We start from the raw sequence: 71174 nt of genomic DNA on the forward strand, positions 1-71174 counted from the left end.
GCAGAGGCAGCGAAGGTTGACGGCAGAACAGTGCTCGGTTTGAACACGGAGAGGGAAAGCGAGGGGAAGGTGGCCGAAGCCGGCCGCAGTCTCTGAGCTCTCCTCCTCCTGATTGTTTTCTCTCAAAGCCATTTCTGTCTGTGTGCGGGCACCCGGAGCCGGCAGAAGTCCCCGTGAAGTCCTTCGGCAGGACGGAGGGCTGCGTGGGCTCCAGTGAGAGAGGGAGTTAGGAGAATCTTATCAAGTAGAGATAGAGCGCTGACAGCGTTAAACTAGGATGCTACTTAGTGTCTTTGCTAACTATGGTGCATTGTGCCAATTAACTAAAGCAAAAAGCCTTGGGCCCCTTACCAAGGTCAGTCTCCTAATAAGAGAGTGAGCCTGTCTTAAGAAACTGGGAGAAACTGGTCCTGCAGATGGACAAGAGCCAAGGAGCAACTGAGTCTGCGCAAAGACAAGAGGTCAACTAGCGGTGACGAGGAAGAGTCATCAATCTTCATGCCCACGACCTCCCGTGCTGCCCAGCGCTGAATAAACATACCTACTTTACAATCTCACTGATTGTGGAGTCCCTTTTCCGCAAGTCACTAGCAGCGGTTTCTTCCGCAGAGGTTTTCCCAGAGCCGCTTCAAAGCTTCCCTCGCGGAGCTGGGGCGTCGCAGGGGGTCGTCAAAGCACGCACGCGTGCACACACACACACACACACACACACACACACACAGGCGTTGTTGTCCAAACAGAAAGTATTTACAACAAATTCGACAAGCGGTTTTCCTCTGCCAGCAGCAAATGCCTGAGGGCCCCTACAGCTTCACAAATCATAGCACAAAGAGCCTAAAGTTCCTCTAAAATTTAGGGAAATGATTCAAAATAGATCTGCTAGGGGAAAACGATCACTGGCGGCAGGGTACACAATACACGCGAGTCTCAGCTCTCCTCCGCAGGGTCAGTGCCCACGCCCAAGTGCGACGCTGATGGCACCCGAACATTTGCTGTAGCAGGCAGCAGAGCCAGCAGCTCAGGGGAGCAATTTTAAAAACCAGGAGGCACTTAAACCAACCCTTAATTGACCCAGTTACTGCAGGAGAGTCCCGACTACTCGCCCTGGAGTCCTACTGTCACCAGCAAAAAGCACCAACCAAAGCTTGGGGGAACTTTGGTACAGCACAAGAGAAGGGAGTGGGGGTAGCGTAGCCGTATCGCAGAGCTGCTGCTTTTCACACCATTTTATCATCCCTGATAATTGAAAGTAAGGCCGGGTGGGCTGACCCCACCACCACCACTCCTGGCAGCATGTTTGGTCCACAACGCTAGAATAATTATTTTGCTCCCTCCCGTCCCTACAGCTTCATCATCTGAAAAGATTACAGTCAAAACAATGGCATACACAAATAAAAGTCAAGAGTTGACATAGTAACTCCGGGATTTGGGTATCAACTGTCCGAGAAATCAGAACACCCAGGCTTCACAATGTGCCCAACATCGAGCTGTGCCAAGGGGGGCGGAAGGAAGAAGCTTTCCGTTTAAGCCTTCAGAGCATCGCTCCATCACTACGTCAATTCACAGCCACCACAGCGTGCCGATGGACATCTTTCTGTGCCAAAAGAAACAAGTGCTTTGTCCTCTTGATATCAAAGGTAGCCACCTATAGTTACGGAACCATGCACAAGACCTTAACTCTGACCAGCAGGAAAACTTAGGACAACTGAGTGCAGATCCTGCCAATTTCTACCAGTTCCAACTGTGCTTTAAGTCTCATTGCAAAGCCTCAGTTAGAAAAAGGATCACCTCAGGGTATCCAACAAGAAGAAGAGTTGTTTTCTTTTTTTTCTTTTTTTTTTTTTTTTTTAATATACCATAGGACTATGCAGTTCAATCATCAATCATCTTGGAAAGCTCAAGGAGGAGGTCATCCTCATCCTTCCCTGGGTCCAAGTCGAGCTCGGCTTCCAGTATGCCGTCTGAGAGTTCCCAAAGTAGCATCTCTAAATCCTCGTCTACAGATACGGGCGCGTTGCCTGTGGAACTCAGCCGGCGTGTCCTTGCTTCTTCTAGCTGGGAAGAAGCTGAAGTCGAGCTTGAGAACTCCATTGGCTCCACGGATTCTGCCTGGCTTCCAAGATGTGCTTCAGGTCTTGGCAGAGCAAGGAAGAGAACAATCAGTATATGCCATTTCTTAACGGGAAATCCCTTTTCTGCAAACCGGCTCTTAAAACCGTAGCCAACCCCTCCTGCACTTCAATCTTACCCAGGGATTGTTATTCAATTAACCCAGGGCTACATTTAGAGCCCAATATATTAGCAGGTACATTTTTCAGTTTGGGGGTTTCTCTGTGAAGCCAGAGCACCCGGAGTCTAGCAAAGATGGGAAACCAACATGGCCTCCCGGAAGCCCAGTGTCCGAGAACTACATCTCCCGGCATGCTCTGGGAAAACAATATGGACTCCCGGAAACCCGGTGGCCAAGAACTACATTTCCCAGCACTCCCCAGAAAATTGAGCCTCGCACCTTGCCGTAGGACGCCACTTTTTTGCTCTGTTACATTACCGGTTTCGTGTTTATGGAGGGTTTTCCCGCCGTTTTGGGGGGTTTCCCCTCAATTTCGGGTTTTCAGCTCTCCATTTCAGAGTTCTTCCCCGCAATTTTGGGGTTCCTTCCCCTAATTTGGTGCTTCGCCCCCCCCCCACTTTTGGGGTTCCCCCTCCATTTTGGGGATTCCCCCCAATTCCAAGCCCCCCACAATTTTGGAGGCCCCCACCATCCTTTCTTGGCCTGCCACCCTAATATTAAGGTTCTTTCCCCCAATGTTGGGGTTCTCACCACATGTTTGAGGTTCCTTCCCTTAATTTGGGGCTTAGCTCCCCGGGATCTGGGGCTTTAACCCCAATTTTGGGGGTCCCCCCCAAGTTTGGGGATTCCTCCCCAGGTCTGGGGGGGGTCCACATTCAATTCTGGAATTTCACACTTCCATTTAAGTCTTCTTCCCCCCAATTTGGGGGTTCACCCACCCAATTTTGGGGGTTCCTCCCCTAATTTGGGGGGACCCGACCAATTTTGGGGGTCCCCCCCAATTGTAGAGTCCCCCACCCTCCTTTTTTGGGTTCCCCCCTAATATTAAAGAGTTCTTCCGCCCAATTTTGGGGGACCCCACAATTTGGCCGTTCCTTCCCCTAACTTTGGGCTTCAACCCTTCGATTTTGGGGGGGGCTCCCCCCCTCTTATTTTGGCCTTCCGCCCTAATATTAGGCCTAACCCCTAAGAACCTTGACCCCTAAGCCTATGGCAACCACGGATCTAACCCTAACCCCTATCCCAACAAACCCTAGAAACCCTAACCCTAAAAACCCTTGCAGCCCTAACCCGATAAAATTTACCACACTAAACCCCTGAAGACTGTTCTGGGGGGTCCACATTCAATTCTGGAATTTCACACTTCCATTTAAGTGTTCTTCCCCCCCAATATGGGGGTTCGCCCACCCAATTTTGGGGGTTCCTCCCCTAATTGGGGGGGACACAACCAATTTTGGGGGGGACACAACCAATTTTGGGGGGGACACAACCAATTTTAGAGTCCCCCACCCTCCTTTTTTGGGTTTCCCCCAATATTAAGAGCTCTTCCGCTCAATTTTGGGGGACCCCACAATTTTGACGTTCCTTCCCCTAACTTTGGGCTTCAACCCTTCAATTTTGGGTGGGCTCCTCCCCTCTTATTTTGGCCTTCCGCCCTAATATTAGGCCTAACCCCTAAGAACCTTGACCCCTAAGCCTATGGCAACCACGGATCTAACCCTAACCCCTTCCCCAACAAACCCTAGAAACCCTAACCCTAAAAACCCTTACAGCCCTAACCCGATAAAATTTACCACACTAAACCCCTGAAGACTCTTCTGGGGGGTCCACATCCAATTCTGGAATTTCACACTTCCATTTAAGTCTTCTTCCCCCCAATTTGGGGGTTCGCCCACCCAATTTTGGGGGTTCCTCCCCTAATTTGGGGGGGACACAACCGATTTTAGAGTCCCCCACCCTCCTTTTTTGGGTTCCCCCCTAATATTAAAAGTTCTTCCTCCCAATTTTGGGGGACCCCACAATTTTGACGTTCCTTCCCCTAACTTGGGGCTTCAACCCTTCAATTTTGGGGGGGGCTCCCACCCTCTTATTTTGGCCTTCCGCCCTAATATTAGGCCTAACCCCTAAGAACCTTGACCCCTAACGCTATGGCAACCACGGATCTAACCCTAACCCCTACCCCAACAAACCCTAGAAACCCTAACCCTAAAAACCCTTACAGCCCTAACCCGATAAAATTTACCACACTAAACCCCTGAAGACTGTTCTGGGGGGTCCACATTCAATTCTGGAATTTCACACTTCCATTTAAGTGTTCTGCCCCCCCAATATGGGGGTTCGCCCACCCAATTTTGGGGGTTCCTCCCCTAATTGGGGGGGACACAACCAATTTTGGGGGGGACACAACCAATTTGGGGGGGGACACAACCAATTTGGGGGGTCCCCCCAATTTTAGAGTCCCCCACCCTCCTTTTTTGGGTTTCCCCCAATATTAAGAGCTCTTCCGCCCAATTTTGGGGGACCCCACAATTTTGACGTTTCTTCCCCTAAATTGGGGCTTCGACCCTTCAATTTTGGGGGGGGGTCCCCCCTTAGTTTGGCCTTCCACCCTAATATTGGGCCTTACCCCTAGGAACCCTGACCCCTAACACTACGGCTCCCACGGATCTAACCCTAACCCCTACCCCAAAAAACCCTAGAAACCCTAACCCTAAAAACCCTTACAGTCCTAACCCGATAAAATTTACCACACTAGACCTACGCCTAAAAGCCCTAACCCTAAAAATTAAGACCCTCTAAACCCTAACCCAAAACGTAAAGATTCTCAAAGCCCTAACGCTGGAGACCCTAACCTTAAAAAAAAAAAAATAAGACCTTAAAACCCTAACCCTAAATACCTGACCATAACTAAAACCCTAAGACCCTAACCCTAAAAACCCTATCAACACTAAAACCACAAAATACTTTAAAACCTTAACACACTAACCCCCAAACCCTAACCCTTATAACTCCAACCCTAACAACCTTAAAATCCTAACCCTAAACCCTGGAAACCCTAACCCTGAAACCCAACCCTAGTGCCTTAGCCCTGAAACCTTAAAACCCTAACACCTTATTAGAAACACTCTGTAACCAATACCATAGGCTCAGGCAAGTATCTCAGTGAGGTAGCATTTTTATTCACGATTGCAATGGCAGGCGTCCCACAAGCCACCTACTAGTTCCATAACACAGTTTATATAATTTTTTTTTTCCTCTCGGTGACCAGGACCCTCCCCAGTTTCCCCATTGACTGGGTAATCCATGTTCACGATCTATCCAGTGCTTCACAGAAAATACACAGCTGCTGGCCTGTTACTAGTCAATTTTATTTTTTTCTTGACTGTTTTCCTCTTTGAGGTGGTAATGTTTCTTACGCCGTGATTTCTCCCAATTGCTCTAAGGATTCTGGTTGTCTGCATTTTACAAGGTTGTCTGTTAAGCTTTCTTATCACTGCAAGCATATATCAATACCACCTTCCTTCCCTCTAAACGATGTAACTCTGTGCAAAAACATTTTTATTCCCACAACCTTGATCCCCTTACCCTAAAATCCTTATTCTCTTTAACCCTAACAACTCTAACCACAACCCTAACCCTTCATATCAACCCCCCGACGCTAATGACACTGACTAATGATCCAAACCCCAAACCCCAGGCAACCAACAAAGAAACAGACACAAAGCTGGAAACTACAAAAAAGGCAAAACCCTGGATACAGACCCCAAATCACAAACACGCTACCAAAATGCTACAGAAAAGCCCCAGACGCAGGCCCCAAGCACTACAGCTAGGCCCCAGAAGCTCTAGACACATCCCAAAGCCAAAATGCAATCCCCAAACACTACACAAAAGCCCCCAAACACCAGACACAGGCTGCAGAAGTCTACAAGCAGGCCCCAGCCACACCCGGATGCAGACCCCAACTGTCCACAAGCAGCTCCCAACCCACCCCCCCCATGAACTGGACCCCCCCCACCACCACCACCCAGATGCATGCCCCAGGCCCCAGGCCTCAGCCCCAGCGCCCACACCCCAGACACAGGCCCCAAAGGTGTACAAGCAACTCCCCATCCTCCCCAGAGGCACGCCCCAAAGGTGTACAAACAGCCCCAACCCCCCAAGACCCAGACCCCTACAGCGTAGAAGCAGCTCCCAACCCCATGCCCCCAAGGCACATGCCCCAACCCCTCCCCCAAGGCAGGCCCTAACAGTGTACAAGCAGCTCCCACCCCCCCCCAGACGCAGGCCCCAAAGGTGTACAAGCAGGCCCCTACAGTATACAAGCAGCTCACAACCACCCCCCCAAAGGCAGGCCCCAACCCCCTCCAGATGCAAGCCCGAAAGGTTAAAACCAGCTCCAACCACCCCCCCCCCCCCCCGGCCCCGCGCAGACGCAGGCCCCAAAGGTGTACAAGCAGTTCCCAACCCCTCCAAGGCAGGCCCCAAAAGTGTACAGGCAGGCCCCTACAGTGTAGAAACGCTCCAACCCCCCCCGCTTCCACCTCGAGGGAGGCCCTCCCCCCCCAGTATACACGAAGCTCCCAACCCCCTCTCAGAGGAATGCCTAAAAATGTATACAAGCAGCTCCTAACACCCCCCCCCCCCCCCAAAAGAGGCAGTCCCCAAAGGTGTACAAGCAGGCCCTCAAATCCCTTAGGTGTACAAGCAGGCCCTTCAAATCCCTTAGCCCCTGCGCCAGCTTTATTGGCGAGCAGCGAGGCTGGGGGGGGAGGGGGGCAAGACAGCCTTAAATAAAATACAAATATAAAAAGTGTTATAAATGGCTGTTATAAATCCAAATAGGATTACAATCAAAGTTTACAATTTATTAAACGAATAGAGGCAAGCAAGCAGCGCTGGGTGCGCCGGGAGTCTCTGCTCCCCCAGGACGCACGCCTGTTACGTAAGGCGGCTGGTTTTGATGCTCCCAGGCTAATACATATTCATTACTACTTCGAGAAGAGGCAGGGTTATTAGAATTGGTTTCCGGAATCCGAAACCCCTCCCAGGGGCGCCTGCGTACCAGTCTCTGGTGGTCTCTCGGGGCTTGCTCGGGCTGAATGCTGGTTGTCTTCCTCTCAGGCTTTTGTCCTTCAATTGTCCTTCAGCTCCCCCTTCCTCCTCGTTTGGGAGCCTCTGCGCCGGATTTCAGAAACTCTAGCAACATCCCCTGCAGTAGTCAGCACTTTTCCCTAAAAACCCCTTTGTTCTCTTATCACCTAGACCCGGGCCTCGATGGTAACCCTTCAAATCCCTTAGTGACACGAATTGCTGGACCATTCCTTACAAAAGGAAGGATAAAATATGTAGAGGAGCAATGGCACCCGCGAAAGCCCGGCGCCGCGGGCAGAGGCAGCGAAGGTTGATGGCAGAACAGTGCTCGGTTTGAACACGGAGAGGGAAAGCGAGGGGAAGGTGGCCGAAGCCGGCCGCAGTCTCTGAGCTCTCCTCCTCCTGATTGTTTTCTCTCAAAGCCATTTCTGTCTGTGTGCGGGCACCCGGAGCCGGCAGAAGTCCCCGTGAAGTCCTTCGGCAGGACGGAGGGCTGCGTGGGCTCCAGTGAGAGAGGGAGTTAGGAGAATCTTATCAAGTAGAGATAGAGCGCTGACAGCGTTAAACTAGGATGCTACTTAGCGTCTTTGCTAACTATGGTGCATTGTGCCAATTAACTAAAGCAAGAAGCCTTGGGCCCCTTACCAAGGTCAGTCTCCTAATAAGAGAGTGAGCCTGTCTTAAGAAACTGGGAGAAACTGGTCCTGCAGATGGACAAGAGCCAAGGAGCAACTGAGTCTGTGCAAAGACAAGAGGTCAACTAGCGGTGACGAGGAAGAGTCATCAATCTTCATGCCCACGACCTCCCGTGCTGCCCAGCGCTGAATAAACATACCTACTTTACAATCTCACTGATTGTGGAGTCCCTTTTCCGCAAGTCACTAGCAGCGGTTTCTTCCGCAGAGGTTTTCCCAGAGCCGCTTCAAAGCTTCCCTCGCGGAGCTGGGGCGTCGCAGGGGGTCGTCAAAGCACGCACACACACACACACGCACACACACACACACAGGCGTTGTTGTCCAAACAGAAAGTATTTACAACAAATTCGACAAGCGGTTTTCCTCTGCCAGCAGCAAATGCCTGAGGGCCCCTACAGCTTCACAAACCATAGCACAAAGAGCCTAAAGTTCCTCTAAAATTTAGGGAAATGATTCAAAATAGATCTGCTAGGGGAAAACGATCACTGGCGGCAGGGTACACAATACACGCGAGTCTCAGCTCTCCTCCGCAGGGTCAGTGCCCACGCCCAAGTGCGATGCTGATGGCACCCGAACATTTGCTGTAGCAGGCAGCAGAGCCAGCAGCTCAGGGGAGCTATTTTAATAACCAGGAGGCACTTAAACCAACCCTTAATTGACCCAGTTACTGCAGGAGAGTCCCGACTACTCGCCCTGGAGTCCTACTGTCACCAGCAAAAAGCACCAACCAAAGCTTGGGGGAACTTTGGTACAGCACAAGAGAAGGGAGTGGGGGTAGCGTAGCCGTATCGCAGAGCTGCTGCTTTTCACACCATTTTATCATCCCCGATAATTGAAAGTAAGGCCGGGTGGGCTGACCCCACCACCACCACTCCTGGCAGCATGTTTGGTCCACAACGCTAGAATAATTATTTTGCTCCCTCCCGCCCTTACAGCTTCATCATCTGAAAAGATTACAGTCAAAACAATGGCATACACAAATAAAAGTCAAGAGTTGACGTAGTAACTCCGGGATTTGGGTATCAACTGTCCGAGAAATCAGAACACCCAGGCTTCACAATGTGCCCAACATCGAGCTGTGCCAAGGGGGGCGGAAGGAAGAAGCTTTCCGTTTAAGCCTTCGGAGCATCGCTCCATCACTACGTCAATTCACAGCCACCACAGCGTGCCGATGGACATCTTTCTGTGCCAAAAGAAACAAGTGCTTTGTCCTCTTGATATCAAAGGTAGCCACCTATAGTTACGGAACCATGCACAAGACCTTAACTCTGACCAGCACAATACTTAGGACAACTGAGTGCAGATCCTGCCAATTTCTACCAGTTCCAACTGTGCTTTAAGTCTCATTGCAAAGCCTCAGTTAGAAAAAGGATCACCTCAGGGTATCCAACAAGAAGAAGAGTTGTTTTCTTTTTTTTTTTTTTTTTTTTTTTTTTTTTTAATATACCATAGGACTATGCAGTTCAATCATCAATCATCTTGGAAAGCTCAAGGAGGAGGTCATCCTCATCCTTCCCTGGGTCCAAGTCGAGCTCGGCTTCCAGTATGCCGTCTGAGAGTTCCCAAAGTAGCATCTCTAAATCCTCATCTACAGATACGGGCGCGTTGCCTGTGGAACTCAGCCGGCGTGTCCTTGCTTCTTCTAGCTGGGAAGAAGCTGAAGTCGAGCTTGAGAACTCCATTGGCTCCACGGATTCTGCCTGGCTTCCAAGATGTGCCTCAGGTCTTGGCAGAGCAAGGAAGAGAACAATCAGTATATGCCATTTCTTAACGGGAAATCCCTTTTCTGCAAACCGGCTCTTAAAACCGTAGCCAACCCCTCCTGCACTTCAATCTTACCCAGGGATTGTTATTCAATTAACCCAGGGCTACATTTAGAGCCCAATATATTAGCAGGTACATTTTTCAGTTTGGGGGTTTCTCTGTGAAGCCAGAGCACCCGGAGTCTAGCAAAGATGGGAAACCAACATGGCCTCCCGGAAGCCCAGTGTCCGAGAACTACATCTCCCGGCATGCTCTGGGAAAACAATATGGACTCCCGGAAACCCAGTGGCCAAGAACTACATTTCCCAGCACTCCCCAGAAAATTGAGCCTCGCACCATGCCGTAGGACGCCATTTTTTGCTCTGTTACATTACCGGTTTCGTGTTTATGGAGGGTTTTCCCGCCGTTTTGGGGGGTTTCCCCTCAATTTCGGGTTTTCAGCTCTCCATTTCAGAGTTCTTCCCCGCAATTTTGGGGTTCCTTCCCCTAATTTGGTGCTTCGCCCCCCCCCCCCCACTTTTGGGGTTCCCCCTCCATTTTGGGGATTCCCCCCAATTCCAAGCCCCCCACAATTTTGGAGGCCCCCACCATCCTTTCTTGGCCTGCCACCCTAATATTAAGGTTCTTTCCCCCAATGTTGGGGTTCTCACCACATGTTTGAGGTTCCTTCCCTTAATTTGGGGCTTAGCTCCCCGGGATCTGGGGCTTTAACCCCAATTTTGAGGGTCCCCCCCAAGTTTGGGGATTCCTCCCCAGGTCTGGGGGGGGTCCACATTCAATTCTGGAATTTCACACTTCCATTTAAGTCTTCTTCCCCCCAATTTGGGGGTTCACCCACCCAATTTTGGGGGTTCCTCCCCTAATTTGGGGGGACCCGACCAATTTTGGGGGTCCCCCCCAATTGTAGAGTCCCCCACCCTCCTTTTTTGGGTTCCCCCCTAATATTAAAGAGTTCTTCCGCCCAATTTTGGGGGACCCCACAATTTGGCCGTTCCTTCCCCTAACTTTGGGCTTCAACCCTTCGATTTTGGGGGGGGCTCCCCCCCTCTTATTTTGGCCTTCCGCCCTAATATTAGGCCTAACCCCTAAGAACCTTGACCCCTAAGCCTATGGCAACCACGGATCTAACCCTAACCCCTACCCCAACAAACCCTAGAAACCCTAACCCTAAAAACCCTTACAGCCCTAACCCGATAAAATTTACCACACTAAACCCCTGAAGACTGTTCTGGGGGGTCCACATCCAATTCTGGAATTTCACACTTCCATTTAAGTCTTCTTCCCCCCAATTTGGGGGTTCGCCCACCCAATTTTGGGGGTTCCTCCCCTAATTTGGGGGGGACACAACCGATTTTAGAGTCCCCCACCCTCCTTTTTTGGGTTCCCCCCTAATATTAAAAGTTCTTCCTCCCAATTTTGGGGGACCCCACAATTTTGACGTTCCTTCCCCTAACTTGGGGCTTCAATCCTTCAATTTTGGGGGGGGGCTCCCACCCTCTTATTTTGGCCTTCCGCCCTAATATTAGGCCTAACCCCTAAGAACCTTGACCCCTAAGCCTATGGCAACCACGGATCTAACCCTAACCCCTACCCCAACAAACCCTAGAAACCCTAACCCTAAAAACCCTTGAAGCCCTAACCCGATAAAATTTACCACACTAAACCCCTGAAGACTGTTCTGGGGGGTCCACATTCAATTCTGGAATTTCACACTTCCATTTAAGTGTTCTGCCCCCCCAATATGGGGGTTCGCCCACCCAATTTTGGGGGTTCCTCCCCTAATTGGAGGGGACACAACCAATTTTGGGGGGGACACAACCAATTTGGGGGGGGGCACAACCAATTTGGGGGGGTCCCCCCAATTTTAGAGTCCTCCACCCTCCTTTTTTGGGTTTCCCCCAATATTAAGAGCTCTTCCGCCCAATTTTGGGGGACCCCACAATTTTGACGTTTCTTCCCCTAAATTGGGGCTTCGACCCTTCAATTTTGGGGGGGGCTCCCCCCTTAGTTTGGCCTTCCACCCTAATATTGGGCCTTACCCCTAAGAACCCTGACCCCTAACACTACGGCTCCCACGGATCTAACCCTAACCCCTACCCCAAAAAACCCTAGAAACCCTAACCCTAAAAACCCTTACAGTCCTAACCCGATAAAATTTACCACACTAGACCTACGCCTAAAAGCCCTAACCCTAAAAATTAAGACCCTCTAAACCCTAACCCAAAACGTAAAGATTCTCAAAGCCCTAACGCTGGAGACCCTAACCTTAAAAAAAAAAAAATAAGACCTTAAAACCCTAACCCTAAATACCTGACCATAACTAAAACCCTAAGACCCTAACCCTAAAAACCCTATCAACACTAAAACCACAAAATACTTTAAAACCTTAACACACTAACCCCCAAACCCTAACCCTTATAACTCCAACCCTAACAACCTTAAAATCCTAACCCTAAACCCTGGAAACCCTAACCCTGAAACCCAACCCTAGTGCCTTAGCCCTGAAACCTTAAAACCCTAACACCTTATTAGAAACACTCTGTAACCAATACCATAGGCTCAGGCAAGTATCTCAGTGAGGTAGCATTTTTATTCACGATTGCAATGGCAGGCGTCCCACAAGCCACCTACTAGTTCCATAACACAGTTTATATAATTTTTTTTTTCCTCTCGGTGACCAGGACCCTCCCCAGTTTCCCCATTGACTGGGTAATCCATGTTCACGATCTATCCAGTGCTTCACAGAAAATACACAGCTGCTGGCCTGTTACTAGTCAATTTTATTTTTTTCTTGACTGTTTTCCTCTTTGAGGTGGTAATGTTTCTTACACCGTGATTTCCACCCAATTGCTCTAAGGATTCTGGTTGTCTGCATTTTACAAGGTTGTCTGTTAAGCTTTCTTATCACTGCAAGCATATATCAATACCACCTTCCTTCCCTCTAAACGATGTAACTCCGTGCAAAAACATTTTTATTCCCACAACCTTGATCCCCTTACCCTAAAATCCTTATTCTCTTTAACCGTAACAACTCTAACCACAACCCTAACCCTTCATATCAACCCCCCGACGCTAATGACACTGACTAATGATCCAAACCCCAAACCCCAGGCAACCAACAAAGAAACAGACACAAAGCTGGAAACTACAAAAAAGGCAAAACCCTGGATACAGACCCCAAATCACAAACACGCTACCAAAATGCTACAGAAAAGCCCCAGACGCAGGCCCCAAGCACTACAGCTAGGCCCCAGAAGCTCTAGACACATCCCAAAGCCAAAATGCAATCCCCAAACACTACAGAAAAGCCCCCAAACACCAGACACAGGCTGCAGAAGTCTACAAGCAGGCCCCAGCCACACCCGGATGCAGACCCCAACTGTCCACAAGCAGCTCCCAACCCACCCCCCCCATGAACTGGACCCCCCCCCCCCCACCACCCAGATGCATGCCCCAGGCCCCAGGCCTCAGCCCCAGCGCCCACACCCCAGACACAGGCCCCAAAGGTGTACAAGCAACTCCCCATCGTCCCCAGAGGCACGCCCCAAAGGTGTACAAACAGCCCCAACCCCCCAAGACCCAGACCCCTACAGTGTAGAAGCAGCTCCCAACCCCATGCCCCCAAGGCACATGCCCCAACCCCTCCCCCAAGGCAGGCCCTAACAGTGTACAAGCAGCTCCCACCCCCCCCCAGACGCAGGCCCCAAAGGTGTACAAGCAGGCCCCTACAGTATACAAGCAGCTCACAACCACCCCCCCAAAGGCAGGCCCCAACCCCCTCCAGATGCAAGCCCGAAAGGTTAAAACCAGCTCCAACCCCCCAACCCCCCCCCGCCCCGCGCAGACGCAGGCCCCAAAGGTGTACAAGCAGTTCCCAACCCCTCCAAGGCAGGCCCCAAAAGTGTACAGGCAGGCCCCTACAGTGTAGAAACGCTCCAACCCCCCCCGCTTCCACCTCGAGGGAGGCCCTCCCCCCCCAGTATACACGAAGCTCCCAACCCCCTCTCAGAGGAATGCCTAAAAAAGTATACAAGCAGCTCCTAACACCCCCCCCCCCCCCCCAAAAGAGGCAGTCCCCAAAGGTGTACAAGCAGGCCCTCAAATCCCTTAGGTGTACAAGCAGGCCCTTCAAATCCCTTAGCCCCTGCGCCAGCTTTATTGGCGAGCAGCGAGGCTGGGGGGGGAGGGGGCCAAGACAGCCTTAAATAAAATACAAATATAAAAAGTGTTATAAATGGCTGTTATAAATCCAAATAGGATTACAATCAAAGTTTACAATTTATTAAACGAATAGAGGCAAGCAAGCAGCGCTGGGTGCGCCGGGAGTCTCTGCTCCCCCAGGACGCACGCCTGTTACGTAAGGCGGCTGGTTTTGATGCTCCCAGGCTAATACATATTCATTACTACTTCGAGAAGAGGCAGGGTTATTAGAATTGGTTTCCGGAATCCGAAACCCCTCCCAGGGGCGCCTGCGTACCAGTCTCTGGTGGTCTCTCGGGGCTTGCTCGGGCTGAATGCTGGTTGTCTTCCTCTCAGGCTTTTGTCCTTCAATTGTCCTTCAGCTCCCCCTTCCTCCTCGTTTGGGAGCCTCTGCGCCGGATTTCAGAAACTCTAGCAACATCCCCTGCAGTAGTCAGCACTTTTCCCTAAAAACCCCTTTGTTCTCTTATCACCTAGACCCGGGCCTCGATGGTAACCCTTCAAATCCCTTAGTGACACGAATTGCTGGACCATTCCTTACAAAAGGAAGGATAAAATATGTAGAGGAGCAATGGCACACGCGAAAGCCCGGCGCCGCGGGCAGAGGCAGCGAAGGTTGACGGCAGAACAGTGCTCGGTTTGAACACGGAGAGGGAAAGCGAGGGGAAGGTGGCCGAAGCCGGCCGCAGTCTCTGAGCTCTCCTCCTCCTGATTGTTTTCTCTCAAAGCCATTTCTGTCTGTGTGCGGGCACCCGGAGCCGGCAGAAGTCCCCGTGAAGTCCTTCGGCAGGACGGAGGGCTGCGTGGGCTCCAGTGAGAGAGGGAGTTAGGAGAATCTTATCAAGTAGAGATAGAGCGCTGACAGCGTTAAACTAGGATGCTACTTAGCGTCTTTGCTAACTATGGTGCATTGTGCCAATTAACTAAAGCAAGAAGCCTTGGGCCCCTTACCAAGGTCAGTCTCCTAATAAGAGAGTGAGCCTGTCTTAAGAAACTGGGAGAAACTGGTCCTGCAGATGGACAAGAGCCAAGGAGCAACTGAGTCTGTGCAAAGACAAGAGGTCAACTAGCGGTGACGAGGAAGAGTCATCAATCTTCATGCCCACGACCTCCCGTGCTGCCCAGCGCTGAATAAACATACCTACTTTACAATCTCACTGATTGTGGAGTCCCTTTTCCGCAAGTCACTAGCAGCGGTTTCTTCCGCAGAGGTTTTCCCAGAGCCGCTTCAAAGCTTCCCTCGCGGAGCTGGGGCGTCGCAGGGGGTCGTCAAAGCACGCACACACACACACACGCACACACACACACACAGGCGTTGTTGTCCAAACAGAAAGTATTTACAACAAATTCGACAAGCGGTTTTCCTCTGCCAGCAGCAAATGCCTGAGGGCCCCTACAGCTTCACAAACCATAGCACAAAGAGCCTAAAGTTCCTCTAAAATTTAGGGAAATGATTCAAAATAGATCTGCTAGGGGAAAACGATCACTGGCGGCAGGGTACACAATACACGCGAGTCTCAGCTCTCCTCCGCAGGGTCAGTGCCCACGCCCAAGTGCGACGCTGATGGCACCCGAACATTTGCTGTAGCAGGCAGCAGAGCCAGCAGCTCAGGGGAGCTATTTTAATAACCAGGAGGCACTTAAACCAACCCTTAATTGACCCAGTTACTGCAGGAGAGTCCCGACTACTCGCCCTGGAGTCCTACTGTCACCAGCAAAAAGCACCAACCAAAGCTTGGGGGAACTTTGGTACAGCACAAGAGAAGGGAGTGGGGGTAGCGTAGCCGTATCGCAGAGCTGCTGCTTTTCACACCATTTTATCATCCCCGATAATTGAAAGTAAGGCCGGGTGGGCTGACCCCACCACCACCACTCCTGGCAGCATGTTTGGTCCACAACGCTAGAATAATTATTTTGCTCCCTCCCGCCCTTACAGCTTCATCATCTGAAAAGATTACAGTCAAAACAATGGCATACACAAATAAAAGTCAAGAGTTGACGTAGTAACTCCGGGATTTGGGTATCAACTGTCCGAGAAATCAGAACACCCAGGCTTCACAATGTGCCCAACATCGAGCTGTGCCAAGGGGGGGCGGAAGGAAGAAGCTTTCCGTTTAAGCCTTCAGAGCATCGCTCCATCACTACGTCAATTCACAGCCACCACAGCGTGCCGATGGACATCTTTCTGTGCCAAAAGAAACAAGTGCTTTGTCCTCTTGATATCAAAGGTAGCCACCTATACTTACGGAACCATGCACAAGACCTTAACTCTGACCAGCAGGAAAACTTAGGACAACTGAGTGCAGATCCTGCCAATTTCTACCAGTTCCAACTGTGCTTTAAGTCTCATTGCAAAGCCTCAGTTAGAAAAAGGATCACCTCAGGGTATCCAACAAGAAGAAGAGTTGTTTTTTTTTTTTTTTTTTTTTTTCTTTTAATATACCATAGGACTATGCAGTTCAATCATCAATCATCTTGGAAAGCTCAAGGAGGAGGTCATCCTCATCCTTCCCTGGGTCCAAGTCGAGCTCGGCTTCCAGTATGCCGTCTGAGAGTTCCCAAAGTAGCATCTCTAAATCCTCATCTACAGATACGGGCGCGTTGCCTGTGGAACTCAGCCGGCGTGTCCTTGCTTCTTCTAGCTGGGAAGAAGCTGAAGTCGAGCTTGAGAACTCCATTGGCTCCACGGATTCTGCCTGGCTTCCAAGATGTGCCTCAGGTCTTGGCAGAGCAAGGAAGAGAACAATCAGTATATGCCATTTCTTAACGGGAAATCCCTTTTCTGCAAACCGGCTCTTAAAACCGTAGCCAACCCCTCCTGCACTTCAATCTTACCCAGGGATTGTTATTCAATTAACCCAGGGCTACATTTAGAGCCCAATATATTAGCAGGTACATTTTTCAGTTTGGGGGTTTCTCTGTGAAGCCAGAGCACCCGGAGTCTAGCAAAGATGGGAAACCAACATGGCCTCCCGGAAGCCCAGTGTCCGAGAACTACATCTCCCGGCATGCTCTGGGAAAACAATATGGACTCCCGGAAACCCGGTGGCCAAGAACTACATTTCCCAGCACTCCCCAGAAAATTGAGCCTCGCACCATGCCGTAGGACGCCATTTTTTGCTCTGTTACATTACCGGTTTCGTGTTTATGGAGGGTTTTCCCGCCGTTTTGGGGGGTTTCCCCTCAATTTCGGGTTTTCAGCTCTCCATTTCAGAGTTCTTCCCCGCAATTTTGGGGTTCCTTCCCCTAATTTGGTGCTTCTCCCCCCCCCCACTTTTGGGGTTCCCCCTCCATTTTGGGGATTCCCCCCAATTCCAAGCCCCCCACAATTTTGGAGGCCCCCACCATCCTTTCTTGGCCTGCCACCCTAATATTAAGGTTCTTTCCCCCAATGTTGGGGTTCTCACCACATGTTTGAGGTTCCTTCCCTTAATTTGGGGCTTAGCTCCCCGGGATCTGGGGCTTTAACCCCAATTTTGGGGGTCCCCCCCAAGTTTGGGGATTCCTCCCCAGGTCTGGGGGGGGGTCCACATTCAATTCTGGAATTTCACACTTCCATTTAAGTCTTCTTCCCCCCAATTTGGGGGTTCACCCACCCAATTTTGGGGGTTCCTCCCCTAATTTGGGGGGACCCGACCAATTTTGGGGGTCCCCCCCAATTGTAGAGTCCCCCACCCTCCTTTTTTGGGTTCCCCCCTAATACTAAAGAGTTCTTCCGCCCAATTTTGGGGGACCCCACAATTTGGCCGTTCCTTCCCCTAACTTTGGGCTTCAACCCTTCGATTTTGGGGGGGGCTCCCCCCCTCTTATTTTGGCCTTCCGCCCTAATATTAGGCCTAACCCCTAAGAACCTTGACCCCTAAGCCTATGGCAACCACGGATCTAACCCTAACCCCTACCCCAACAAACCCTAGAAACCCTAACCCTAAAAACCCTTGCAGCCCTAACCCGATAAAATTTACCACACTAAACCCCTGAAGACTGTTCTGGGGGGTCCACATTCAATTCTGGAATTTCACACTTCCATTTAAGTGTTCTGCCCCCCCAATATGGGGGTTCGCCCACCCAATTTTGGGGGTTCCTCCCCTAATTGGGGGGGACACAACCAATTTTGGGGGGGACACAACCAATTTGGGGGGGGACACAACCAATTTGGGGGGTCCCCCCAATTTTAGAGTCCTCCACCCTCCTTTTTTGGGTTTCCCCCAATATTAAGAGCTCTTCCGCCCAATTTTGGGGGACCCCACAATTTTGACGTTTCTTCCCCTAAATTGGGGCTTCGACCCTTCAATTTTGGGGGGGGGCTCCCCCCTTAGTTTGGCCTTCCACCCTAATATTGGGCCTTACCCCTAAGAACCCTGACCCCTAACACTACGGCTCCCACGGATCTAACCCTAACCCCTACCCAAAAAACCCTAGAAACCCTAACCCTAAAAACCCTTACAGTCCTAACCCGATAAAATTTACCACACTAGACCTACGCCTAAAAGCCCTAACCCTAAAAATTAAGACCCTCTAAACCCTAACCCAAAACGTAAAGATTCTCAAAGCCCTAACGCTGGAGACCCTAACCTTAAAAAAAAAAAAATAAGACCTTAAAACCCTAACCCTAAATACCTGACCATAACTAAAACCCTAAGACCCTAACCCTAAAAACCCTATCAACACTAAAACCACAAAATACTTTAAAACCTTAACACACTAACCCCCAAACCCTAACCCTTATAACTCCAACCCTAACAACCTTAAAATCCTAACCCTAAACCCTGGAAACCCTAACCCTGAAACCCAACCCTAGTGCCTTAGCCCTGAAACCTTAAAACCCTAACACCTTATTAGAAACACTCTGTAACCAATACCATAGGCTCAGGCAAGTATCTCAGTGAGGTAGCATTTTTATTCACGATTGCAATGGCAGGCGTCCCACAAGCCACCTACTAGTTCCATAACACAGTTTATATAATTTTTTTTTTCCTCTCGGTGACCAGGACCCTCCCCAGTTTCCCCATTGACTGGGTAATCCATGTTCACAATCTATCCAGTGCTTCACAGAAAATACACAGCTGCTGGCCTGTTACTAGTCAATTTTATTTTTTTTCTTGACTGTTTTCCTCTTTGAGGTGGTAATGTTTCTTACACCGTGATTTCCACCCAATTGCTCTAAGGATTCTGGTTGTCTGCATTTTACAAGGTTGTCTGTTAAGCTTTCTTATCACTGCAAGCATATATCAATACCACCTTCCTTCCCTCTAAACGATGTAACTCTGTGCAAAAACATTTTTATTCCCACAACCTTGATCCCCTTACCCTAAAATCCTTATTCTCTTTAACCGTAACAACTCTAACCACAACCCTAACCCTTCATATCAACCCCCCGACGCTAATGACACTGACTAATGATCCAAACCCCAAACCCCAGGCAACCAACAAAGAAACAGACACAAAGCTGAAAACTACAAAAAAGGCAAAACCCTGGATACAGACCCCAAATCACAAACACGCTACCAAAATGCTACAGAAAAGCCCCAGACGCAGGCCCCAAGCACTACAGCTAGGCCCCAGAAGCTCTAGACACATCCCAAAGCCAAAATGCGATCCCCAAACACTACAGAAAAGCCCCCAAACACCAGACACAGGCTGCAGAAGTCTACAAGCGGGCCCCAGCCACACCCGGATGCAGACCCCAACTGTCCACAAGCAGCTCCCAACCCACCCCCCCCCATGAACTGGACCCCCCCCCACCACCACCCAGATGCATGCCCCAGGCCCCAGGCCTCAGCCCCAGCCCCCACACCCCAGACTCAGGCCCCAAAGGTGTACAACCAGCTCCCAACTGCCCCCCTCAAAGGGAGGCCCCAAAGCCTGCCAGAGGACCCTAGAGCGTACAAGCAGCTCCCAACCCCCCCGGCACAGGCCCCAACCCCCCCCCAGACACAGGCCCCAAAGGTGTACAAGCAACTCCCCATCCTCCCCAGAGGCACGCCCCAAAGGTGTACAAACAGCCCCAACCCCCCAAGACCCAGACCCCTACAGCGTAGAAGCAGCTCCCAACCCCATGCCCCCAAGGCACATGCCTCAACCCCTCCCCCAAGGCAGGCCCTAACAGTGTACAAGCAGCTCCAACCCCCCCCCAGACGCAGGCCCCAAAGGTGTACAAGCAGGCCCCTACAGTATACAAGCAGCTCACAACCACCCCCCCAAAGGCAGGCCCCAACCCCCTCCAGATGCAAGCCCGAAAGGTTAAAACCAGCTCCAACCCCCCAACCCCCCCCGCCCCGCGCAGACGCAGGCCCCAAAGGTGTACAAGCAGTTCCCAACCCCTCCAAGGCAGGCCCCAAAAGTGTACAGGCAGGCCCCTACAGTGTAGAAACGCTCCAACGCCCCCCGCTTCCACCTCAAGGGAGGCCCTCCCCCCCCAGTATACACGAAGCTCCCAACCCCCTCTCAGAGGAATGCCTAAAAAAGTATACAAGCAGCTCCTAACACCACCCCCCCCCCCAAAGAGGCAGTCCCCAAAGGTGTACAAGCAGGCCCTCAAATCCCTTAGCCCCTGCGCCAGCTTTATTGACGGCAGAACAGTGCTCGGTTTGAACACGGAGAGGGAAAGCGAGGGGAAGGTGGCCGAAGCCGGCCGCAGTCTCTGAGCTCTCCTCCTCCTGATTGTTTTCTCTCAAAGCCATTTCTGTCTGTGTGCGGGCACCCGGAGCCGGCAGAAGTCCCCGTGAAGTCCTTCGGCAGGACGGAGGGCTGCGTGGGCTCCAGTGAGAGAGGGAGTTAGGAGAATCTTATCAAGTAGAGATAGAGCGCTGACGGCGTTAAACTAGGATGCTACTTAGCGTCTTTGCTAACTATGGTGCATTGTGCCAATTAACTAAAGCAAGAAGCCTTGGGCCCCTTACCAAGGTCAGTCTCCTAAAAAGAGAGTGAGCCTGTCTTAAGAAACTGGGAGAAACTGGTCCTGCAGATGGACAAGAGCCAAGGAGCAACTGAGTCTGCGCAAAGACAAGAGGTCAACTAGCAGTGACGAGGAAGAGTCATCAATCTTCATGCCCACGACCTCCCGTGCTGCCCAGCGCTGAATAAACATACCTACTTTACAATCTCACTGATTGTGGAGTCCCTTTTCCGCAAGTCACTAGCAGCGGTTTCTTCCGCAGAGGTTTTCCCAGAGCCGCTTCAAAGCTTCCCTCGCGGAGCTGGGGCGTCGCAGGGGGTCGTCAAAGCACGCACACACACACACACACACACACACACACACACACACACAGGCGTTGTTGTCCAAACAGAAAGTATTTACAACAAATTCGATAAGCGGTTTTCCTCTGCCAGCAGCAAATGCCTGAGGGCCCCTACAGCTTCACAAATCATAGCACAAAGAGCCTAAAGTTCCTCTAAAATTTAGGGAAATGATTCAAAATAGATCTGCTAGGGGAAAACGATCACTGGCGGCAGGGTACACAATACACGCGAGTCTCAGCTCTCCTCCGCAGGGTCAGTGCCCACGCCCAAGTGCGACGCTGATGGCACCCGAACATTTGCTGTAGCAGGCAGCAGAGCCAGCAGCTCAGGGGAGCAATTTTAAAAACCAGGAGGCACTTAAACCAACCCTTAATTGACCCAGTTACTGCAGGAGAGTCCCGACTACTCGCCCTGGAGTCCTACTGTCACCAGCAAAAAGCACCAACCAAAGCTTGGGGGAACTTTGGTACAGCACAAGAGAAGGGAGTGGGGGTAGCGTAGCCGTATCGCAGAGCTGCTGCTTTTCACACCATTTTATCATCCCTGATAATTGAAAGTAAGGCCGGGTGGGCTGACCCCACCACCACCACTCCTGGCAGCATGTTTGGTCCACAACGCTAGAATAATTATTTTGCTCCCTCCCGCCCTTACAGCTTCATCATCTGAAAAGATTACAGTCAAAACAATGGCATACACAAATAAAAGTCAAGAGTTGACATAGTAACTCCGGGATTTGGGTATCAACTGTCCGAGAAATCAGAACACCCAGGCTTCACAATGTGCCCAACATCGAGCTGTGCCAAGGGGGGGCGGAAGGAAGAAGCTTTCCGTTTAAGCCTTCAGAGCATCGCTCCATCACTACGTCAATTCACAGCCACCACAGCGTGCCGATGGACATCTTTCTGTGCCAAAAGAAACAAGTGTTTTGTCCTCTTGATATCAAAGGTAGCCACCTATACTTACGGAACTATGCACAAGACCTTAACTCTGACCAGCAGGAAAACTTAGGACAACTGAGTGCAGATCCTGCCAATTTCTACCAGTTCCAACTGTGCTTTAAGTCTCATTGCAAAGCCTCAGTTAGAAAAAGGATCACCTCAGGGTATCCAACAAGAAGAAGAGTTGTTTTTTTTTTTTTTTTTTTTTAATATACCATAGGACTATGCAGTTCAATCATCAATCATCTTGGAAAGCTCAAGGAGGAGGTCATCCTCATCCTTCCCTGGGTCCAAGTCGAGCTCGGCTTCCAGTATGCCATCTGAGAGTTCCCAAAGTAGCATCTCTAAATCCTCGTCTACAGATACGGGCGCGTTGCCTGTGGAACTCAGCCGGCGTGTCCTTGCTTCTTCTAGCTGGGAAGAAGCTGAAGTCGAGCTTGAGAACTCCATTGGCTCCACGGATTCTGCCTGGCTTCCAAGATGTGCTTGAGGTCTTGGCAGAGCAAGGAAGAGAACAATCAGTATATGCCATTTCTTAACGGGAAATCCCTTTTCTGCAAACCAGCTCTTAAAACCGTAGCCAACCCCTCCTGCACTTCAATCTTACCCAGGGATTGTTATTCAATTAACCCAGGGCTACATTTAGAGCCCAATATATTAGCAGGTACATTTTTCAGTTTGGGGGTTTCTCTGTGAAGCCAGAGCACCCGGAGTCTAGCAAAGATGGGAAACCAACATGGCCTCCCGGAAGCCCAGTGTCCGAGAACTACATCTCCCGGCATGCTCTGGGAAAACAATATGGACTCCCGGAAACCCGGTGGCCAAGAACTACATTTCCCAGCACCCCTCAGAAAATTGAGCCTCACACCTTGCCGTAGGACGCCATTTTTTGCTCTGTTACATTACCGGTTTCGTGTTTATGGAGGGTTTTCCCGCCGTTTTGGGGGGTTTCCCCTCAATTTCGGGTTTTCAGCTCTCCATTTCAGAGTTCTTCCCCGCAATTTTGGGGTTCCTTCCCCTAATTTGGTGCTTCGCCCCCCCCCCACTTTTGGGGTTCCCCCTCCATTTTGGGGATTCCCCCCAATTCCAAGCCCCCCACAATTTTGGAGGCCCCCACCATCCTTTCTTGGCCTGCCACCCTAATATTAAGGTTCTTTCCCCCAACGCTGGGGTTCTCACCACATGTTTGAGGTTCCTTCCCTTAATTTGGGGCTTAGCTCCCCGGGATCTGGGGCTTTAACCCCAATTTTGGGGGTCCCCCCCAAGTTTGGGGATTCCTCCCCAGGTCTGGGGGGGGTCCACATTCAATTCTGGAATTTCACACTTCCATTTAAGTCTTCTTCCCCCCAATTTGGGGGTTCACCCACACAATTTTGGGGGTTCCTCCCCTAATTTGGGTGTACCAGACAAATTTTGGGGTCCCCCCCAATTGTAGAGTCCCCCACCCTCCTTTTTTGGGTTCCCCCCTAATATTAAAGAGTTCTTCTGCCCAATTTTGGGGGACCCCACAATTTGGCCGTTCCTTCCCCTAACTTTGGGCTTCAACCCTTCGATTTTGGGGGGGGCTCCCCCCCTCTTATTTTGGCCTTCCGCCCTAATATTAGGCCTAACCCCTAAGAACCTTGACCCCTAAGCCTATGGCAACCACGGATCTAACCCTAACCCCTACCCCAACAAACCCTAGAAACCCTAACCCTAAAAACCCTTGCAGCCCTAACCCGATAAAATTTACCACACTAAACCCCTGAAGACTGTTCTGGGGGGTCCACATTCAATTCTGGAATTTCACACTTCCATTTAAGTGTTCTGCCCCCCCAATATGGGGGTTCGCCCACCCAATTTTGGGGGTTCCTCCCCTAATTGGGGGGGACACAACCAATTTGGGGGGGGACACAACCAATTTGGGGGGGGACACAACCAATTTGGGGGGGTCCCCCCAATTTTAGAGTCCTCCACCCTCCTTTTTTGGGTTTCCCCCAATATTAAGAGCTCTTCCGCCCAATTTTGGGGGACCCCACAATTTTGACGTTTCTTCCCCTAAATTGGGGCTTCGACCCTTCAATTTTGGGGGGGGCTCCCCCCTTAGTTTGGCCTTCCACCCTAATATTGGGCCTTACCCCTAAGAACCCTGACCCCTAACACTACGGCTCCCACGGATCTAACCCTAACCCCTACCCCAAAAAACCCTAGAAACCCTAACCCTAAAAACCCTTACAGTCCTAACCCGATAAAATTTACCACACTAGACCTACGCCTAAAAGCCCTAACCCTAAAAATTAAGACCCTCTAAACCCTAACCCAAAACGTAAAGATTCTCAAAGCCCTAACGCTGGAGACCCTAACCTTAAAAAAAAAAAAATAAGACCTTAAAACCCTAACCCTAAATACCTGACCATAACTAAAACCCTAAGACCCTAACCCTAAAAACCCTATCAACACTAAAACCACAAAATACTTTAAAACCTTAACACACTAACCCCCAAACCCTAACCCTTATAACTCCAACCCTAACAACCTTAAAATCCTAACCCTAAACCCTGGAAACCCTAACCCTGAAACCCAACCCTAGTGCCTTAGCCCTGAAACCTTAAAACCCTAACACCTTATTAGAAACACTCTGTAACCAATACCATAGGCTCAGGCAAGTATCTCAGTGAGGTAGCATTTTTATTCACGATTGCAATGGCAGGCGTCCCACAAGCCACCTACTAGTTCCATAACACAGTTTATATAATTTTTTTTTTCCTCTCGGTGACCAGGACCCTCCCCAGTTTCCCCATTGACTGGGTAATCCATGTTCACAATCTATCCAGTGCTTCACAGAAAATACACAGCTGCTGGCCTGTTACTAGTCAATTTTATTTTTTTCTTGACTGTTTTCCTCTTTGAGGTGGTAATGTTTCTTACACCGTGATTTCCACCCAATTGCTCTAAGGATTCTGGTTGTCTGCATTTTACAAGGTTGTCTGTTAAGCTTTCTTATCACTGCAAGCATATATCAATACCACCTTCCTTCCCTCTAAACGATGTAACTCTGTGCAAAAACATTTTTATTCCCACAACCTTGATCCCCTTACCCTAAAATCCTTATTCTCTTTAACCCTAACAACTCTAACCACAACCCTAACCCTTCATATCAACCCCCCGACGCTAATGACACTGACTAATGATCCAAACCCCAAACCCCAGGCAACCAACAAAGAAACAGACACAAAGCTGAAAACTACAAAAAAGGCAAAACCCTGGATACAGACCCCAAATCACAAACACGCTACCAAAATGCTACAGAAAAGCCCCAGACGCAGGCCCCAAGCACTACAGCTAGGCCCCAGAAGCTCTAGACACATCCCAAAGCCAAAATGCGATCCCCAAACACTACAGAAAAGCCCCCAAACACCAGACACAGGCTGCAGAAGTCTACAAGCGGGCCCCAGCCACACCCGGATGCAGACCCCAACTGTCCACAAGCAGCTCCCAACCCACCCCCCCCATGAACTGGACCCCCCCCCACCACCACCCAGATGCATGCCCCAGGCCCCAGGCCTCAGCCCCAGCCCCCACACCCCAGACTCAGGCCCCAAAGGTGTACAACCAGCTCCCAACTGCCCCCCTCAAAGGGAGGCCCCAAAGCCTGCCAGAGGACCCTAGAGCGTACAAGCAGCTCCCAACCCCCCCGGCACAGGCCCCAACCCCCCCCCGGACACAGGCCCCAAAGGTGTACAAGCAACTCCCCATCCTCCCCAGAGGCACGCCCCAAAGGTGTACAAACAGCCCCAACCCCCCAAGACCCAGACCCCTACAGCGTAGAAGCAGCTCCCAACCCCATGCCCCCAAGGCACATGCCTCAACCCCTCCCCCAAGGCAGGCCCTAACAGTGTACAAGCAGCTCCCACCCCCCCCCAGACGCAGGCCCCAAAGGTGTACAAGCAGGCCCCTACAGTATACAAGCAGCTCACAACCACCCCCCCAAAGGCAGGCCCCAACCCCCTCCAGATGCAAGCCCGAAAGGTTAAAACCAGCTCCAACCCCCCAACCCCCCCCGCCCCGCGCAGACGCAGGCCCCAAAGGTGTACAAGCAGTTCCCAACCCCTCCAAGGCAGGCCCCAAAAGTGTACAGGCAGGCCCCTACAGTGTAGAAACGCTCCAACCCCCCCCGCTTCCACCTCGAGGGAGGCCCTCCCCCCCCAGTATACACGAAGCTCCCAACCCCCTCTCAGAGGAATGCCTAAAAAAGTATACAAGCAGCTCCTAACACCCCCCCCCCCCCCCAAAGAGGCAGTCCCCAAAGGTGTACAAGCAATCCCTCAAATCCCTTAGGTGTACAAGCAGGCCCTTCAAATCCCTTAGCCCCTGCGCCAGCTTTATTGATGGCAGAACAGTGCTCGGTTTGAACACGGAGAGGGAAAGCGAGGGGAAGGTGGCCGAAGCCGGCCGCAGTCTCTGAGCTCTCCTCCTCCTGATTGTTTTCTCTCAAAGCCATTTCTGTCTGTGTGCGGGCACCCGGAGCCGGCAGAAGTCCCCGTGAAGTCCTTCGGCAGGACGGAGGGCTGCGTGGGCTCCAGTGAGAGAGGGAGTTAGGAGAATCTTATCAAGTAGAGATAGAGCGCTGACGGCGTTAAACTAGGATGCTACTTAGCGTCTTTGCTAACTATGGTGCATTGTGCCAATTAACTAAAGCAAGAAGCCTTGGGCCCCTTACCAAGGTCAGTCTCCTAATAAGAGAGTGAGCCTGTCTTAAGAAACTGGGAGAAACTGGTCCTGCAGATGGACAAGAGCCAAGGAGCAACTGAGTCTGTGCAAAGACAAGAGGTCAACTAGCGGTGACGAGGAAGAGTCATCAATCTTCATGCCCACGACCTCCCGTGCTGCCCAGCGCTGAATAAACATACCTACTTTACAATCTCACTGATTGTGGAGTCCCTTTTCCGCAAGTCACTAGCAGCGGTTTCTTCCGCAGAGGTTTTCCCAGAGCCGCTTCAAAGGTTCCCTCGCGGAGCTGGGGCGTCGCAGGGGGTCGTCAAAGCACGCACACACACACACACACACACACACACACACACACACACAGGCGTTGTTGTCCAAACAGAAAGTATTTACAACAAATTCGATAAGCGGTTTTCCTCTGCCAGCAGCAAATGCCTGAGGGCCCCTACAGCTTCACAAATCATAGCACAAAGAGCCTAAAGTTCCTCTAAAATTTAGGGAAATGATTCAAAATAGATCTGCTAGGGGAAAACGATCACTGGCGGCAGGGTACACAATACACGCGAGTCTCAGCTCTCCTCCGCAGGGTCAGTGCCCACGCCCAAGTGCGACGCTGATGGCACCCGAACATTTGCTGTAGCAGGCAGCAGAGCCAGCAGCTCAGGGGAGCAATTTTAATAACCAGGAGGCACTTAAACCAACCCTTAATTGACCCAGTTACTGCAGGAGAGTCCCGACTACTCGCCCTGGAGTCCTACTGTCACCAGCAAAAAGCACCAACCAAAGCTTGGGGGAACTTTGGTACAGCACAAGAGAAGGGAGTGGGGGTAGCGTAGCCGTATCGCAGAGCTGCTGCTTTTCACACCATTTTATCATCCCTGATAATTGAAAGTAAGGCCGGGTGGGCTGACCCCACCACCACCACTCCTGGCAGCATGTTTGGTCCACAACGCTAGAATAATTATTTTGCTCCCTCCCGCCCTTACAGCTTCATCATCTGAAAAGATTACAGTCAAAACAATGGCATACACAAATAAAAGTCAAGAGTTGACATAGTAACTCCGGGATTTGGGTATCAACTGTCCGAGAAATCAGAACACCCAGGCTTCACAATGTGCCCAACATCGAGCTGTGCCAAGGGGGGGCGGAAGGAAGAAGCTTTCCGTTTAAGCCTTCAGAGCATCGCTCCATCACTACGTCAATTCACAGCCACCACAGCGTGCCGATGGACATCTTTCTGTGCCAAAAGAAACAAGTGTTTTGTCCTCTTGATATCAAAGGTAGCCACCTATACTTACGGAACTATGCACAAGACCTTAACTCTGACCAGCAGGAAAACTTAGGACAACTGAGTGCAGATCCTGCCAATTTCTACCAGTTCCAACTGTGCTTTAAGTCTCATTGCAAAGCCTCAGTTAGAAAAAGGATCACCTCAGGGTATCCAACAAGAAGAAGAGTTGTTTTTTTTTTTTTTTTTTTTTTTTTTTTTTTAATATACCATAGGACTATGCAGTTCAATCATCAATCATCTTGGAAAGCTCAAGGAGGAGGTCATCCTCATCCTTCCCTGGGTCCAAGTCGAGCTCGGCTTCCAGTATGCCGTCTGAGAGTTCCCAAAGTAGCATCTCTAAATCCTCGTCTACAGATACGGGCGCGTTGCCTGTGGAACTCAGCCGGCGTGTCCTTGCTTCTTCTAGCTGGGAAGAAGCTGAAGTCGAGCTTGAGAACTCCATTGGCTCCACGGATTCTGCCTGGCTTCCAAGATGTGCTTGAGGTCTTGGCAGAGCAAGGAAGAGAACAATCAGTATATGCCATTTCTTAACGGGAAATCCCTTTTCTGCAAACCGGCTCTTAAAACCGTAGCCAACCCCTCCTGCACTTCAATCTTACCCAGGGATTGTTATTCAATTAACCCAGGGCTACATTTAGAGCCCAATATATTAGCAGGTACATTTTTCAGTTTGGGGGTTTCTCTGTGAAGCCAGAGCACCCGGAGTCTAGCAAAGATGGGAAACCAACATGGCCTCCCGGAAGCCCAGTGTCCGAGAACTACATCTCCCGGCATGCTCTGGGAAAACAATATGGACTCCCGGAAACCCGGTGGCCAAGAACTACATTTCCCAGCACTCCCCAGAAAATTGAGCCTCGCACCTTGCCGTAGGACGCCATTTTTTGCTCTGTTACATTACCGGTTTCGTGTTTATGGAGGGTTTTCCCGCCGTTTTGGGGGGTTTCCCCTCAATTTCGGGTTTTCAGCTCTCCATTTCAGAGTTCTTCCCCGCAATTTTGGGGTTCCTTCCCCTAATTTGGTGCTTCGCCCCCCCCCCACTTTTGGGGTTCCCCCTCCATTTTGGGGATTCCCCCCAATTCCAAGCCCCCCACAATTTTGGAGGCCCCCACCATCCTTTCTTGGCCTGCCACCCTAATATTAAGGTTCTTTCCCCCAACGCTGGGGTTCTCACCACATGTTTGAGGTTCCTTCCCTTAATTTGGGGCTTAGCTCCCCGGGATCTGGGGCTTTAACCCCAATTTTGGGGGTCCCCCCCAAGTTTGGGGATTCCTCCCCAGGTCTGGGGGGGGTCCACATTCAATTCTGGAATTTCACACTTCCATTTAAGTCTTCTTCCCCCCAATTTGGGGGTTCACCCACCCAATTTTGGGGGTTCCTCCCCTAATTTGGGGGGACCCGACCAATTTTGGGGGTCCCCCCCAATTGTAGAGTCCCCCACCCTCCTTTTTTGGGTTCCCCCCTAATATTAAAGAGTTCTTCTGCCCAATTTTGGGGGACCCCACAATTTGGCCGTTCCTTCCCCTAACTTTGGGCTTCAACCCTTCGATTTTGGGGGGGGCTCCCCCCCTCTTATTTTGGCCTTCCGCCCTAATATTAGGCCTAACCCCTAAGAACCTTGACCCCTAAGCCTATGGCAACCACGGATCTAACCCTAACCCCTACCCCAACAAACCCTAGAAACCCTAACCCTAAAAACCCTTGCAGCCCTAACCCGATAAAATTTACCACACTAAACCCCTGAAGACTGTTCTGGGGGGTCCACATTCAATTCTGGAATTTCACACTTCCATTTAAGTCTTCTTCCCCCCAATTTGGGGGTTCTCCCACCCAATTTTGGGGGTTCCTCCCCTAATTTGGGGGGGACACAACCGATTTTAGAGTCCCCCACCCTCCTTTTTTGGGTTCCCCCCTAATATTAAAAGTTCTTCCGCCCAATTTTGGGGGACCCCACAATTTGGCCGTTCCTTCCCCTAACTTGGGGCTTCAACCCTTCAATTTTGGGGGGGGCTCCCACCCTCTTATTTTGGCCTTCCGCCCTAATATTAGGCCTAACCCCTAAGAACCTTGACCCCTAAGCCTATGGCAACCACGGATCTAACCCTAACCCCTACCCCAACAAACCCTAGAAACCCTAACCCTAAAAACCCTTACAGCCCTAACCCGATAAAATTTACCACACTAAACCCCTGAAGACTGTTCTGGGGGGTCCACATTCAATTCTGGAATTTCACACTTCCATTTAAGTGTTCTGCCCCCCCAATATGGGGGTTCGCCCACCCAATTTTGGGGGTTCCTCCCCTAATTGGGGGGGACACAACCAATTTGGGGGGGGACACAACCAATTTGGGGGGGTCCCCCCAATTTTAGAGTCCTCCACCCTCCTTTTTTGGGTTTCCCCCAATATTAAGAGCTCTTCCGCCCAATTTTGGGGGACCCCACAATTTTGACGTTTCTTCCCCTAAATTGGGGCTTCGACCCTTCAATTTTGGGGGGGGCTCCCCCCTTAGTTTGGCCTTCCACCCTAATATTGGGCCTTACCCCTAAGAACCCTGACCCCTAACACTACGGCTCCCACGGATCTAACCCTAACCCCTACCCCAAAAAACCCTAGAAACCCTAACCCTAAAAACCCTTACAGTCCTAACCCGATAAAATTTACCACACTAGACCTACGCCTAAAAGCCCTAACCCTAAAAATTAAGACCCTCTAAACCCTAACCCAAAACGTAAAGATTCTCAAAGCCCTAACGCTGGAGACCCTAACCTTAAAAAAAAAAAAATAAGACCTTAAAACCCTAACCCTAAATACCTGACCATAACTAAAACCCTAAGACCCTAACCCTAAAAACCCTATCAACACTAAAACCACAAAATACTTTAAAACCTTAACACACTAACCCCCAAACCCTAACCCTTATAACTCCAACCCTAACAACCTTAAAATCCTAACCCTAAACCCTGGAAACCCTAACCCTGAAACCCAACCCTAGTGCCTTAGCCCTGAAACCTTAAAACCCTAACACCTTATTAGAAACACTCTGTAACCAATACCATAGGCTCAGGCAAGTATCTCAGTGAGGTAGCATTTTTATTCACGATTGCAATGGCAGGCGTCCCACAAGCCACCTACTAGTTCCATAACACAGTTTATATAATTTTTTTTTTCCTCTCGGTGACCAGGACCCTCCCCAGTTTCCCCATTGACTGGGTAATCCATGTTCACAATCTATCCAGTGCTTCACAGAAAATACACAGCTGCTGGCCTGTTACTAGTCAATTTTATTTTTTTTCTTGACTGTTTTCCTCTTTGAGGTGGTAATGTTTCTTACACCGTGATTTCCACCCAATTGCTCTAAGGATTCTGGTTGTCTGCATTTTACAAGGTTGTCTGTTAAGCTTTCTTATCACTGCAAGCATATATCAATACCACCTTCCTTCCCTCTAAACGATGTAACTCTGTGCAAAAACATTTTTATTCCCACAACCTTGATCCCCTTACCCTAAAATCCTTATTCTCTTTAACCGTAACAACTCTAACCACAACCCTAACCCTTCATATCAACCCCCCGACGCTAATGACACTGACTAATGATCCAAACCCCAAACCCCAGGCAACCAACAAAGAAACAGACACAAAGCTGAAAACTACAAAAAAGGCAAAACCCTGGATACAGACCCCAAATCACAAACACGCTACCAAAATGCTACAGAAAAGCCCCAGACGCAGGCCCCAAGCACTACAGCTAGGCCCCAGAAGCTCTAGACACATCCCAAAGCCAAAATGCGATCCCCAAACACTACAGAAAAGCCCCCAAACACCAGACACAGGCTGCAGAAGTCTACAAGCGGGCCCCAGCCACACCCGGATGCAGACCCCAACTGTCCACAAGCAGCTCCCAACCCACCCCCCCCATGAACTGGACCCCCCACCACCACCACCCAGATGCATGCCCCAGGCCCCAGGCCTCAGCCCCAGCCCCCACACCCCAGACTCAGGCCCCAAAGGTGTACAACCAGCTCCCAACTGCCCCCCTCAAAGGGAGGCCCCAAAGCCTGCCAGAGGACCCTAGAGCGTACAAGCAGCTCCCAACCCCCCCGGCACAGGCCCCAACCCCCCCCCGGACACAGGCCCCAAAGGTGTACAAGCAACTCCCCATCCTCCCCAGAGGCACGCCCCAAAGGTGTACAAACAGCCCCAACCCCCCAAGACCCAGACCCCTACAGCGTAGAAGCAGCTCCCAACCCCATGCCCCCAAGGCACATGCCTCAACCCCTCCCCCAAGGCAGGCCCTAACAGTGTACAAGCAGCTCCCACCCCCCCCCAGACGCAGGCCCCAAAGGTGTACAAGCAGGCCCCTACAGTATACAAGCAGCTCACAACCACCCCCCCAAAGGCAGGCCCCAACCCCCTCCAGATGCAAGCCCGAAAGGTTAAAACCAGCTCCAACCACCCCCCCCCCCCCCCCGCCCCGCGCAGACGCAGGCCCCAAAGGTGTACAAGCAGTTCCCAACCCCTCCAAGGCAGGCCCCAAAAGTGTACAGGCAGGCCCCTACAGTGTAGAAACGCTCCAACCCCCCCCGCTTCCACCTCGAGGGAGGCCCTCCCCCCCCAGTATACACGAAGCTCCCAACCCCCTCTCAGAGGAATGCCTAAAAAAGTATACAAGCAGCTCCTAACACCCCCCCCCCCCCCCCAAAGAGGCAGTCCCCAAAGGTGTACAAGCAATCCCTCAAATCCCTTAGGTGTACAAGCAGGCCCTTCAAATCCCTTAGCCCCTGCGCCAGCTTTATTGATGGCAGAACAGTGCTCGGTTTGAACACGGAGAGGGAAAGCGAGGGGAAGGTGGCCGAAGCCGGCCGCAGTCTCTGAGCTCTCCTCCTCCTGATTGTTTTCTCTCAAAGCCATTTCTGTCTGTGTGCGGGCACCCGGAGCCGGCAGAAGTCCCCGTGAAGTCCTTCGGCAGGACGGAGGGCTGCGTGGGCTCCAGTGAGAGAGGGAGTTAGGAGAATCTTATCAAGTAGAGATAGAGCGCTGACGGCGTTAAACTAGGATGCTACTTAGCGTCTTTGCTAACTATGGTGCATTGTGCCAATTAACTAAAGCAAGAAGCCTTGGGCCCCTTACCAAGGTCAGTCTCCTAAAAAGAGAGTGAGCCTGTCTTAAGAAACTGGGAGAAACTGGTCCTGCAGATGGACAAGAGCCAAGGAGCAACTGAGTCTGTGCAAAGACAAGAGGTCAACTAGCGGTGACGAGGAAGAGTCATCAATCTTCATGCCCACGACCTCCCGTGCTGCCCAGCGCTGAATAAACATACCTACTTTACAATCTCACTGATTGTGGAGTCCCTTTTCCGCAAGTCACTAGCAGCGGTTTCTTCCGCAGAGGTTTTCCCAGAGCCGCTTCAAAGCTTCCCTCGCGGAGCTGGGGCGTCGCAGGGGGTCGTCAAAGCACGCACACACACACACACACACACACACACACACACACACACACACACACAGGCGTTGTTGTCCAAACAGAAAGTATTTACAACAAATTCGATAAGCGGTTTTCCTCTGCCAGCAGCAAATGCCTGAGGGCCCCTACAGCTTCACAAATCATAGCACAAAGAGCCTAAAGTTCCTCTAAAATTTAGGGAAATGATTCAAAATAGATCTGCTAGGGGAAAACGATCACTGGCGGCAGGGTACACAATACACGCGAGTCTCAGCTCTCCTCCGCAGGGTCAGTGCCCACGCCCAAGTGCGACGCTGATGGCACCCGAACATTTGCTGTAGCAGGCAGCAGAGCCAGCAGCTCAGGGGAGCAATTTTAATAACCAGGAGGCACTTAAACCAACCCTTAATTGACCCAGTTACTGCAGGAGAGTCCCGACTACTCGCCCTGGAGTCCTACTGTCACCAGCAAAAAGCACCAACCAAAGCTTGGGGGAACTTTGGTACAGCACAAGAGAAGGGAGTGGGGGTAGCGTAGCCGTATCGCAGAGCTGCTGCTTTTCACACCATTTTATCATCCCTGATAATTGAAAGTAAGGCCGGGTGGGCTGACCCCACCACCACCACTCCTGGCAGCATGTTTGGTCCACAACGCTAGAATAATTATTTTGCTCCCTCCCGCCCTTACAGCTTCATCATCTGAAAAGATTACAGTCAAAACAATGGCATACACAAATAAAAGTCAAGAGTTGACATAGTAACTCCGGGATTTGGGTATCAACTGTCCGAGAAATCAGAACACCCAGGCTTCACAATGTGCCCAACATCGAGCTGTGCCAAGGGGGGGCGGAAGGAAGAAGCTTTCCGTTTAAGCCTTCAGAGCATCGCTCCATCACTACGTCAATTCACAGCCACCACAGCGTGCCGATGGACATCTTTCTGTGCCAAAAGAAACAAGTGTTTTGTCCTCTTGATATCAAAGGTAGCCACCTATACTTACGGAACTATGCACAAGACCTTAACTCTGACCAGCAGGAAAACTTAGGACAACTGAGTGCAGATCCTGCCAATTTCTACCAGTTCCAACTGTGCTTTAAGTCTCATTGCAAAGCCTCAGTTAGAAAAAGGATCACCTCAGGGTATCCAACAAGAAGAAGAGTTGTTTTTTTTTTTTTTTTTTTTTTTTTTTTTTTTTTTAATATACCATAGGACTATGCAGTTCAATCATCAATCATCTTGGAAAGCTCAAGGAGGAGGTCATCCTCATCCTTCCCTGGGTCCAAGTCGAGCTCGGCTTCCAGTATGCCGTCTGAGAGTTCCCAAAGTAGCATCTCTAAATCCTCGTCTACAGATACGGGCGCGTTGCCTGTGGAACTCAGCCGGCGTGTCCTTGCTTCTTCTAGCTGGGAAGAAGCTGAAGTCGAGCTTGAGAACTCCATTGGCTCCACGGATTCTGCCTGGCTTCCAAGATGTGCTTGAGGTCTTGGCAGAGCAAGGAAGAGAACAATCAGTATATGCCATTTCTTAACGGGAAATCCCTTTTCTGCAAACCGGCTCTTAAAACCGTAGCCAACCCCTCCTGCACTTCAATCTTACCCAGGGATTGTTATTCAATTAACCCAGGGCTACATTTAGAGCCCAATATATTAGCAGGTACATTTTTCAGTTTGGGGGTTTCTCTGTGAAGCCAGAGCACCCGGAGTCTAGCAAAGATGGGAAACCAACATGGCCTCCCGGAAGCCCAGTGTCCGAGAACTACATCTCCCGGCATGCTCTGGGAAAACAATATGGACTCCCGGAAACCCGGTGGCCAAGAACTACATTTCCCAGCACCCCTCAGAAAATTGAGCCTCGCACCTTGCCGTAGGACGCCATTTTTTGCTCTGTTACATTACCGGTTTCGTGTTTATGGAGGGTTTTCCCGCCGTTTTGGGGGGTTTCCCCTCAATTTCGGGTTTTCAGCTCTCCATTTCAGAGTTCTTCCCCGCAATTTTGGGGTTCCTTCCCCTAATTTGGTGCTTCGCCCCCCCCCCACTTTTGGGGTTCCCCCTCCATTTTGGGGATTCCCCCCAATTCCAAGCCCCCCACAATTTTGGAGGCCCCCACCATCCTTTCTTGGCCTGCCACCCTAATATTAAGGTTCTTTCCCCCAACGCTGGGGTTCTCACCACATGTTTGAGGTTCCTTCCCTTAATTTGGGGCTTAGCTCCCCGGGATCTGGGGCTTTAACCCCAATTTTGGGGGTCCCCCCCAAGTTTGGGGATTCCTCCCCAGGTCTGGGGGGGGTCCACATTCAATTCTGGAATTTCACACTTCCATTTAAGTCTTCTTCCCCCCAATTTGGGGGTTCACCCACCCAATTTTGGGGGTTCCTCCCCTAATTTGGGGGGACCCGACCAATTTTGGGGGTCCCCCCCAATTGTAGAGTCCCCCACCCTCCTTTTTTGGGTTCCCCCCTAATATTAAAGAGTTCTTCTGCCCAATTTTGGGGGACCCCACAATTTGGCCGTTCCTTCCCCTAACTTTGGGCTTCAACCCTTCGATTTTGGGGGGGGCTCCCCCCCTCTTATTTTGGCCTTCCGCCCTAATATTAGGCCTAACCCCTAAGAACCTTGACCCCTAAGCCTATGGCAACCACGGATCTAACCCTAACCCCTACCCCAACAAACCCTAGAAACCCTAACCCTAAAAACCCTTGCAGCCCTAACCCGATAAAATTTACCACACTAAACCCCTGAAGACTGTTCTGGGGGGTCCACATTCAATTCTGGAATTTCACACTTCCATTTAAGTCTTCTTCCCCCCAATTTGGGGGTTCTCCCACCCAATTTTGGGGGTTCCTCCCCTAATTTGGGGGGGACACAACCGATTTTAGAGTCCCCCACCCTCCTTTTTTGGGTTCCCCCCTAATATTAAAAGTTCTTCCGCCCAATTTTGGGGGACCCCACAATTTGGCCGTTCCTTCCCCTAACTTGGGGCTTCAACCCTTCAATTTTGGGGGGGGCTCCCACCCTCTTATTTTGGCCTTCCGCCCTAATATTAGGCCTAACCCCTAAGAACCTTGACCCCTAAGCCTATGGCAACCACGGATCTAACCCTAACCCCTACCCCAACAAACCCTAGAAACCCTAACCCTAAAAACCCTTACAGCCCTAACCCGATAAAATTTACCACACTAAACCCCTGAAGACTGTTCTGGGGGGTCCACATTCAATTCTGGAATTTCACACTTCCATTTAAGTGTTCTGCCCCCCCAATATGGGGGTTCGCCCACCCAATTTTGGGGGTTCCTCCCCTAATTGGGGGGGACACAACCAATTTTGGGGGGGACACAACCAATTTGGGGGGGGACACAACCAATTTGGGGGGGTCCCCCCAATTTTAGAGTCCCCCACCCTCCTTTTTTGGGTTTCCCCCAATATTAAGAGCTCTTCCGCCCAATTTTGGGGGACCCCACAATTTTGACGTTTCTTCCCCTAAATTGGGGCTTCGACCCTTCAATTTTGGGGGGGGCTCCCCCCTTAGTTTGGCCTTCCACCCTAATATTGGGCCTTACCCCTAAGAACCCTGACCCCTAACACTACGGCTCCCACGGATCTAACCCTAACCCCTACCCCAAAAAACCCTAGAAACCCTAACCCTAAAAACCCTTACAGTCCTAACCCGATAAAATTTACCACACTAGACCTACGCCTAAAAGCCCTAACCCTAAAAATTAAGACCCTCTAAACCCTAACCCAAAACGTAAAGATTCTCAAAGCCCTAACGCTGGAGACCCTAACCTTAAAAAAAAAAAAATAAGACCTTAAAACCCTAACCCTAAATACCTGACCATAACTAAAACCCTAAGACCCTAACCCTAAAAACCCTATCAACACTAAAACCACAAAATACTTTAAAACCTTAACACACTAACCCCCAAACCCTAACCCTTATAACTCCAACCCTAACAACCTTAAAATCCTAACCCTAAACCCTGGAAACCCTAACCCTGAAACCCAACCCTAGTGCCTTAGCCCTGAAACCTTAAAACCCTAACACCTTATTAGAAACACTCTGTAACCAATACCATAGGCTCAGGCAAGTATCTCAGTGAGGTAGCATTTTTATTCACGATTGCAATGGCAGGCGTCCCACAAGCCACCTACTAGTTCCATAACACAGTTTATATAATTTTTTTTTTCCTCTCGGTGACCAGGACCCTCCCCAGTTTCCCCATTGACTGGGTAATCCATGTTCACAATCTATCCAGTGCTTCACAGAAAATACACAGCTGCTGGCCTGTTACTAGTCAATTTTATTTTTTTTCTTGACTGTTTTCCTCTTTGAGGTGGTAATGTTTCTTACACCGTGATTTCCACCCAATTGCTCTAAGGATTCTGGTTGTCTGCATTTTACAAGGTTGTCTGTTAAGCTTTCTTATCACTGCAAGCATATATCAATACCACCTTCCTTCCCTCTAAACGATGTAACTCTGTGCAAAAACATTTTTATTCCCACAACCTTGATCCCCTTACCCTAAAATCCTTATTCTCTTTAACCCTAACAACTCTAACCACAACCCTAACCCTTCATATCAACCCCCCGACGCTAATGACACTGACTAATGATCCAAACCCCAAACCCCAGGCAACCAACAAAGAAACAGACACAAAGCTGAAAACTACAAAAAAGGCAAAACCCTGGATACAGACCCCAAATCACAAACACGCTACCAAAATGCTACAGAAAAGCCCCAGACGCAGGCCCCAAGCACTACAGCTAGGCCCCAGAAGCTCTAGACACATCCCAAAGCCAAAATGCGATCCCCAAACACTACAGAAAAGCCCCCAAACACCAGACACAGGCTGCAGAAGTCTACAAGCGGGCCCCAGCCACACCCGGATGCAGACCCCAACTGTCCACAAGCAGCTCCCAACCCACCCCCCCCATGAACTGGACCCCCCCCCCCCACCACCCAGATGCATGCCCCAGGCCCCAGGCCTCAGCCCCAGCCCCCACACCCCAGACTCAGGCCCCAAAGGTGTACAACCAGCTCCCAACTGCCCCCCTCAAAGGGAGGCCCCAAAGCCTGCCAGAGGACCCTAGAGCGTACAAGCAGCTCCCAACCCCCCCGGCACAGGCCCCAACCCCCCCCCGGACACAGGCCCCAAAGGTGTACAAGCAACTCCCCATCCTCCCCAGAGGCACGCCCCAAAGGTGTACAAACAGCCCCAACCCCCCAAGACCCAGACCCCGACAGCGTAGAAGCAGCTCCCAACCCCATGCCCCCAAGGCACATGCCTCAACCCCTCCCCCAAGGCAGGCCCTAACAGTGTACAAGCAGCTCCCACCCCCCCCCAGACGCAGGCCCCAAAGGTGTACAAGCAGGCCCCTACAGTATACAAGCAGCTCACAACCACCCCCCCAAAGGCAGGCCCCAACCCCCTCCAGATGCAAGCCCGAAAGGTTAAAACCAGCTCCAACCCCCCAACCCCCCCCGCCCCGCGCAGACGCAGGCCCCAAAGGTGTACAAGCAGTTCCCAACCCCTCCAAGGCAGGCCCCAAAAGTGTACAGGCAGGCCCCTACAGTGTAGAAATGCTCCAACCCCCCCCGCTTCCACCTCGAGGGAGGCCCTCCCCCCCCAGTATACACGAAGCTCCCAACCCCCTCTCAGAGGAATGCCTAAAAAAGTATACAAGCAGCTCCTAACACCCCCCCCCCCCCCAAAGAGGCAGTCCCCAAAGGTGTACAAGCAATCCCTCAAATCCCTTAGGTGTACAAGCAGGCCCTTCAAATCCCTTAGCCCCTGCGCCAGCTTTATTGATGGCAGAACAGTGCTCGGTTTGAACACGGAGAGGGAAAGCGAGGGGAAGGTGGCCGAAGCCGGCCGCAGTCTCTGAGCTCTCCTCCTCCTGATTGTTTTCTCTCAAAGCCATTTCTGTCTGTGTGCGGGCACCCGGAGCCGGCAGAAGTCCCCGTGAAGTCCTTCGGCAGGACGGAGGGCTGCGTGGGCTCCAGTGAGAGAGGGAGTTAGGAGAATCTTATCAAGTAGAGATAGAGCGCTGACGGCGTTAAACTAGGATGCTACTTAGCGTCTTTGCTAACTATGGTGCATTGTGCCAATTAACTAAAGCAAGAAGCCTTGGGCCCCTTACCAAGGTCAGTCTCCTAATAAGAGAGTGAGCCTGTCTTAAGAAACTGGGAGAAACTGGTCCTGCAGATGGACAAGAGCCAAGGAGCAACTGAGTCTGTGCAAAGACAAGAGGTCAACTAGCGGTGACGAGGAAGAGTCATCAATCTTCATGCCCACGACCTCCCGTGCTGCCCAGCGCTGAATAAACATACCTACTTTACAATCTCACTGATTGTGGAGTCCCTTTTCCGCAAGTCACTAGCAGCGGTTTCTTCCGCAGAGGTTTTCCCAGAGCCGCTTCAAAGCTTCCCTCGCGGAGCTGGGGCGTCGCAGGGGGTCGTCAAAGCACGCACACACACACACACACACACACACACACACACACACAGGCGTTGTTGTCCAAACAGAAAGTATTTACAACAAATTCGATAAGCGGTTTTCCTCTGCCAGCAGCAAATGCCTGAGGGCCCCTACAGCTTCACAAATCATAGCACAAAGAGCCTAAAGTTCCTCTAAAATTTAGGGAAATGATTCAAAATAGATCTGCTAGGGGAAAACGATCACTGGCGGCAGGGTACACAATACACGCGAGTCTCAGCTCTCCTCCGCAGGGTCATTGCCCACGCCCAAGTGCGACGCTGATGGCACCCGAACATTTGCTGTAGCAGGCAGCAGAGCCAGCAGCTCAGGGGAGCAATTTTAAAAACCAGGAGGCACTTAAACCAACCCTTAATTGACCCAGTTACTGCAGGAGAGTCCCGACTACTCGCCCTGGAGTCCTACTGTCACCAGCAAAAAGCACCAACCAAAGCTTGGGGGAACTTTGGTACAGCACAAGAGAAGGGAGTGGGGGTAGCGTAGCCGTATCGCAGAGCTGCTGCTTTTCACACCATTTTATCATCCCTGATAATTGAAAGTAAGGCCGGGTGGGCTGACCCCACCACCACCACTCCTGGCAGCATGTTTGGTCCACAACGCTAGAATAATTATTTTGCTCCCTCCCGTCCCTACAGCTTCATCATCTGAAAAGATTACAGTCAAAACAATGGCATACACAAATAAAAGTCAAGAGTTGACATAGTAACTCCGGGATTTGGGTATCAACTGTCCGAGAAATCAGAACACCCAGGCTTCACAATGTGCCCAACATCGAGCTGTGCCAAGGGGGGGCGGAAGGAAGAAGCTTTCCGTTTAAGCCTTCAGAGCATCGCTCCATCACTACGTCAATTCACAGCCACCACAGCGTGCCGATGGACATCTTTCTGTGCCAAAAGAAACAAGTGTTTTGTCCTCTTGATATCAAAGGTAGCCACCTATACTTACGGAACTATGCACAAGACCTTAACTCTGACCAGCAGGAAAACTTAGGACAACTGAGTGCAGATCCTGCCAATTTCTACCAGTTCCAACTGTGCTTTAAGTCTCATTGCAAAGCCTCAGTTAGAAAAAGGATCACCTCAGGGTATCCAACAAGAAGAAGAGTTTTGTTTTTTTTTTTTTTTTTTTTTTTTTTTTAATATACCATAGGACTATGCAGTTCAATCATCAATCATCTTGGAAAGCTCAAGGAGGAGGTCATCCTCATCCTTCCCTGGGTCCAAGTCGAGCTCGGCTTCCAGTATGCCGTCTGAGAGTTCCCAAAGTAGCATCTCTAAATCCTCGTCTACAGATACGGGCGCGTTGCCTGTGGAACTCAGCCGGCGTGTCCTTGCTTCTTCTAGCTGGGAAGAAGCTGAAGTCGAGCTTGAGAACTCCATTGGCTCCACGGATTCTGCCTGGCTTCCAAGATGTGCTTGAGGTCTTGGCAGAGCAAGGAAGAGAACAATCAGTATATGCCATTTCTTAACGGGAAATCCCTTTTCTGCAAACCGGCTCTTAAAACCGTAGCCAACCCCTCCTGCACTTCAATCTTACCCAGGGATTGTTATTCAATTAACCCAGGGCTACATTTAGAGCCCAATATATTAGCAGGTACATTTTTCAGTTTGGGGGTTTCTCTGTGAAGCCAGAGCACCCGGAGTCTAGCAAAGATGGGAAACCAACATGGCCTCCCGGAAGCCCAGTGTCCGAGAACTACATCTCCCGGCATGCTCTGGGAAAACAATATGGACTCCCGGAAACCCGGTGGCCAAGAACTACATTTCCCAGCACCCCTCAGAAAATTGAGCCTCGCACCTTGCCGTAGGACGCCATTTTTTGCTCTGTTACATTACCGGTTTCGTGTTTATGGAGGGTTTTCCCGCCGTTTTGGGGGGTTTCCCCTCAATTTTGGGTTTTCAGCTCTCCATTTCAGAGTTCTTCCCCGCAATTTTGGGGTTCCTTCCCCTAATTTGGTGCTTCGCCCCCCCCCCACTTTTGGGGTTCCCCCTCCATTTTGGGGATTCCCCCCAATTCCAAGCCCCCCACAATTTTGGAGGCCCCCACCATCCTTTCTTGGCCTGCCACCCTAATATTAAGGTTCATTCCCCCAACGCTGGGGTTCTCACCACATGTTTGAGGTTCCTTCCCTTAATTTGGGGCTTAGCTCCCCGGGATCTGGGGCTTTAACCCCAATTTTGGGGGTCCCCCCCAAGTTTGGGGATTCCTCCCCAGGTCTGGGGGGGGTCCACATTCAATTCTGGAATTTCACACTTCCATTTAAGTCTTCTTCCCCCCAATTTGGGGGTTCACCCACCCAATTTTGGGGGTTCCTCCCCTAATTTGGGGGGACCCGACCAATTTTGGGGGTCCCCCCCAATTGTAGAGTCCCCCACCCTCCTTTTTTGGGTTCCCCCCTAATATTAAAGAGTTCTTCTGCCCAATTTTGGGGGACCCCACAATTTGGCCGTTCCTTCCCCTAACTTTGGGCTTCAACCCTTCGATTTTGGGGGGGGCTCCCCCCCTCTTATTTTGGCCTTCCGCCCTAATATTAGGCCTAACCCCTAAGAACCTTGACCCCTAAGCCTATGGCAACCACGGATCTAACCCTAACCCCTACCCCAACAAACCCTAGAAACCCTAACCCTAAAAACCCTTGCAGCCCTAACCCGATAAAATTTACCACACTAAACCCCTGAAGACTGTTCTGGGGGGTCCACATTCAATTCTGGAATTTCACACTTCCATTTAAGTCTTCTTCCCCCCAATTTGGGGGTTCTCCCACCCAATTTTGGGGGTTCCTCCCCTAATTTGGGGGGGACACAACCGATTTTAGAGTCCCCCACCCTCCTTTTTTGGGTTCCCCCCTAATATTAAAAGTTCTTCCGCCCAATTTTGGGGGACCCCACAATTTGGCCGTTCCTTCCCCTAACTTGGGGCTTCAACCCTTCAATTTTGGGGGGGGCTCCCACCCTCTTATTTTGGCCTTCCGCCCTAATATTAGGCCTAACCCCTAAGAACCTTGACCCCTAAGCCTATGGCAACCACGGATCTAACCCTAACCCCTACCCCAACAAACCCTAGAAACCCTAACCCTAAAAACCCTTACAGCCCTAACCCGATAAAATTTACCACACTAAACCCCTGAAGACTGTTCTGGGGGGTCCACATTCAATTCTGGAATTTCACACTTCCATTTAAGTGTTCTGCCCCCCCAATATGGGGGTTCGCCCACCCAATTTTGGGGGTTCCTCCCCTAATTGGGGGGGACACAACCAATTTTGGGGGGGACACAACCAATTTGGGGGGGACACAACCAATTTGGGGGGGTCCCCCCAATTTTAGAGTCCTCCACCCTCCTTTTTTGGGTTTCCCCCAATATTAAGAGCTCTTCCGCCCAATTTTGGGGGACCCCACAATTTTGACGTTTCTTCCCCTAAATTGGGGCTTCGACCCTTCAATTTTGGGGGGGGCTCCCCCCTTAGTTTGGCCTTCCACCCTAATATTGGGCCTTACCCCTAAGAACCCTGACCCCTAACACTACGGCTCCCACGGATCTAACCCTAACCCCTACCCCAAAAAACCCTAGAAACCCTAACCCTAAAAACCCTTACAGTCCTAACCCGATAAAATTTACCACACTAGACCTACGCCTAAAAGCCCTAACCCTAAAAATTAAGACCCTCTAAACCCTAACCCAAAACGTAAAGATTCTCAAAGCCCTAACGCTGGAGACCCTAACCTTAAAAAAAAAAAATAAGACCTTAAAACCCTAACCCTAAATACCTGACCATAACTAAAACCCTAAGACCCTAACCCTAAAAACCCTATCAACACTAAAACCACAAAATACTTTAAAACCTTAACACACTAACCCCCAAACCCTAACCCTTATAACTCCAACCCTAACAACCTTAAAATCCTAACCCTAAACCCTGGAAACCCTAACCCTGAAACCCAACCCTAGTGCCTTAGCCCTGAAACCTTAAAACCCTAACACCTTATTAGAAACACTCTGTAACCAATACCATAGGCTCAGGCAAGTATCTCAGTGAGGTAGCATTTTTATTCACGATTGCAATGGCAGGCGTCCCACAAGCCACCTACTAGTTCCATAACACAGTTTATATAATTTTTTTTTTCCTCTCGGTGACCAGGACCCTGCCCAGTTTCCCCATTGACTGGGTAATCCATGTTCACAATCTATCCAGTGCTTCACAGAAAATACACAGCTGCTGGCCTGTTACTAGTCAATTTTATTTTTTTTCTTGACTGTTTTCCTCTTTGAGGTGGTAATGTTTCTTACACCGTGATTTCCACCCAATTGCTCTAAGGATTCTGGTTGTCTGCATTTTACAAGGTTGTCTGTTAAGCTTTCTTATCACTGCAAGCATATATCAATACCACCTTCCTTCCCTCTAAACGATGTAACTCTGTGCAAAAACATTTTTATTCCCACAACCTTGATCCCCTTACCCTAAAATCCTTATTCTCTTTAACCCTAACAACTCTAACCACAACCCTAACCCTTCATATCAACCCCCCGACGCTAATGACACTGACTAATGATCCAAACCCCAAACCCCAGGCAACCAACAAAGAAACAGACACAAAGCTGAAAACTACAAAAAAGGCAAAACCCTGGATACAGACCCCAAATCACAAACACGCTACCAAAATGCTACAGAAAAGCCCCAGACGCAGGCCCCAAGCACTACAGCTAGGCCCCAGAAGCTCTAGACACATCCCAAAGCCAAAATGCGATCCCCAAACACTACAGAAAAGCCCCCAAACACCAGACACAGGCTGCAGAAGTCTACAAGCGGGCCCCAGCCACACCCGGATGCAGACCCCAACTGTCCACAAGCAGCTCCCAACCCACCCCCCCCATGAACTGGACCCCCCCCCCCCCACCACCCAGATGCATGCCCCAGGCCCCAGGCCTCAGCCCCAGCCCCCACACCCCAGACTCAGGCCCCAAAGGTGTACAACCAGCTTCCAACTGCCCCCCTCAAAGGGAGGCCCCAAAGCCTGCCAGAGGACCCTAGAGCGTACAAGCAGCTCCCAACCCCCCCGGCACAGGCCCCAACCCCCCCCCGGACACAGGCCCCAAAGGTGTACAAGCAACTCCCCATCCTCCCCAGAGGCACGCCCCAAAGGTGTACAAACAGCCCCAACCCCCCAAGACCCAGACCCCGACAGCGTAGAAGCAGCTCCCAACCCCATGCCCCCAAGGCACATGCCTCAACCCCTCCCCCAAGGCAGGCCCTAACAGTGTACAAGCAGCTCCCACCCCCCCCCCCAGACGCAGGCCCCAAAGGTGTACAAGCAGGCCCCTACAGTATACAAGCAGCTCACAACCACCCCCCCAAAGGCAGGCCCCAACCCCCTCCAGATGCAAGCCCGAAAGGTTAAAACCAGCTCCAACCCCCCAACCCCCCCCGCCCCGCGCAGACGCAGGCCCCAAAGGTGTACAAGCAGTTCCCAACCCCTCCAAGGCAGGCCCCAAAAGTGTACAGGCAGGCCCCTACAGTGTAGAAACGCTCCAACCCCCCCCGCTTCCACCTCGAGGGAGGCCCTCCCCCCCCAGTATACACGAAGCTCCCAACCCCCTCTCAGAGGAATGCCTAAAAAAGTATACAAGCAGCTCCTAACAGCCCCCCCCCCCCCCAAAAGAGGCAGTCCCCAAAGGTGTACAAGCAATCCCTCAAATCCCTTAGGTGTACAAGCAGGCCCTTCAAATCCCTTAGCCCCTGCGCCAGCTTTATTGATGGCAGAACAGTGCTCGGTTTGAACACGGAGAGGGAAAGCGAGGGGAAGGTGGCCGAAGCCGGCCGCAGTCTCTGAGCTCTCCTCCTCCTGATTGTTTTCTCTCAAAGCCATTTCTGTCTGTGTGCGGGCACCCGGAGCCGGCAGAAGTCCCCGTGAAGTCCTTCGGCAGGACGGAGGGCTGCGTGGGCTCCAGTGAGAGAGGGAGTTAGGAGAATCTTATCAAGTAGAGATAGAGCGCTGACGGCGTTAAACTAGGATGCTACTTAGCGTCTTTGCTAACTATGGTGCATTGTGCCAATTAACTAAAGCAAGAAGCCTTGGGCCCCTTACCAAGGTCAGTCTCCTAATAAGAGAGTGAGCCTGTCTTAAGAAACTGGGAGAAACTGGTCCTGCAGATGGACAAGAGCCAAGGAGCAACTGAGTCTGTGCAAAGACAAGAGGTCAACTAGCGGTGACGAGGAAGAGTCATCAATCTTCATGCCCACGACCTCCCGTGCTGCCCAGCGCTGAATAAACATACCTACTTTACAATCTCACTGATTGTGGAGTCCCTTTTCCGCAAGTCACTAGCAGCGGTTTCTTCCGCAGAGGTTTTCCCAGAGCCGCTTCAAAGGTTCCCTCGCGGAGCTGGGGCGTCGCAGGGGGTCGTCAAAGCACGCACACACACACACACACACACACACACACACACACACACACAGGCGTTGTTGTCCAAACAGAAAGTATTTACAACAAATTCGATAAGCGGTTTTCCTCTGCCAGCAGCAAATGCCTGAGGGCCCCTACAGCTTCACAAATCATAGCACAAAGAGCCTAAAGTTCCTCTAAAATTTAGGGAAATGATTCAAAATAGATCTGCTAGGGGAAAACGATCACTGGCGGCAGGGTACACAATACACGCGAGTCTCAGCTCTCCTCCGCAGGGTCATTGCCCACGCCCAAGTGCGACGCTGATGGCACCCGAACATTTGCTGTAGCAGGCAGCAGAGCCAGCAGCTCAGGGGAGCAATTTTAAAAACCAGGAGGCACTTAAACCAACCCTTAATTGACCCAGTTACTGCAGGAGAGTCCCGACTACTCGCCCTGGAGTCCTACTGTCACCAGCAAAAAGCACCAACCAAAGCTTGGGGGAACTTTGGTACAGCACAAGAGAAGGGAGTGGGGGTAGCGTAGCCGTATCGCAGAGCTGCTGCTTTTCACACCATTTTATCATCCCTGATAATTGAAAGTAAGGCCGGGTGGGCTGACCCCACCACCACCACTCCTGGCAGCATGTTTGGTCCACAACGCTAGAATAATTATTTTGCTCCCTCCCGCCCTTACAGCTTCATCATCTGAAAAGATTACAGTCAAAACAATGGCATACACAAATAAAAGTCAAGAGTTGACATAGTAACTCCGGGATTTGGGTATCAACTGTCCGAGAAATCAGAACACCCAGGCTTCACAATGTGCCCAACATCGAGCTGTGCCAAGGGGGGGCGGAAGGAAGAAGCTTTCCGTTTAAGCCTTCAGAGCATCGCTCCATCACTACGTCAATTCACAGCCACCACAGCGTGCCGATGGACATCTTTCTGTGCCAAAAGAAACAAGTGTTTTGTCCTCTTGATATCAAAGGTAGCCACCTATACTTACGGAACTATGCACAAGACCTTAACTCTGACCAGCAGGAAAACTTAGGACAACTGAGTGCAGATCCTGCCAATTTCTACCAGTTCCAACTGTGCTTTAAGTCTCATTGCAAAGCCTCAGTTAGAAAAAGGATCACCTCAGGGTATCCAACAAGAAGAAGAGTTGTTTTCTTTTTTTTTTTTTTTTTTTTTTTTTAATATACCATAGGACTATGCAGTTCAATCATCAATCATCTTGGAAAGCTCAAGGAGGAGGTCATCCTCATCCTTCCCTGGGTCCAAGTCGAGCTCGGCTTCCAGTATGCCGTCTGAGAGTTCCCAAAGTAGCATCTCTAAATCCTCGTCTACAGATACGGGCGCGTTGCCTGTGGAACTCAGCCGGCGTGTCCTTGCTTCTTCTAGCTGGGAAGAAGCTGAAGTCGAGCTTGAGAACTCCATTGTCTCCACGGATTCTGCCTGGCTTCCAAGATGTGCTTGAGGTCTTGGCAGAGCAAGGAAGAGAACAATCAGTATATGCCATTTCTTAACGGGAAATCCCTTTTCTGCAAACCGGCTCTTAAAACCGTAGCCAACCCCTCCTGCACTTCAATCTTACCCAGGGATTGTTATTCAATTAACCCAGGGCTACATTTAGAGCCCAATATATTAGCAGGTACATTTTTCAGTTTGGGGGTTTCTCTGTGAAGCCAGAGCACCCGGAGTCTAGCAAAGATGGGAAACCAACATGGCCTCCCGGAAGCCCAGTGTCCGAGAACTACATCTCCCGGCATGCTCTGGGAAAACAATATGGACTCCCGGAAACCCAGTGGCCAAGAACTACATTTCCCAGCACCCCTCAGAAAATTGAGCCTCGCACCTTGCCGTAGGACGCCATTTTTTGCTCTGTTACATTACCGGTTTCGTGTTTATGGAGGGTTTTCCCGCCGTTTTGGGGGGTTTCCCCTCAATTTCGGGTTTTCAGCTCTCCATTTCAGAGTTCTTCCCCGCAATTTTGGGGTTCCTTCCCCTAATTTGGTGCTTCGCCCCCCCCCCCCACTTTTGGGGTTCCCCCTCCATTTTGGGGATTCCCCCCAATTCCAAGCCCCCCACAATTTTGGAGGCCCCCACCATCCTTTCTTGGCCTGCCACCCTAATATTAAGGTTCATTCCCCCAATGTTGGGGTTCTCACCACATGTTTGAGGTTCCTTCCCTTAATTTGGGGCTTAGCTCCCCGGGATCTGGGGCTTTAACCCCAATTTTGGGGGTCCCCCCCAAGTTTGGGGATTCCTCCCCAGGTCTGGGGGGGGTCCACATTCAATTCTGGAATTTCACACTTCCATTTAAGTCTTCTTCCCCCCAATTTGGGGGTTCACCCACCCAATTTTGGGGGTTCCTCCCCTAATTTGGGGGGACCCGACCAATTTTGGGGGTCCCCCCCAATTGTAGAGTCCCCCACCCTCCTTTTTTGGGTTCCCCCCTAATATTAAAGAGTTCTTCCGCCCAATTTTGGGGGACCCCACAATTTGGCCGTTCCTTCCCCTAACTTTGGGCTTCAACCCTTCGATTTTGGGGGGGGCTCCCCCCCTCTTATTTTGGCCTTCCGCCCTAATATTAGGCCTAACCCCTAAGAACCTTGACCCCTAAGCCTATGGCAACCACGGATCTAACCCTAACCCCTACCCCAACAAACCCTAGAAACCCTAACCCTAAAAACCCTTACAGCCCTAACCCGATAAAATTTACCACACTAAACCCCTGAAGACTCTTCTGGGGGGTCCACATCCAATTCTGGAATTTCACACTTCCATTTAAGTCTTCTTCCCCCCAATTTGGGGGTTCGCCCACCCAATTTTGGGGGTTCCTCCCCTAATTTGGGGGGGACACAACCGATTTTAGAGTCCCCCACCCTCCTTTTTTGGGTTCCCCCCTAATATTAAAAGTTCTTCCGCCCAATTTTGGGGGACCCCACAATTTTGACGTTCCTTCCCCTAACTTGGGGCTTCAACCCTTCAATTTTGGAGGGGGGTCCCACCCTCTTATTTTGGCCTTCCGCCCTAATATTAGGCCTAACCCCTAAGAACCTTGACCCCTAACGCTATGGCAACCACGGATCTAACCCTAACCCCTACCCCAATAAACCCTAGAAACCCTAACCCTAAAAACCCTTACAGCCCTAACCCGATAAAATTTACCACACTAAACCCCTGAAGACTGTTCTGGGGGGTCCACATTCAATTCTGGAATTTCACACTTCCATTTAAGTGTTCTTCCCCCCCAATATGGGGGTTCGCCCACCCAATTTTGGGGGTTCCTCCCCTAATTGGGGGGGACACAACCAATTTTGGGGGGGACACAACCAATTTGGGGGGGGACACAACCAATTTGGGGGGGTCCCCCCAATTTTAGAGTCCTCCACCCTCCTTTTTTGGGTTTCCCCCAATATTAAGAGCTCTTCCGCCCAATTTTGGGGGACCCCACAATTTTGACGTTTCTTCCCCTAAATTGGGGCTTCGACCCTTCAATTTTGGGGGGGGCTCCCCCCTTAGTTTGGCCTTCCACCCTAATATTGGGCCTTACCCCTAAGAACCCTGACCCCTAACACTACGGCTCCCACGGATCTAACCCTAACCCCTAACCCAACAAACCCTAGAAACCCTAACCCTAAAAACCCTTACAGTCCTAACCCGATAAAATTTACCACACTAGACCTACGCCTAAAAGCCCTAACCCTAAAAATTAAGACCCTCTAAACCCTAACCCAAAACGTAAAGATTCTCAAAGCCCTAACGCTGGAGACCCTAACCTTAAAAAAAAAAAAAATAAGACCTTAAAACCCTAACCCTAAATACCTGACCATAACTAAAACCCTAAGACCCTAACCCTAAAAACCCTATCAACACTAAAACCACAAAATACTTTAAAACCTTAACACACTAACCCCCAAACCCTAACCCTTATAACTCCAACCCTAACAACCTTAAAATCCTAACCCTAAACCCTGGAAACCCTAACCCTGAAACCCAACCCTAGTGCCTTAGCCCTGAAACCTTAAAACCCTAACACCTTATTAGAAACACTCTGTAACCAATACCATAGGCTCAGGCAAGTATCTCAGTGAGGTAGCATTTTTATTCACGATTGCAATGGCAGGCGTCCCACAAGCCACCTACTAGTTCCATAACACAGTTTATTTAATTTTTGTTTCCTCTCGGTGACCAGGACCCTCCCCAGTTTCCCCATTGACTGGGTAATCCATGTTCACGATCTATCCAGTGCTTCACAGAAAATACACAGCTGCTGGCCTGTTACTAGTCAGTTTTATTTTTTTCTTGACTGTTTTCCTCTTTGAGGTGGTAATGTTTCTTACACCGTGATTTCCACCCAATTGCTCTAAGGATTCTGGTTGTCTGCATTTTACAAGGTTGTCTGTTAAGCTTTCTTATCACTGCAAGCATATATCAATACCACCTTCCTTCCCTCTAAACGATGTAACTCTGTGCAAAAACATTTTTATTCCCACAACCTTGATCCCCTTACCCTAAAATCCTTATTCTCTTTAACCCTAACAACTCTAACCACAACCCTAACCCTTCAGATCAACCCCCTGACGCTAATGACACTGACTAATGATCCAAACCCCAAACCCCAGGCAACCAACAAAGAAACAGACACAAAGCTGAAAACTACAAAAAAGGCAAAACCCTGGATACAGACCCCAAATCACAAACACGCTACCAAAATGCTACAGAAAAGCCCCAGACGCAGGCCCCAAGCACTACAGCTAGGCCCCAGAAGCTCTAGACACATCCCAAAGCCAAAATGCAATCCCCACACACTACAGAAAAGCCCCCAAACACCAGACACAGGCTGCAGAAGTCTACAAGCAGGCCCCAGCCACACCCGGATGCAGACCCCAACTGTCCACAAGTAGCTCCCAACCCACCCCCCCAAGAACTGGACCCCCCACCACCACCACCCAGATGCATGCCCCAGGCCCCAGGCCTCAGCCCCAGCGCCCACACCCCAGACTCAGGCCCCAAAGGTGTACAACCAGCTCCCAACTGCCCCCCTCAAAGGGAGGCCCCAAAGCCTGCCAGAGGACCCTAGAGCGTACAAGCAGCTCCCAACCCCCCCGGCACAGGCCCCAACCCCCCCCCGGACACAGGCCCCAAAGGTGTACAAGCAACTCCCCACCGTCCCCAGAGGCACGCCCCAAAGGTGTACAAACAGCCCCAACCCCCCAAGACCCAGACCCCTACAGCGTAGAAGCAGCTCCCAACCCCATGCCCCCAAGGCACATGCCTCAACCCCTCCCCCAAGGCAGGCCGGGTTTCCGGGAGTCCATATTGTTTTCCCAGAGCATGCCGGGAGATGTAGTTCTCGGACACTGGGCTTCCGGGAGGCCATGTTGGTTTCCCATCTTTGCTAGACTCCGGGAGCTCTGGGTTCACAGAGAAACCCCCAAACTGAAAAATGTACCTGCTAATATATTGGGCTCTAAATGTAGCCCTGGGTTAATTGAATAACAATCCCTGGGTAAGATTGAAGTGCAGGAGGGGTTGGCTACGGTTTTAAGAGCCGGTTTGCAGAAAAGGGATTTCCCGTTAAGAAATGGCATATACTGATTGTTCTCTTCCTTGCTCTGCCAAGACCTCAAGCACATCTTGGAAGCCAGGCAGAATCCGTGGAGACAATGGAGTTCTCAAGCTCGACTTCAGCTTCTTCCCAGCTAGAAGAAGCAAGGACACGCCGGCTGAGTTCCACAGGCAACGCGCCCGTATCTGTAGACGAGGATTTAGAGATGCTACTTTGGGAACTCTCAGACGGCATACTGGAAGCCGAGCTCGACTTGGACCCAGGGAAGGATGAGGATGACCTCCTCCTTGAGCTTTCCAAGATGATTGATGATTGAACTGCATAGTCCTATGGTATATTAAAAAAAAAAAAAAAAAAAAAAAAACAAAAAAAAAAACCAACTCTTCTTCTTGTTGGATACCCTGAGGTGATCCTTTTTCTAACTGAGGCTTTGCAATGAGACTTAAAGCACAGTTGGAACTGGTAGAAATTGGCAGGATCTGCACTCAGTTGTCCTAAGTTTTCCTGCTGGTCAGAGTTAAGGTCTTGTGCATAGTTCCGTAAGTATAGGTGGCTACCTTTGATATCAAGAGGACAAAACACTTGTTTCTTTTGGCACAGAAAGATGTCCATCGGCACGCTGTGGTGGCTGTGAATTGACGTAGTGATGGAGCGATGCTCTGAAGGCTTAAACGGAAAGCTTCTTCCTTCCGCCCCCCCTTGGCACAGCTCGATGTTGGGCACATTGTGAAGCCTGGGTGTTCTGATTTCTCGGACAGTTGATACCCAAATCCCGGAGTTACTATGTCAACTCTTGACTTTTATTTGTGTATGCCATTGTTTTGACTGTAATCTTTTCAGATGATGAAGCTGTAAGGGTGGGAGGGAGCAAAATAATTATTCTAGCGTTGTGGACCAAACATGCTGCCAGGAGTGGTGGTGGTGGGGTCAGCCCACCCGGCCTTACTTTCAATTATCAGGGATGATAAAATGGTGTGAAAAGCAGCAGCTCTGCGATACGGCTACGCTACCCCCACTCCCTTCTCTTGTGCTGTACCAAAGTTCCCCCAAGCTTTGGTTGGTGCTTTTTGCTGGTGACAGTAGGACTCCAGGGCGAGTAGTCGGGACTCTCCTGCAGTAACTGGGTCAATTAAGGGTTGGTTTAAGTGCCTCCTGGTTTTTAAAATTGCTCCCCTGAGCTGCTGGCTCTGCTGCCTGCTACAGCAAATGTTCGGGTGCCATCAGCGTCGCACTTGGGCGTGGGCACTGACCCTGCGGAGGAGAGCTGAGACTCGCGTGTATTGTGTACCCTGCCGCCAGTGATCGTTTTCCCCTAGCAGATCTATTTTGAATCATTTCCCTAAATTTTAGAGGAACTTTAGGCTCTTTGTGCTATGATTTGTGAAGCTGTAGGGGCCCTCAGGCATTTGCTGCTGGCAGAGGAAAACCGCTTGTCGAATTTGTTGTAAATACTTTCTGTTTGGACAACAATGCCTCTGTGTGTGTGTGTGTGTGTGTGTGTGTGCACGCGTGCGTGCTTTGACGACCCCCTGCGACGCCCCAGCTCCGCGAGGGAACCTTTGAAGCGGCTCTGGGAAAACCTCTGCGGAAGAAACCGCTGCTAGTGACTTGCGGAAAAGGGACTCCACAATCAGTGAGATTGTAAAGTAGGTATGTTTATTCAGCGCTGGGCAGCACGGGAGGTCGTGGGCATGAAGATTGATGACTCTTCCTCGTCACCGCTAGTTGACCTCTTGTCTTTGCACAGACTCAGTTGCTCCTTGGCTCTTGTCCATCTGCAGGACCAGTTTCTCCCAGTTTCTTAAGACAGGCTCACTCTCTTATTAGGAGACTGACCTTGGTAAGGGGCCCAAGGCTTCTTGCTTTAGTTAATTGGCACAATGCACCATAGTTAGCAAAGATGCTAAGTAGCATCCTAGTTTAAAGCTGTCAGCGCTCTATCTCTACTTGATAAGATTCTCCTAACTCCCTCTCTCACTGGAGCCCACGCAGCCCTCCGTCCTGCCGAAGGACTTCACGGGGACTTCTGCCGGCTCCGGGTGCCCGCACACAGACAGAAATGGCTTTGAGAGAAAACAATCAGGAGGAGGAGAGCTCAGAGACTGCGGCCGGCTTCGGCCACCTTCCCCTCGCTTTCCCTCTCCGTGTTCAAACCGAGCACTGTTCTGCCGTCAACCTTCGCTGCCTCTGCCCGCGGCGCTGGGCTTTCGCGTGTGCCATTGCTCCTCTACATATTTTATCCTTCCTTTTGTAAGGAATGGTCCAGCAATTCGTGTCACTAAGGGATTTGAAGGGTTACCATCGAGGCCCGGGTCTAGGTGATAAGAGAACAAAGGGGTTTTTAGGGAAAAGTGCTGACTACTGCAGGGGATGTTGCTAGAGTTTCTGAAATCCGGCGCAGAGGCTCCCAAACGAGGAGGAAGGGGGAGCTGAAGGACAATTGAAGGACAAAAGCCTGAGAGGAAGACAACCAGCATTCAGCCCGAGCAAGCCCCGAGAGACCACCAGAGACTGGTACGCAGGCGCCCCTGGGAGGGGTTTCGGATTCCGGAAACCAATTCTAATAACCCTGCCTCTTCTCGAAGTAGTAATGAATATGTATTAGCCTGGGAGCATCAAAACCAGCCGCCTTACGTAACAGGCGTGCGTCCTGGGGGAGCAGAGACTCCCGGCGCACCCAGCGCTGCTTGCTTGCCTCTATTCGTTTAATAAATTGTAAACTTTGATTGTAATCCTATTTGGATTTATAACAGCCATTTATAACACTTTTTATATTTGTATTTTATTTAAGGCTGTCTTGCCCCCCTCCCCCCCCAGCCTCGCTGCTCGCCAATAAAGCTGGCGCAGGGGCTAAGGGATTTGAAGGGCCTGCTTGTACACCTAAGGGATTTGAGGGCCTGCTTGTACACCTTTGGGGACTGCCTCTTTTGGGGGGGGGGGGGGGTGTTAGGAGCTGCTTGTATACTTTTTTAGGCATTCCTCTGAGAGGGGGTTGGGAGCTTCGTGTATACTGGGGGGGGAGGGCCTCCCTCGAGGTGGAAGCGGGGGGGGTTGGAGCGTTTCTACACTGTAGGGGCCTGCCTGTACACTTTTGGGGCCTGCCTTGGAGGGGTTGGGAACTGCTTGTACACCTTTGGGGCCTGCGTCTGCGCGGGGCGGGGGGGGTTGGGGGGTTGGAGCTGGTTTTAACCTTTCGGGCTTGCATCTGGAGGGGGTTGGGGCCTGCCTTTGGGGGGGTGGTTGTGAGCTGCTTGTATACTGTAGGGGCCTGCTTGTACACCTTTGGGGCCTGCGTCTGGGGGGGGGTTGGAGCTGCTTGTACACTGTTAGGGCCTGCCTTGGGGGAGGGGTTGGGGCATGTGCCTTGGGGGCATGGGGTTGGGAGCTGCTTCTACGCTGTAGGGGTCTGGGTCTTGGGGGGTTGGGGCTGTTTGTACACCTTTGGGGCGTGCCTCTGGGGAGGATGGGGAGTTGCTTGTACACCTTTGGGGCCTGTGTCCGGGGAGGGGTTGGGGCCTGTGCCGGGGGGGTTGGGAGCTGCTTGTACGCTCTAGGGTCCTCTGGCAGGCTTTGGGGCCTCCCTTTGAGGGGGGCAGTTGGGAGCTGGTTGTACACCTTTGGGGCCTGAGTCTGGGGTGTGGGGGCTGGGGCTGAGGCCTGGGGCCTGGGGCATGCATCTGGGTGGTGGTGGTGGGGGGTCCAGTTCATGGGGGGGGTGGGTTGGGAGCTGCTTGTGGACAGTTGGGGTCTGCATCCGGGTGTGGCTGGGGCCCGCTTGTAGAGTTCTGCAGCCTGTGTCTGGTGTTTGGGGGCTTTTCTGTAGTGTTTGGGGATCGCATTTTGGCTTTGGGATGTGTCTAGAGCTTCTGGGGCCTAGCTGTAGTGCTTGGGGCCTGCGTCTGGGGCTTTTCTGTAGCATTTTGGTAGCGTGTTTGTGATTTGGGGTCTGTATCCAGGGTTTTGCCTTTTTTGTAGTTTTCAGCTTTGTGTCTGTTTCTTTGTTGGTTGCCTGGGGTTTGGGGTTTGGATCATTAGTCAGTGTCATTAGCGTCGGGGGGTTGATATGAAGGGTTAGGGTTGTGGTTAGAGTTGTTAGGGTTAAAGAGAATAAGGATTTTAGGGTAAGGGGATCAAGGTTGTGGGAATAAAAATGTTTTTGCACAGAGTTACATCGTTTAGAGGGAAGGAAGGTGGTATTGATATATGCTTGCAGTGATAAGAAAGCTTAACAGACAACCTTGTAAAATGCAGACAACCAGAATCCTTAGAGCAATTGGGTGGAAATCACGGTGTAAGAAACATTACCACCTCAAAGAGGAAAACAGTCAAGAAAAAAATAAAATTGACTAGTAACAGGCCAGCAGCTGTGTATTTTCTGTGAAGCACTGGATAGATTGTGAACATGGATTACCCAGTCAATGGGGAAACTGGGGAGGGTCCTGGTCACCGAGAGGAAAAAAAAAATTATATAAACTGTGTTATGGAACTAGTAGGTGGCTTGTGGGACGCCTGCCATTGCAATCGTGAATAAAAATGCTACCTCACTGAGATACTTGCCTGAGCCTATGGTATTGGTTACAGAGTGTTTCTAATAAGGTGTTAGGGTTTTAAGGTTTCAGGGCTAAGGCACTAGGGTTGGGTTTCAGGGTTAGGGTTTCCAGGGTTTAGGGTTAGGATTTTAAGGTTGTTAGGGTTGGAGTTATAAGGGTTAGGGTTTGGGGGTTAGTGTGTTAAGGTTTTAAAGTATTTTGTGGTTTTAGTGTTGATAGGGTTTTTAGGGTTAGGGTCTTAGGGTTTTAGTTATGGTCAGGTATTTAGGGTTAGGGTTTTAAGGTCTTATTTTTTTTTTTTAAGGTTAGGGTCTCCAGCGTTAGGGCTTTGAGAATCTTTACGTTTTGTGTTAGGGTTTAGAGGGTCTTAATTTTTAGGGTTAGGGCTTTTAGGCGTAGGTCTAGTGTGGTAAATTTTATCGGGTTAGGACTGTAAGGGTTTTTAGGGTTAGGGTTTCTAGGGTTTTTTGGGGTAGGGGTTAGGGTTAGATCCGTGGGAGCCGTAGTGTTAGGGGTCAGGGTTCTTAGGGGTAAGGCCCAATATTAGGGTGGAAGGCCAAACTAAGGGGGGAGCCCCCCCCAAAATTGAAGGGTCGAAGCCCCAATTTAGGGGAAGAAACGTCAAAATTGTGGGGTCCCCCAAAATTGGGCGGAAGAGCTCTTAATATTGGGGGAAACCCAAAAAAGGAGGGTGGAGGACTCTAAAATTGGGGGGACCCCCCCAAATTGGTTGTGTCCCCCCCCAAATTGGTTGTGTCCCCCCCAAAATTGGTTGTGTCCCCCCCAATTAGGGGAGGAACCCCCAAAATTGGGTGGGCGAACCCCCATATTGGGGGGGCAGAACACTTAAATGGAAGTGTGAAATTCCAGAATTGAATGTGGACCCCCCAGAACAGTCTTCAGGGGTTTAGTGTGGTAAATTTTATCGGGTTAGGGCTGTAAGGGTTTTTAGGGTTAGGGTTTCTAGGGTTTGTTGGGGTAGGGGTTAGGGTTAGATCCGTGGTTGCCATAGCGTTAGGGGTCAAGGTTCTTAGGGGTTAGGCCTAATATTAGGGCGGAAGGCCAAAATAAGAGGGTGGGAGCCCCCCCCAAAATCGAAGGGTTGAAGCCCCAAGTTAGGGGAAGGAACGTCAAAATTGTGGGGTCCCCCAAAATTGGGCGGAAGAACTTTTAATATTAGGGTGGAACCCAAAAAAGGAGGGTGGGGGACTCTAAAATCGGTTGTGTCCCCCCCAAATTAGGGGAGGAACCCCCAAAATTGGGTGGGCGAACCCCCAAATTGGGGGGAAGAAGACTTAAATGGAAGTGTGAAATTCCAGAATTGGATGTGGACCCCCCAGAACAGTCTTCAGGGGTTTAGTGTGGTAAATTTTATCGGGTTAGGGCTGTAAGGGTTTTTAGGGTTAGGGTTTCTAGGGTTTGTTGGGGTAGGGGTTAGGGTTAGATCCGTGGTTGCCATAGGCTTAGGGGTCAAGGTTCTTAGGGGTTAGGCCTAATATTAGGGCAGAAGGCCAAAATAAGAGGGGAGGAGCCCACCCAAAATTGAAGGGTTGAAGCCCAAAGTTAGGGGAAGGAACGTCAAAATTGTGGGGTCCCCCAAAATTGAGCGGAAGAGCTCTTAATATTGGGGGAAACCCAAAAAAGGAGGGTGGGGGACTCTAAAATTGGTTGTGTCCCCCCCAAAATTGGTTGTGTCCCCCCCAAAATTGGTTGTGTCCCCCCCAATTAGGGGAGGAACCCCCAAAATTGGGTGGGCGAACCCCCATATTGGGGGGGCAGAACACTTAAATGGAAGTGTGAAATTCCAGAATTGAATGTGGACCCCCCAGAACAGTCTTCAGGGGTTTAGTGTGGTAAATTTTATCGGGTTAGGGCTGTAAGGGTTTTTAGGGTTAGGGTTTCTAGGGTTTGTTGGGGTAGGGGTTAGGGTTAGATCCGTGGTTGCCATAGCGTTAGGGGTCAAGGTTCTTAGGGGTTAGGCCTAATATTAGGGCGGAAGGCCAAAATAAGAGGGGGGGAGCCCCCCCCAAAATCGAAGGGTTGAAGCCCAAAGTTAGGGGAAGGAACGGCCAAATTGTGGGGTCCCCCAAAATTGGGCGGAAGAACTCTTTAATATTAGGGGGGAACCCAAAAAAGGAGGGTGGGGGACTCTACAATTGGGGGGGACCCCCAAAATTGGTCGGGTCCCCCCAAATTAGGGGAGGAACCCCCAAAATTGGGTGGGTGAACCCCCAAATTGGGGGGAAGAAGACTTAAATGGAAGTGTGAAATTCCAGAATTGAATGTGGACCCCCCCCAGACCTGGGGAGGAATCCCCAAACTTGGGGGGACCCCCAAAATTGGGGTTAAAGCCCCAGATCCCGGGGAGCTAAGCCCCAAATTAAGGGAAGGAACCTCAAACATGTGGTGAGAACCCCAACATTGGGGGAAAGAACCTTAATATTAGGGTGGCAGGCCAAGAAAGGATGGTGGGGGCCTCCAAAATTGTGGGGGGCTTGGAATTGGGGGGAATCCCCAAAATGGAGGGGGAACCCCAAAAGTGGGGGGGGGGGGCGAAGCACCAAATTAGGGGAAGGAACCCCAAAATTGCGGGGAAGAACTCTGAAATGGAGAGCTGAAAACCCGAAATTGAGGGGAAACCCCCCAAAACGGCGGGAAAACCCTCCATAAACACGAAACCGGTAATGTAACAGAGCAAAAAATGGCGTCCTACGGCAAGGTGCGAGGCTCAATTTTCTGGGGGGTGCTGGGAAATGTAGTTCTTGGCCACCGGGTTTCCGGGAGTCCATATTGTTTTCCCAGAGCATGCCGGGAGATGTAGTTCTCGGACACTGGGCTTCCGGGAGGCCATGTTGGTTTCCCATCTTTGCTAGACTCCGGGTGCTCTGGCTTCACAGAGAAACCCCCAAACTGAAAAATGTACCTGCTAATATATTGGGCTCTAAATGTAGCCCTGGGTTAATTGAATAACAATCCCTGGGTAAGATTGAAGTGCAGGAGGGGTTGGCTACGGTTTTAAGAGCCGGTTTGCAGAAAAGGGATTTCCCGTTAAGAAATGGCATATACTGATTGTTCTCTTCCTTGCTCTGCCAAGACCTCAAGCACATCTTGGAAGCCAGGCAGAATCCGTGGAGCCAATGGAGTTCTCAAGCTCGACTTCAGCTTCTTCCCAGCTAGAAGAAGCAAGGACACGCCGGCTGAGTTCCACAGGCAACGTGCCCGTATCTGTAGATGAGGAGATGAGGATTTAGAGATGCTACTTTGGGAACTCTCAGACGGCATACTGGAAGCCGAGCTCGACTTGGACCCAGGGAAGGATGAGGATGACCTCCTCCTTGAGCTTTCCAAGATGATTGATGATTGAACTGCATAGTCCTATGGTATATTAAAAAAAAAAAAAAAAAAAAAAAAAAAAAAAAAAAGAAAACAACTCTTCTTCTTGTTGGATACCCTGATATCTTGTTGGATACTTCAGAGCGATGCTCTGAAGGCTTAAACGGAAAGCTTCTTCCTTCCGCCCCCCCTTGGCACAGCTCGATGTTGGGCACATTGTGAAGCCTGGGTGTTCTGATTTCTCGGACAGTTGATACCCAAATCCCGGAGTTACTACGTCAACTCTTGACTTTTATTTGTGTATGCCATTGTTTTGACTGTAATCTTTTCAGATGATGAAGCTGTAAGGGTGGGAGGGAGCAAAATAATTATTCTAGCGTTGTGGACCAAACATGCTGCCAGGAGTGGTGGTGGTGGGGTCAGCCCACCCGGCCTTACTTTCAATTATCAGGGATGATAAAATGGTGTGAAAAGCAGCAGCTCTGCGATACGGCTACGCTACCCCCACTCCCTTCTCTTGTGCTGTACCAAAGTTCCCCCAAGCTTTGGTTGGTGCTTTTTGCTGGTGACAGTAGGACTCCAGGGCGAGTAGTCGGGACTCTCCTGCAGTAACTGGGTCAATTAAGGGTTGGTTTAAGTGCCTCCTGGTTTTTAAAATTGCTCCCCTGAGCTGCTGGCTCTGCTGCCTGCTACAGCAAATGTTCGGGTGCCATCAGCGTCGCACTTGGGCGTGGGCAATGACCCTGCGGAGGAGAGCTGAGACTCGCGTGTATTGTGTACCCTGCCGCCAGTGATCGTTTTCCCCTAGCAGATCTATTTTGAATCATTTCCCTAAATTTTAGAGGAACTTTAGGCTCTTTGTGCTATGATTTGTGAAGCTGTAGGGGCCCTCAGGCATTTGCTGCTGGCAGAGGAAAACCGCTAAACGAATTTGTTGTAAATACTTTCTGTTTGGACAACAACGCCTGTGTGTGTGTGTGTGTGTGTGTGTGTGTGTGTGCGTGCTTTGACGACCCCCTGCGACGCCCCAGCTCCGCGAGGGAAGCTTTGAAGCGGCTCTGGGAAAACCTCTGCGGAAGAAACCGCTGCTAGTGACTTGCGGAAAAGGGACTCCACAATCAGTGAGATTGTAAAGTAGGTATGTTTATTCAGCGCTGGGCAGCACGGGAGGTCGTGGGCATGAAGATTGATGACTCTTCCTCGTCACCGCTAGTTGACCTCTTGTCTTTGCACAGACTCAGTTGCTCCTTGGCTCTTGTCCATCTGCAGGACCAGTTTCTCCCAGTTTCTTAAGACAGGCTCACTCTCTTATTAGGAGACTGACCTTGGTAAGGGGCCCAAGGCTTCTTGCTTTAGTTAATTGGCACAATGCACCATAGTTAGCAAAGACGCTAAGTAGCATCCTAGTTTAACGCCGTCAGCGCTCTATCTCTACTTGATAAGATTCTCCTAACTCCCTCTCTCACTGGAGCCCACGCAGCCCTCCGTCCTGCCGAAGGACTTCACGGGGACTTCTGCCGGCTCCGGGTGCCCGCACACAGACAGAAATGGCTTTGAGAGAAAACAATCAGGAGGAGGAGAGCTCAGAGACTGCGGCCGGCTTCGGCCACCTTCCCCTCGCTTTCCCTCTCCGTGTTCAAACCGAGCACTGTTCTGCCGTCAACCTTCGCTGCCTCTGCCCGCGGCGCTGGGCTTTCGCGTGTGCCATTGCTCCTCTACATATTTTATCCTTCCTTTTGTAAGGAATGGTCCAGCAATTCGTGTCACTAAGGGATTTGAAGGGTTAACATCGAGGCCCGGGTCTAGGTGATAAGAGAACAAAGGTGTTTTTAGGGAAAAGTGCTGACTACTGCAGGGGATGTTGCTAGAGTTTCTGAAATCCGGCGCAGAGGCTCCCAAACGAGGAGGAAGGGGGAGCTGAAGGACAATTGAAGGACAAAAGCCTGAGAGGAAGACAACCAGCATTCAGCCCGAGCAAGCCCCGAGAGACCACCAGAGACTGGTACGCAGGCGCCCCTGGGAGGGGTTTCGGATTCCGGAAACCAATTCTAATAACCCTGCCTCTTCTCGAAGTAGTAATGAATATGTATTAGCCTGGGAGCATCAAAACCAGCCGCCTTACGTAACAGGCGTGCGTCCTGGGGGAGCAGAGACTCCCGGCGCACCCAGCGCTGCTTGCTTGCCTCTATTCATTTAATAAATTGTAAACTTTGATTGTAATCCTATTTGGATTTATAACAGCCATTTATAACACTTTTTATATTTGTATTTTATTTAAGGCTGTCTTGCCCCCCTCCCCCCCCAGCCTCGCTGCTCGCCAATAAAGCTGGCGCAGGGGCTAAGGGATTTGAAGGGCCTGCTTGTACACCTAAGGGATTTGAGGGCCTGCTTGTACACCTTTGGGGACTGCCTCTTTTGGGGGGGGGGGGGGTGTTAGGAGCTGCTTGTATACTTTTTTAGGCATTCCTCTGAGAGGGGGTTGGGAGCTTCGTGTATACTGGGGGGGGAGGGCCTCCCTCGAGGTGGAAGCGGGGGGGGTTGGAGCGTTTCTACACTGTAGGGGCCTGCCTGTACACTTTTGGGGCCTGCCTTGGAGGGGTTGGGAACTGCTTGTACACCTTTGGGGCCTGCGTCTGCGCGGGGCGGGGGGGGTTGGGGGGTTGGAGCTGGTTTTAACCTTTCGGGCTTGCATCTGGAGGGGGTTGGGGCCTGCCTTTGGGGGGGTGGTTGTGAGCTGCTTGTATACTGTAGGGGCCTGCTTGTACACCTTTGGGGCCTGCGTCTGGGGGGGGGTTGGAGCTGCTTGTACACTGTTAGGGCCTGCCTTGGGGGAGGGGTTGAGGCATGTGCCTTGGGGGCATGGGGTTGGGAGCTGCTTCTACGCTGTCGGGGTCTGGGTCTTGGGGGGTTGGGGCTGTTTGTACACCTTTGGGGCGTGCCTCTGGGGAGGATGGGGAGTTGCTTGTACACCTTTGGGGCCTGTGTCCGGGAGGGGGTTGGGGCCTGTGCCGGGGGGGTTGGGAGCTGCTTGTACACTCTAGGGTCCTCTGGCAGGCTTTGGGGCCTCCCTTTGAGGGGGGCAGTTGGGAGCTGGTTGTACACCTTTGGGGCCTGAGTCTGGGGTGTGGGGGCTGGGGCTGAGGCCTGGGGCCTGGGGCATGCATCTGGGTGGTGGTGGTGGGGGGTCCAGTTCATGGGGGGGGTGGGTTGGGAGCTGCTTGTGGACAGTTGGGGTCTGCATCCGGGTGTGGCTGGGGCCCGCTTGTAGAGTTCTGCAGCCTGTGTCTGGTGTTTGGGGGCTTTTCTGTAGTGTTTGGGGATCGCATTTTGGCTTTGGGATGTGTCTAGAGCTTCTGGGGCCTAGCTGTAGTGCTTGGGGCCTGCGTCTGGGGCTTTTCTGTAGCATTTTGGTAGCGTGTTTGTGATTTGGGGTCTGTATCCAGGGTTTTGCCTTTTTTGTAGTTTTCAGCTTTGTGTCTGTTTCTTTGTTGGTTGCCTGGGGTTTGGGGTTTGGATCATTAGTCAGTGTCATTAGCGTCGGGGGGTTGATATGAAGGGTTAGGGTTGTGGTTAGAGTTGTTAGGGTTAAAGAGAATAAGGATTTTAGGGTAAGGGGATCAAGGTTGTGGGAATAAAAATGTTTTTGCACAGAGTTACATCGTTTAGAGGGAAGGAAGGTGGTATTGATATATGCTTGCAGTGATAAGAAAGCTTAACAGACAACCTTGTAAAATGCAGACAACCAGAATCCTTAGAGCAATTGGGTGGAAATCACGGTGTAAGAAACATTACCACCTCAAAGAGGAAAACAGTCAAGAAAAAAATAAAATTGACTAGTAACAGGCCAGCAGCTGTGTATTTTCTGTGAAGCACTGGATAGATTGTGAACATGGATTACCCAGTCAATGGGGAAACTGGGGAGGGTCCTGGTCACCGAGAGGAAAAAAAAAATTATATAAACTGTGTTATGGAACTAGTAGGTGGCTTGTGGGACGCCTGCCATTGCAATCGTGAATAAAAATGCTACCTCACTGAGATACTTGCCTGAGCCTATGGTATTGGTTACAGAGTGTTTCTAATAAGGTGTTAGGGTTTTAAGGTTTCAGGGCTAAGGCACTAGGGTTGGGTTTCAGGGTTAGGGTTTCCAGGGTTTAGGGTTAGGATTTTAAGGTTGTTAGGGTTGGAGTTATAAGGGTTAGGGTTTGGGGGTTAGTGTGTTAAGGTTTTAAAGTATTTTGTGGTTTTAGTGTTGATAGGGTTTTTAGGGTTAGGGTCTTAGGGTTTTAGTTATGGTCAGGTATTTAGGGTTAGGGTTTTAAGGTCTTATTTTTTTTTTTTTAAGCTTAGGGTCTCCAGCGGTAGGGCTTTGAGAATCTTTACGTTTTGGGTTAGGGTTTAGAGGGTCTTAATTTTTAGGGTTAGGGCTTTTAGGCGTAGGTCTAGTGTGGTAAATTTTATCGGGTTAGGACTGTAAGGGTTTTTAGGGTTAGGGTTTCTAGGGTTTGTTGGGGTAGGGGTTAGGGTTAGATCCGTGGTTGCCATAGGCTTAGGGGTTAGGGTTCTTAGGGGTAAGGCCCAATATTAGGGTGGAAGGCCAAACTAAGGGGGGAGCCCCCCCCCAAAATTGAAGGGTCGAAGCCCCAATTTAGGGGAAGAAACGTCAAAATTGTGGGGTCCCCCAAAATTGGGCGGAAGAGCTCTTAATATTGGGGGAAACCCAAAAAAGGAGGGTGGAGGACTCTAAAATTGGGGGGACCCCCCCAAATTGGTTGTGTCCCCCCCCAAATTGGTTGTGTCCCCCCCAAAATTGGTTGTGTCCCCCCCAATTAGGGGAGGAACCCCCAAAATTGGGTGGGCGAACCCCCATATTGGGGGGGCAGAACACTTAAATGGAAGTGTGAAATTCCAGAATTGAATGTGGACCCCCCAGAACAGTCTTCAGGGGTTTAGTGTGGTAAATTTTATCGGGTTAGGGCTGTAAGGGTTTTTAGGGTTAGGGTTTCTAGGGTTTGTTGGGGTAGGGGTTAGGGTTAGATCCGTGGTTGCCATAGCGTTAGGGGTCAAGGTTCTTAGGGGTTAGGCCTAATATTAGGGCGGAAGGCCAAAATAAGAGGGTGGGAGCCCCCCCCAAAATCGAAGGGTTGAAGCCCCAAGTTAGGGGAAGGAACGTCAAAATTGTGGGGTCCCCCAAAATTGGGCGGAAGAACTTTTAATATTAGGGTGGAACCCAAAAAAGGAGGGTGGGGGACTCTAAAATCGGTTGTGTCCCCCCCAAATTAGGGGAGGAACCCCCAAAATTGGGTGGGCGAACCCCCAAATTGGGGGGAAGAAGACTTAAATGGAAGTGTGAAATTCCAGAATTGGATGTGGACCCCCCAGAACAGTCTTCAGGGGTTTAGTGTGGTAAATTTTATCGGGTTAGGGCTGTAAGGGTTTTTAGGGTTAGGGTTTCTAGGGTTTGTTGGGGTAGGGGTTAGGGTTAGATCCGTGGTTGCCATAGGCTTAGGGGTCAAGGTTCTTAGGGGTTAGGCCTAATATTAGGGCGGAAGGCCAAAATAAGAGGGGAGGAGCCCACCCAAAATTGAAGGGTTGAAGCCCAAAGTTAGGGGAAGGAACGTCAAAATTGTGGGGTCCCCCAAAATTGAGCGGAAGAGCTCTTAATATTGGGGGAAACCCAAAAAAGGAGGGTGGGGGACTCTAAAATTGGTTGTGTCCCCCCCAAAATTGGTTGTGTCCCCCCCAAAATTGGTTGTGTCCCCCCCAATTAGGGGAGGAACCCCCAAAATTGGGTGGGCGAACCCCCATATTGGGGGGGAAGAACACTTAAATGGAAGTGTGAAATTCCAGAATTGAATGTGGACCCCCCAGAACAGTCTTCAGGGGTTTAGTGTGGTAAATTTTATCGGGTTAGGGCTGCAAGGGTTTTTAGGGTTAGGGTTTCTAGGGTTTGTTGGGGTAGGGGTTAGGGTTAGATCCGTGGTTGCCATAGCGTTAGGGGTCAAGGTTCTTAGGGGTTAGGCCTAATATTAGGGCGGAAGGCCAAAATAAGAGGGGGGGAGCCCCCCCCAAAATCGAAGGGTTGAAGCCCAAAGTTAGGGGAAGGAACGGCCAAATTGTGGGGTCCCCCAAAATTGGGCGGAAGAACTCTTTAATATTAGGGGGGAACCCAAAAAAGGAGGGTGGGGGACTCTACAATTGGGGGGGACCCCCAAAATTGGTCAGGTCCCCCCAAATTAGGGGAGGAACCCCCAAAATTGGGTGGGTGAACCCCCAAATTGGGGGGAAGAAGACTTAAATGGAAGTGTGAAATTCCAGAATTGAATGTGGACCCCCCCCAGACCTGGGGAGGAATCCCCAAACTTGGGGGGGACCCCCAAAATTGGGGTTAAAGCCCCAGATCCCGGGGAGCTAAGCCCCAAATTAAGGGAAGGAACCTCAAACATGTGGTGAGAACCCCAACATTGGGGGAAAGAACCTTAATATTAGGGTGGCAGGCCAAGAAAGGATGGTGGGGGCCTCCAAAATTGTGGGGGGCTTGGAATTGGGGGGAATCCCCAAAATGGAGGGGGAACCCCAAAAGTGGGGGGGGGGGGGCGAAGCACCAAATTAGGGGAAGGAACCCCAAAATTGCGGGGAAGAACTCTGAAATGGAGAGCTGAAAACCCGAAATTGAGGGGAAACCCCCCAAAACGGCGGGAAAACCCTCCATAAACACGAAACCGGTAATGTAACAGAGCAAAAAATGGCGTCCTACGGCAAGGTGCGAGGCTCAATTTTCTGGGGAGTGCTGGGAAATGTAGTTCTTGGCCACCGGGTTTCCGGGAGTCCATATTGTTTTCCCAGAGCATGCCGGGAGATGTAGTTCTCGGACACTGGGCTTCCGGGAGGCCATGTTGGTTTCCCATCTTTGCTAGACTCCGGGTGCTCTGGCTTCACAGAGAAACCCCCAAACTGAAAAATGTACCTGCTAATATATTGGGCTCTAAATGTAGCCCTGGGTTAATTGAATAACAATCCCTGGGTAAGATTGAAGTGCAGGAGGGGTTGGCTACGGTTTTAAGAGCCGGTTTGCAGAAAAGGGATTTCCCGTTAAGAAATGGCATATACTGATTGTTCTCTTCCTTGCTCTGCCAAGACCTGAAGCACATCTTGGAAGCCAGGCAGAATCCGTGGAGCCAATGGAGTTCTCAAGCTCGACTTCAGCTTCTTCCCAGCTAGAAGAAGCAAGGACACGCCGGCTGAGTTCCACAGGCAACGCGCCCGTATCTGTAGACGAGGATTTAGAGATGCTACTTTGGGAACTCTCAGACGGCATACTGGAAGCCGAGCTCGACTTGGACCCAGGGAAGGATGAGGATGACCTCCTCCTTGAGCTTTCCAAGATGATTGATGATTGAACTGCATAGTCCTATGGTATATTAAAAAAAAAAAAAAAAAAAAAAGAAAACAACTCTTCTTCTTGTTGGATACCCTGAGGTGATCCTTTTTCTAACTGAGGCTTTGCAATGAGACTTAAAGCACAGTTGGAACTGGTAGAAATTGGCAGGATCTGCACTCAGTTGTCCTAAGTTTTCCTGCTGGTCAGAGTTAAGGTCTTGTGCATAGTTCCGTAAGTATAGGTGGCTACCTTTGATATCAAGAGGACAAAACACTTGTTTCTTTTGGCACAGAAAGATGTCCATCGGCACGCTGTGGTGGCTGTGAATTGACGTAGTGATGGAGCGATGCTCTGAAGGCTTAAACGGAAAGCTTCTTCCTTCCGCCCCCCCTTGGCACAGCTCGATGTTGGGCACATTGTGAAGCCTGGGTGTTCTGATTTCTCGGACAGTTGATACCCAAATCCCGGAGTTACTATGTCAACTCTTGACTTTTATTTGTGTATGCCATTGTTTTGACTGTAATCTTTTCAGATGATGAAGCTGTAAGGGCGGGAGGGAGCAAAATAATTATTCTAGCGTTGTGGACCAAACATGCTGCCAGGAGTGGTGGTGGTGGGGTCAGCCCACCCGGCCTTACTTTCAATTATCAGGGATGATAAAATGGTGTGAAAAGCAGCAGCTCTGCGATACGGCTACGCTACCCCCACTCCCTTCTCTTGTGCTGTACCAAAGTTCCCCCAAGCTTTGGTTGGTGCTTTTTGCTGGTGACAGTAGAACTCCAGGGCGAGTAGTCGGGACTCTCCTGCAGTAACTGGGTCAATTAAGGGTTGGTTTAAGTGCCTCCTGGTTTTTAAAATTGCTCCCCTGAGCTGCTGGCTCTGCTGCCTGCTACAGCAAATGTTCGGGTGCCATCAGCGTCGCACTTGGGCGTGGGCACTGACCCTGCGGAGGAGAGCTGAGACTCGCGTGTATTGTGTACCCTGCCGCCAGTGATCGTTTTCCCCTAGCAGATCTATTTTGAATCATTTCCCTAAATTTTAGAGGAACTTTAGGCTCTTTGTGCTATGATTTGTGAAGCTGTAGGGGCCCTCAGGCATTTGCTGCTGGCAGAGGAAAACCGCTTGTCGAATTTGTTGTAAATACTTTCTGTTTGGACAACAACGCCTGTGTGTGTGTGTGTGTGTGTGTGTGTGTGTGTGTGCGTGCTTTGACGACCCCCTGCGACGCCCCAGCTCCGCGAGGGAACCTTTGAAGCGGCTCTGGGAAAACCTCTGCGGAAGAAACCGCTGCTAGTGACTTGCGGAAAAGGGACTCCACAATCAGTGAGATTGTAAAGTAGGTATGTTTATTCAGCGCTGGGCAGCACGGGAGGTCGTGGGCATGAAGATTGATGACTCTTCCTCGTCACCGCTAGTTGACCTCTTGTCTTTGCACAGACTCAGTTGCTCCTTGGCTCTTGTCCATCTGCAGGACCAGTTTCTCCCAGTTTCTTAAGACAGGCTCACTCTCTTATCAGGAGACTGACCTTGGTAAGGGGCCCAAGGCTTCTTGCTTTAGTTAATTGGCACAATGCACCATAGTTAGCAAAGACGCTAAGTAGCATCCTAGTTTAACGCCGTCAGCGCTCTATCTCTACTTGATAAGATTCTCCTAACTCCCTCTCTCACTGGAGCCCACGCAGCCCTCCGTCCTGCCGAAGGACTTCACGGGGACTTCTGCCGGCTCCGGGTGCCCGCACACAGACAGAAATGGCTTTGAGAGAAAACAATCAGGAGGAGGAGAGCTCAGAGACTGCGGCCGGCTTCGGCCACCTTCCCCTCGCTTTCCCTCTCCGTGTTCAAACCGAGCACTGTTCTGCCGTCAACCTTCGCTGCCTCTGCCCGCGGCGCTGGGCTTTCGCGTGTGCCATTGCTCCTCTACATATTTTATCCTTCCTTTTGTAAGGAATGGTCCAGCAATTCGTGTCACTAAGGGATTTGAAGGGTTACCATCGAGGCCCGGGTCTAGGTGATAAGAGAACAAAGGGGTTTTTAGGGAAAAGTGCTGACTACTGCAGGGGATGTTGCTAGAGTTTCTGAAATCCGGCGCAGAGGCTCCCAAACGAGGAGGAAGGGGGAGCTGAAGGACAATTGAAGGACAAAAGCCTGGGAGGAAGACAACCAGCATTCAGCCCGAGCAAGCCCCGAGAGACCACCAGAGACTGGTACGCAGGCGCCCCTGGGAGGGGTTTCGGATTCCGGAAACCAATTCTAATAACCCTGCCTCTTCTCGAAGTAGTAATGAATATGTATTAGCCTGGGAGCATCAAAACCAGCCGCCTTACGTAACAGGTGTGCGTCCTGGGGGAGCAGAGACTCCCGGCGCACCCAGCGCTGCTTGCTTGCCTCTATTCGTTTAATAAATTGTAAACTTTGATTGTAATCCTATTTGGATTTATAACAGCCATTTATAACACTTTTTATATTTGTATTTTATTTAAGGCTGTCTTGCCCCCCTCCCCCCCCAGCCTCGCTGCTCGCCAATAAAGCTGGCGCAGGGGCTAAGGGATTTGAAGGGCCTGCTTGTACACCTAAGGGATTTGAGGGCCTGCTTGTACACCTTTGGGGACTGCCTCTTTTGGGGGGGGGGGGGGGGGGGTGTTAGGAGCTGCTTGTATACTTTTTTAGGCATTCCTCTGAGAGGGGGTTGGGAGCTTCGTGTATACTGGGGGGGGAGGGCCTCCCTCGAGGTGGAAGCGGGGGGGGTTGGAGCGTTTCTACACTGTAGGGGCCTGCCTGTACACTTTTGGGGCCTGCCTTGGAGGGGTTGGGAACTGCTTGTCCACCTTTGGGGCCTGCGTCTGCGCGGGGCGGGGGGGGGGTTGGGGGGTTGGAGCTGGTTTTAACCTTTCGGGCTTGCATCTGGAGGGGCTTGGGGCCTGCCTTTGGGGGGGTGGTTGTGAGCTGCTTGTATACTGTAGGGGCCTGCTTGTACACCTTTGGGGCCTGCGTCTGGGGGGGGGGGTGGGAGCTGCTTGTACACTGTTAGGGCCTGCCTTGGGGGAGGGGTTGGGGCATGTGCCTTGGGGGCATGGGGTTGGGAGCTGCTTCTACGCTGTAGGGGTCTGGGTCTTGGGGGGTTGGGGCTGTTTGTACACCTTTGGGGCGTGCCTCTGGGGAGGATGGGGAGTTGCTTGTACACCTTTGGGGCCTGTGTCTGGGGTGTGGGCGCTGGGGCTGAGGCCTGGGGCCTGGGGCATGCATCTGGGTGGTGGTGGTGGGGGGTCCAGTTCATGGGGGGGGTGGGTTGGGAGCTGCTTGTGGACAGTTGGGGTCTGCATCCGGGTGTGGCTGGGGCCTGCTTGTAGACTTCTGCAGCCTGTGTCTGGTGTTTGGGGGCTTTTCTGTAGTGTTTGGGGATCGCATTTTGGCTTTGGGATGTGTCTAGAGCTTCTGGGGCCTAGCTGTAGTGCTTGGGGCCTGCGTCTGGGGCTTTTCTGTAGCATTTTGGTAGCGTGTTTGTGATTTGGGGTCTGTATCCAGGGTTTTGCCTTTTTTGTAGTTTTCAGCTTTGTGTCTGTTTCTTTGTTGGTTGCCTGGGGTTTGGGGTTTGGATCATTAGTCAGTGTCATTAGCGTCGGGGGGTTGATATGAAGGGTTAGGGTTGTGGTTAGAGTTGTTAGGGTTAAAGAGAATAAGGATTTTAGGGTAAGGGGATCAAGGTTGTGGGAATAAAAATGTTTTTGCACAGAGTTACATCGTTTAGAGGGAAGGAAGGTGGTATTGATATATGCTTGCAGTGATAAGAAAGCTTAACAGACAACCTTGTAAAATGCAGACAACCAGAATCCTTAGAGCAATTGGGTGGAAATCACGGTGTAAGAAACATTACCACCTCAAAGAGGAAAACAGTCAAGAAAAAAATAAAATTGACTAGTAACAGGCCAGCAGCTGTGTATTTTCTGTGAAGCACTGGATAGATTGTGAACATGGATTACCCAGTCAATGGGGAAACTGGGGAGGGTCCTGGTCACCGAGAGGAAAAAAAAA

General features: G+C 50.8%; 3 long non-coding RNA genes across 3 annotated transcripts; all 3 read right to left on the reverse strand.

The window, feature by feature from the left end:
* Window positions 1–9262: 9262 nt before the first annotated feature.
* Window positions 9263–9848, reverse strand: LOC310891681. Its single transcript, XR_014577671.1, has 2 exons — window positions 9700–9848; window positions 9263–9585 (listed from the first exon to the last, which is right to left on the reverse strand). It is a non-coding gene; the product is annotated as an uncharacterized lncRNA (long non-coding RNA).
* An 18314-nt stretch (window positions 9849–28162) lies between these two features.
* On the reverse strand, window positions 28163–30714 carry LOC310891682. The gene is made up of 2 exons (XR_014577672.1): window positions 28596–30714; window positions 28163–28481 (listed from the first exon to the last, which is right to left on the reverse strand). It is a non-coding gene; the product is annotated as an uncharacterized lncRNA (long non-coding RNA).
* A 3877-nt stretch (window positions 30715–34591) lies between these two features.
* Window positions 34592–37168, reverse strand: LOC310891674. The gene is made up of 2 exons (XR_014577666.1): window positions 35029–37168; window positions 34592–34914 (listed from the first exon to the last, which is right to left on the reverse strand). It is a non-coding gene; the product is annotated as an uncharacterized lncRNA (long non-coding RNA).
* Window positions 37169–71174: the final 34006 nt, after the last annotated feature.

The sequence above is a fragment of the Anser anser genome (genome assembly GCF_964211835.1).
Source record: "Anser anser genome assembly, contig: HAP1_SCAFFOLD_68, whole genome shotgun sequence".
NCBI lineage: Eukaryota > Metazoa > Chordata > Aves > Anseriformes > Anatidae > Anser > Anser anser.